Source organism: Tasmannia lanceolata, unplaced genomic scaffold (assembly GCF_043159265.1).
Source record: "Tasmannia lanceolata isolate RefF3 unplaced genomic scaffold, GAP_Taslan_0.1 ptg000003l, whole genome shotgun sequence".
Taxonomy (NCBI): Eukaryota; Viridiplantae; Streptophyta; class Magnoliopsida; order Canellales; family Winteraceae; genus Tasmannia; species Tasmannia lanceolata.
In genome coordinates, this window is record NW_027518680.1 from 62,636,865 (window position 1) to 62,705,549 (window position 68,685).

The 68,685-nt window shown below is 37.1% G+C and overlaps 1 protein-coding gene and 2 pseudogenes across 1 annotated transcript; all 3 read left to right on the forward strand.

The window, feature by feature from the left end:
- Positions 1-13,645: 13,645 nt before the first annotated feature.
- LOC143870032 (putative LRR receptor-like serine/threonine-protein kinase At3g47570 pseudogene) lies at positions 13,646-15,571 on the forward strand (annotated as a pseudogene).
- Positions 15,572-16,603: 1,032 nt separating this feature from the next.
- On the forward strand, positions 16,604-19,969 carry LOC143864258 (uncharacterized). The gene is made up of 2 exons (XM_077375166.1): positions 16,604-19,348; positions 19,512-19,969. The coding sequence occupies exons 1-2, from the start codon at positions 16,639-16,641 to the stop codon at positions 19,958-19,960; spliced, it is 3,159 nt and encodes a 1,052-aa protein (XP_077231281.1). The 5' UTR covers positions 16,604-16,638; the 3' UTR covers positions 19,961-19,969.
- A 9,290-nt stretch (positions 19,970-29,259) lies between these two features.
- Positions 29,260-54,258, forward strand: LOC143870034 (putative LRR receptor-like serine/threonine-protein kinase At3g47570; annotated as a pseudogene).
- The last annotated feature ends 14,427 nt before the right edge of the window (positions 54,259-68,685 follow it).

A 68,685-nucleotide genomic window follows, 5' to 3' on the forward strand; every position in this document is an offset into this window, starting at 1 on the left:
CCTCATGAGGTCCACACTAGTCAACCGTATTTAAAGCTGCACAGAAAAAAAAATGCAACGGGATATCCTTGTGACTGGGTTTTTGCAAGAGCATCATTCAATTTAGCATTCCTCATATACAAGTGAAAGCCCCTCCTACCTTTTAAGGGGTTAATTAAAATCAATTTCCTAAGTTTGGTGAAAGAGGGTTGTACCTACGCATCCTTTCACTTCCTAATAAAATCCTAAACTATCTTGTAAAAAATGCAAATTCCATTGGTTCGAAAAAGAAAACTCATTGATAATCCCTAAAAAAACCCCATATTGACATGAAACAACAGATGATAAACCCCAAACTAAAATGTGAAAAAATAATCAAAATATTAAATGCATTAGAAGATACCCTAGCTAGACTGAATAAAATCGAACAATGACTTTAAAGTATATATATACCCTAAAAATCAAACTAAATGCATTAAAATAAAGCCCTCACAACTAAGAATGGAACATTTATCAAGCCCTCACAACTAAGAAATGCTCATACCCAACCAGATCTCAAATCTTTTCTCTTGCTGGAACATTTTTTCTCTTGAAACCCTGAACAACTAAAAAATGCTCATACCCAGCCAGATCTCAAATGAGTGTGAATTTATCACTGCCCAAAACTTCGAACCAAATGGGGTGTCTATATATACGGATACAAATATTCAGGATATTCGGATACAGATGCGGATACGGATTCGGATATACGGATCCGGATCCGGATATTCGGGATAAACGGATTTACTTCTCGGATTCGGATGTTAAACGGATCAGATGTACCATTTACCAGATTCGTATCCGCTAAGAGCCGGATATCTCATAAACGGATTCGGATAATATCCGCTTGAAACAGATTCGGATAATATTCGCTTTAAACGGATTCGGATGTGGACGGTAATCAGATTTTCGAATGTCCATTTACAGGCCTACTTCCATTATCCGTTTCACGTAAAATGGGCGGAAAACAAATTTTACGCCGACTTTTTCATTTCAGTTCAGAGTCTTTAGACTTCCTCTAAATAGAAATATATCTGACTTTTTTGCCTATTCTAATTTATCACCGGTTTCAAAGGAGAATAAATAGAATTGTTTTGAGATTAATCCTTATACTATATATAAAGCGTGAATAAGGGGTTAAAATCATCCTCACTTTTTCATTATTTCCGTTCATGTCCCTGATTTTCTTTAGGGGTATTCTGGGCATTCATGTTGGCCAATAAATACTTTTTTTCTTTTACCATTAACCCCTTTGTTGATATCTAACATCTATCTATATGAGAAATTATTTGAGGGTAAAAACGTAATCTACATACGAAAAGTACCGACACATGGTACTTGTCTATGACAATTACGGCAAAAACTACCAAGAAGAAGTAAAGTCATATGACAATGACGAAAGAACTACTTTTTATTACTCATGAAGGACACTTGCAAAATATTGACGGATTCCGGGCACCTGAAGAGGAACAATAATTATGGAAACCTCTATCGATTGGAGGGTTAAGATCAGCCTATATCGATTGGAGGGCTACGATCAACCTATGGAAATGATTTTACAAGCACAACCGATTGATGTTGTGTTCCATCCATGGTTTAAAATTTTGGTTTCGATAACCGTTTTGGACCCCACCGAAAACCGAAATTTCGGTCCGAAATTTGGTTCGAAATTCCGGACCGAATTTTCAAATTTTCGAACCAAACCGAAATTTCGAATTCCTAAATTTCGGCCGAAATTTTGTAATACTTTCTTTTTAATAAATAATGGCATTTAATCGAAATTTCAGACCGAAATTTAAAACCATGGTTCCATCACATGGACGGTTTGGATCAACCTATCACATGATCGGAGGGTTCGGATCAACCTATGAAAATTATTTTTGGGGCACAACCTATGTAGGCAGTGGCCCACCTAATGGACGGTTTGGATCATCCTATGGTACAGGCCATACCGTACATTTGTTCCCGCCCTGCTCAATTTTGCAGGGGTATATTTGTCATCCCGGTCACTTACTTTGCCCCTGGAAAACATCCAAAAGTTATCACTTTCGTTCCCAACTTTTGCTTAAATTCTTTCTACATCCTATTGTATTTTAGGAAAAGTTTCCTGTGTATCCAATTTCTGATGGCTATTTTTGTCAATTCCAATGCCAATGACCCTTACATGTCAGTCCAAAGACTCCAAACGAAACCCTATTATCTGCCCATTTGGCTGGATTTCCTTCCTGAAAACTCCACTGCTCTCAACCGCCTCCTTCTCATCGCCTCTCCTCTCGAAGTCTCGTCACATGCTTTTGTTTTTGCTTCTCTTCTATGTCCTGCTCTGGGTATCGTTTTCTCTTTGAACATAAATATTTTTTATTTTTATTTTTCATTCATTAATGAAGGAGACTGGTAAGAACTATATATGGATTCCGAACCGGGGTATTCTCCCTCCAGTAAACGAACCAAAGATGAGTTTTCTTGCTTCTGTTTGTTTTCCATTTTTTCCCTTTAAATGGATGGATTTTAATTAGGGATCCTGAGTTTTGTTTTGGTTTTTATGATGACCAAATTTTAGGGGATATCTTCAAACAAGGATTATTAATTCTTTTTTTGTAGGAGGATTTTGGTTGTGCGTTTTTGTAGGAGGATTTTGATTGTGGTTTTTAGAAGGATTTTGTAGTAGCATTTATGAATTAACTTACTCGAAACAATTTTCAATAAGTAAAGGGCGTGTTCGCAACCATAATTTAAATGGCTTCTGCCCATGTTGTATGTGCTCGAATGCAACGCAATAAAATCCAAAAAAGGTAATTCTGCAATCTGTAAACTAGACCCACCAAGCCCATTTCTCCAAACTCTACGTTTAACATGTATAAAGGATGACATTCAAGCTATTTTTTTTCAAAAAATGATGAGAATTAGAGGCACGACTAGGAGTCACTTACGTCGATTATCATAGATCCATTTCTACCCGATTCTATAGGGGAGGATGACAAGTGTTGCCGTACACACCCAAAATCATTTTAGCAAAGGTGATTCTTCAAAAAATGGGTGGGAAAAAGACCCCAGTACCCTTCTGACATGATGACAGTAACGTCAATCATTATCTTAAAGTTAGATTTAATGCATTTGATCTTAGCTGTCATCGTTTTCGTTCGTTTGAACATATGTTTGAACCCAAACAAACGTTGAGTTCGTTTTAATCGTTGGTCTACAATAAGCAGAGACTGTTAGATCCTTGATAAGTGAAAGTATTTTTATGTACTTAAGATTCCGGCAGCGTACTCCAGAATTCGGTGGCATACTCGATATGTTTGGAACACATATTTGAACCTAAAAAATCCGACAGTGTACTTGATATTCCGGTGTCGTTCTCGATATTCCGTCGGCTAACTCGATCCGTTTGGAACACATGTTTGAACCCAGAACATCCGACAGCGTACTCGATATTCCGACGGCGTACTCGATACATTTGAAACACATGTTTAAACTCAGAAAATTTGACAGTGTACTTGATGTTCTGACGGCATTCTCAGCCAAAAGAGACGTGAGAAATAATAAAATATTCAATAACGTAGCCGTTCAGAGCCAAAAGAGATGTGAGAAATAATAAAATATTCAATAACGTCGTCATTGCATAAACTTGTCTTTTTTATGACTAATTACTCTGTCTATCTCTTTTACAGGAGGACCTATTTTTGTTCTTAAAATATTTCATCACCTAAACTTAGCTTACATTTTGCTCTCTCTTATTTTTTGAATGCACATATTTTAGATGTAGGCTTTAATAGCACTGCCTTATTTTTGTTTTGTTTGTTATCATAGTAAGCTTTATTTCACTTATCCGGAAAAGATCAAAGAGGAATGCTAGCGTCAAGCGGAAGCTTCTCCCAAAGGCGTTTTAAGTGCAGTTTTCTCGATGGACTTATTTCATCAATGATATTGCAGAAATAAGAAGCTTTGACGACAGACAAGGATGCTTCATGAGTAGGAAAAACTCGCAATAATGTAAATTGGTGATTCTCAGACCAATTTCAAACCAATATAAAGATTCTGTAATAAATTTTCAATTCTCCTTGAAAAAATTAAATCCTATTAGGGCCCGTTTAGATGCCGAGAAGATTTTGATTTGGATTTCTCACATTTGCAGCCCGTTTTGCATTGTAATTTGGATTTCTCACATTTCTAATTCAACATCTGATAGTGAAAAAAATCAAATTTCTTTTCAGTGGAAATAAGAAATTGGAAATATATTATTTTTTTAAAAACATATTGTCCAATAAAATTCAGTGGGTTGCCTTAGCTGAACACCTGATTGTTTTGAAGCGGTTCACAACCAATTGACGTACCATTCCTCAAACTTGATATATTTATACGGAAATGAAATCACTGCTGCAATCTTTTGATATTCCGCGAAAGCTTCTTGTCTTTTAGTATTTACTATTTAAATGGCTGTCAAAAGGTTATTACAGTTCCCAAAAAGCTCTAACAAGCCCTTTAAATACTAAAGGGCAATCAAAATGGCTCGCACGTGCAGCACACGTGCATTTTTACTAGTTTTTTTATATACGAAAACGAGAGGGAGTGACACTCACAATCAGTTTTCAAAATCCAAAACAAACAGGGGCTTAGTATAAGAATATAAATCATTGATTGGCTATAATCCAAAAATTGCACAATGATCAGCTAATCTAAACCATCCAAACTGTAAATAGTGCTATGATGAGAAAGGAAAATTAGGGCAGTCGTAGAAAAAGAAACAACCATAGATCAGAGGGTTGGGATCATTCTATGGAATAGATTTTTTCAGGCACAATTAATTTACAATGTGGCACAACAAATGGACGGTTTAGATCAACCTATGATGTGGGCCGTTCAGTCCAATTTGAAAAATACTTGACTATTTGGGCTTACACCATATAAAAACTATATTATCAAGACCAATACTCTCTCTTCCATCTTTGAAGACAAACCCTTAGTGGGGGTTGTTATTAACATTACTTTAGTGATCCCTTGGATCTTTGGCAATGAAATCAATGACAGTCCTAGCAAATAATTGTTGTAACTTAAAGTGGTTTAATGGCTCATGTCCATTATTTCCTAACAGCTACAAATTCTCAAATTTTAATTGTTGTAACTTAAAATGGTTTAATGGCTCATGTCCATTATTTCCTGACAGTTACAAATTCTCCATTTATTTCCTGACAGTTACAAATTCTCCATTCATTTCCTAACAGTTACAAATTTTAACAATTTTTTGGTGAAAAGACATGTCCATTCGTTTTCTATAAATAGCAAATGAATTTCTCATCCAAGATACAATTTTTCTTCTGCAGAAAGAGTTATTCCCTGAAAGAAAATTATCTTGTGATCATCCTTTTGATATCAAATCAAATTTTTCCAAGTGTTTTCTCTGAGTGTGTTGATCCAAGTAAATTTCGATCACGTCCAAGTTTGATAGTGCTAATCAAGCCTGGTTGGAAGTGTTGTATCTTGGGAAGCATTGTTTATTATCTACAAAGCACCATAGATAGGAACAAATCACTTTAAGAAGATTCGCTAAACCGTACCTCACTTCCTTATTTGATTTCTTTCAAGTTTGTTACTTTGTTTATATACACAGCACTCTTACTCTTTTGTTCCGGGTTGTGGAACAAGTTTCAGCTTTATTAATCATACTTATATATCACTAACAATTCTTCTATACATTCTAATTCTATTATTGGTTTACAACAAATAGTGTGAATACAACATTCTTAAAGCGATTTTGTTCTAACTGTTTGTTGGGTTTACAGGAGAATTGAAATGGCGGGAATCTTTGATGACTAACCCAATATCTAAAACTAGAATGTTGGAGAGGACATTGCAAATGATGGAAGTGTTCTAGTGGTCAATCCGACCAACAACAATGGAGCACCTGGTAACAATGCAACTAATGCTGCGGGTCTTCGTACCGAGACCACAAATGGTGGCGCGGGTTCAAGCTGCAAGGCTTTTGGACCTGGAATTGGTTTTACCAATACAAGTTTTATGCCTTTTGGTTTTGCTGTTGGAGGTATGGTTCCACAAACCATTCCTCGTGTGGTGATTCCAAATCCTCAAAATGAAAAACCAGAAAAATTTACTGGCGGTGGGTTCAAACAGTGGCAACAGAAAATGTACTATCTGACCACTCTGAACCTTGTGAAGTTTTTGTCGGAGGTGTGCCCGATATTGTCTCTTAATGAGCATGATGTCACAACGCTTGCGGCGTTGGAGGCTTGGACACATGGTCATTTCCTATGCCGTAATTACATTCTCAATTGTTTAGCTAACAATTTATATGCTGTTTATAGGAGTTTTGAAACAGCCAAGTAATTGTGGGAGTCCTTGGAGAAGAAATACAAAACCGAGGATGCTGGCACAAAGAAGTATATCGTTGCCAAATTTCTGGACTTCAAGATGGTTGATTCAAAATCAGTCATTAGTCAAGTTCAAGATTTGCAAATCATTTTGCATGACATCCATGCTGAGAAAATGGCTTTGAGTGAGTCATTTCAAGTGGCGGTTGTGATTGAGAAGCTGCCACCTGCTTGGTTAGACTTCAAGAATTACTTAAAGCATAAGCGCAAGGAGATGAATCTAGAAGATCTCATTCTTCGGTTGAGAATCGAAGAAGACAACAGGAGGGCAACAAACCCTTATAAATAACCAAAAGCAAACATTGTTGAATCTTCCAAACCCAAAAATGATGGGAAGAGTAAGAGGCTTGACCAAGAGAGAGGCAAATAAAAGGAACAGAAGAAGAAGTTCGAAGGCAATTGTTACGTCTGCAACAAGCCTGGCCACGGGGCTAAAGATTGCAGAAAGCGCCCGAAACAAGGTAAGGACAAAGAAGCCAAACAAGCAAATATGACTGAGCAAGAAAATGATGCGAAGTTTGCTGCTGTGGTGATGTCAGAAGTATGCTTGGTGTCTAACACCAAGGACTGGTTTGTCTATACCGGTGCCGCAAATCACATTTGTGTCGATAAACACTTGTTCTCATCCTATGAAGAGGCTGAAGAATGAGAGAAGCTTTACATGGCGAACTCTGTTTCAGCAAACATTGTTGGAAATGGAAGCGTGGTCCTGAAGTTTACTTCTGGAAAGGAGCTTACCTTAAAGAATGTGTTGCATATTCCAGAAATAAGAAAGAATCTAATTTATGGCCCCATACTTGATAAGAAGGGGTTCAAAATTGTATTTGAATCTGACAAATTTGTACTCTCTAAGGGGGGGATGTAGGTGGGGAAGGGGTACTTATGTGGTCATTTGTTCAAACCCAATGTGGCTGTTATTGATATAAAGAACAAGTTTATGTACCCAAATTCTATTATCAATAAAGATAAAAATTCAGTTTACATGGTTGTATCTCCTTTTCTATAGCATGGTAGATTAGGACATGTAAATTATGGAACTAAGAAAAAGATAGCCAACTTAGGGCTAATTCTAAGATTTGATTTGAATGCCGGATACAAGTGTGAGACTTGTGTTGAAGCTAAGTTTGCTAAGAAACCTTTCGACTCAATTGAAAGGAAATCTGAACCTCTACATCTAATCCATAGTGATCTATGTGATTTAAAGTTTGCGCAAAGTAGAGGTGGAAAGAAGTACTTCATCACGTTTGTAGATGATTGTACTCAATTTTGCTACGTTTATTTGTTAACTAGCAAAAATGAGGCTTTAAGCACGTTTATCAAGTATAAAAATGAGGTTGAGACTCAACTTGATAAAAATAACAAGGTGCTTAGGTCTGATAGAGGAGGAGATTATGAGTCTTCCGAATTTGAGAAAGTATGTGCAAATTTGGGAATAATTCACCAAACTACTGCACCATACACTCCGCAACAAAATGGTGTTGCTGAACAGAGGAACCGAACATTAAAAGAGATGGTCAATGCCATGCTTATAAGTCAGGTTTACCTCAAAACTTATGAGGGGAAGCAATACTAACTGCAAACTGTATTCTTAATAGAGTGCCCCACAGGAAGACATGTAAAATTCCATATGAGTTATGGAAAGGTAGGGCTCCATCCCTTAACTTTTTAAAAGTGTGGGGGTGTCTTGCGAAAGTAGCAGTCCCTCCTCCAAAACAGATTTATCTGCGTCCAATGATTGTTGATTGTATTTTCATCGGCTATGCTCAAAATAGCAGTGCTTACAGATTTTTTGTTCACAAATCTGAAATAAGTAATATCCATGTTAATACAATCATGGAAACAAGACATGTTGAATTCTTTGAGGATATATATCCCGCAAAGAAAGATCAAGGTGGACCTTCTCAAAAAAGATCGAGAGAATCTAATTTTGAGAATGAGAAAGTCGAGGCAAATGAGCCCGAACTTCGAAGGAGCAAGAGATCAAGAATTGAAAAGTCCTTTGGTCCTGAATTTCTAATATACATGTTGGAAAGTGAACCTCAGACATTTAAAGAGGCTATGTCAACTCCAGATACTCCTTTCTGGAAAGAAGTTGTAAACAGCGAAATAGATTCTATCCTAAGTAATCATACTTGGGAATTGGTTGATCTTCCCCCAGGAAATAAACCAATTGGTTGTAAATGGATCTTCAGGAGAAAGCGTAAAGCTGATGGCTCCATTGATAAGTACAAAACAAGGCTAGTAGCCAAAGGGTTTAGACAAAAAGAACGTCTAGACTACTTTGATACTTATTCACCGGTAACAAGAATAACATCAGTGAGGATGTTAATTGCTATAGCTTCGCTATACAATTTGCAGATACATCAAATGGATGTAAAAACTGCATTCTTGAATGGTGATCTTGACGAGGAGATCTATACAGAACAACCTGAAGGTTTCAAGGTCGAAGGACAAGAACACAAAGTGTGTAGACTTGTCAAATCATTGTATGGACTTAAACAAGCTCCTAAACAATGGCATGAGAAATTTGACCGATTCATGATACAAAATGACTATAGAATTAATGAGTGTGACAAATGTGTATACATTAAATCCAATTCGGATGGTTGTGTACTCATTTGTCTATATGTTGATGTCATGTTGATTCTTAGTAATAACTTGAAGGTTATTGAACAAACCAAGAAGATCCTCAAAAAGAACTTCGAGATGAAAGATTTAGGTGTTGCTGATGTTATACTTGGCATAAAAATTATAAAGAATTCTGATGGCCTAAGTTTAACACAATCTCATTACATTGAAAAGGTAATTGAGAGGTTTAAAAGTTTAGCATTGAAGATGCGAATAATCCTTTTCTTCCATAACTAACTCTGAGAAAGAATACTGGAAACAGTATTAGGCAGCTGGAGTACTCTCAAGTAATTGGTAGCATCATGTACATCATGAATTGCACTAGACCGGATATTGCGTATTCAGTTGGTAAACTGAGTAGATACACAAGTAATCCTGGTCATGAGCATTGGAATGCTTTGTTGAGAGTGTTGGGTTATCTTAAAAGAAATAAAGACTATGCTCTGCAATATAGTAGATATCCGGCTGTTCTGGAAGGCTATAGTGATGCCAATTGGATTTCGGATTATGATGAATCGAAATCGACTAGCGGATATGTATTCACACTAGGTGGAGCTGCGATTTCGTGGAAATCCTCTAAAGACACTTTGATAGCGCGCTCAACGATGGAATTTGAATTCCTCACCTTAGACAAAGCTGGTGAAGAAGCAGAGTGGCTTCGACACTTTCTGGAGGATATTCCATTATGGCCAAAACCTACAATTTGCATACATTGCGACAATCAAGCAGCAATTGCAAGGGCACAGAATGTAATATACAACAGTAAGTCTAGACATATTCGTCGTAGACACAATACCGTGAGACAATTACTCTCAAATGGTATAATTTCCATAGACTTTGTAAAGTCTACGGAAAATATCGCGGATCCGCTGACAAAAGGTTTGTCGAGAGAGGAAGTGAACTGCGCATCGAGGGGAATGTGATTAAAAGCCTTAACCCAATAAAGAGATTACTGGGTGGAAACTTAACCTAGCGATCGGAGATCCCGTGGACTAAGTTCAATAGGAAAACGTAAATTTTGGAAACTCTAATGTGTGCACTGTTTCCTATTCCTATGATGCACCAGTGCTACCTACAGCGTTTTAAGGATACACTAAGCGTTTAATGATTCCTTTATCTTGAAAACCAATACTTTGGTACACCAAGTGAGGTATAGTAGGATACCTTTGATAGGAATGCACCTATATGCGTGGAGCTGGCCGACTCTATGAATTTTTTAAAGGCAAGGATTTCTAAAGCATGCATGAATCCCGAGAGGTTCAGGGCCGAAATAATAAACACAACCGAGAAACAATCTTGGATTGGAGGGGCTCTGTGTGAGGTCAATTGTCTGGGCTTACACAAACAATTAGCGATTCAAGGCATAGTCCATCGACTAGTTAAGTAAGTCCGATAGGCTATCACTAAAGAAGGTTCAAAGCGAAAGCTACCTATCTTGATGCAGTGTCCTTCCAAAGACACACTCAGAATTCCTCGAGTCAAAATGTTTTATCTTGTTGATCCATTAAATGTGGGGGATTGTTGAAACTTAAAGAGGTTTAATAGCTCGTGTCCATTATTTCCTGACAGTTACAAATTCTCAAATTTTAATTGTTGTAACTTAAAGTAGTTTAATGGCTCGTGTCCATTATTTCCTGACAGTTACAAATTCTCAAATTTTAATTGTTGTAACTTAAAGTGTTTTAATGGCTCATGTCATTATTTCCTGACAGTTACAAATTCTCTATTTATTTCCTCACTGTTACAAATTGTCCATTCATTTCCTATCAGTTACAAATTCCAACAGTTTTTTGGTGAAAAGACATGTCCATTCGTTTTCTATAAATAGCAAACGAAATTCTCATCCAAGATACAATTTTTCTTCTGCAGAAAGAGTTATTCTCTGAAAGAAAATTATCTTTTGATCATCCTTTTGATATCAAATCAAAATTTTCCAAGTGTTTTCTTTGAGTGTGTTGATCCAAGTAAATTTCGATCGCGTCCAAGTTTGATAGTGCTAATCAAGCATGGTTGGAAGTGTTGTATCTTGGGAAGCATTGTTCATTATCTACAAAGCACCATAGGCAGGAACAAATTGCTTTAAGAAGATTCGGTAAACCGTACCTTACTTTCGTATTTGATTTCTTTCAAGTTTGTTACTTTGTTTATAAACACAGTACTCTTACTCTTTTGTTCCGGGTTGTGGAACAAGTTTCAACTTTATTAATTATACTTATATCTCACTAACAATTCTTCTATACATTCCAATTCTATTATTGGTTTACAACAAATAGTGCGAATACAACAATAATAAGAGAAGAAATCAATCAATAAAGATTGCATAAGATGCTGAAAATAATTTTACTAAAAAATATATATCTCAATTCAATTATTTAAAAAAAATGAGTGAGCAGTTGGATTCTCTCGATATTCTGTCATGGATGTATTCAATATAAATTTTTTCCAAGGGACAAAATTAGTGAAACAAAAGTTTTAAACAGCATTAATAACTGCAGAATAGTTGCATCAACACAAATTCTCTAAGCCATGAACTTAGTTAAACCTAAGAAAATCAGCAGTTAAACCTTTAAAAAAAAAGAAGGAAAACATACCCAAAAAAACAAAGATGCCTTCATTAAATGTAAAGACCATATTATTTCCAATTAAAACGCACTGCATGATGTATAGCCAGTTGTCATGTAGGGCACCACATAACGCCAATCAAAAGCAATGTTGTAGTTGTTGGGATAAATTCCGGCCTTAGATGGCCTTTGCAAGGATCAATGGCCAGGATCAATTTGTGATAAAAACTAATTTTGTGGTTGATAAAACACAACTCCTAAGGATGAGGAAACGTGACTAATTTTGAGTAGACGTTGGGGAGTGGAAACGAGGTGCGATGGAGAGTCTCTCTTTCCTCCCAACCTCTATAAAATTTGGGCTCCTCGGGCCCCTGCTTGCGCGTGATAAGTTGTGTTCTATCTCGCTCCGTCATCCACGTCGGAATGTGAGAATGGAAGCCGGTTCCCAAGGAGAAATCCGGAGAGCAGTTCATCTCTTCAATCTTCTGCTATTTAGTGCCATCTCCGGACATCGTTTGTACAAGAAAAAGATGCTTAAAGTAATGGTTTCTTCAAAGTTAAGTAAAACCAAGTGATAAGTCCGGAAATCAAATGGTTAATTTTATTGCAAAGATATAAAGCAACCAATAAGATGAACAATCACGATTACTACCTGCATCCCATGGATGGTTACGACAGCTTGAATATCTTGTTGTCGGGTCCTCTTCGAATTGCTTTTCTGATTATACTTTCTGGGTCACGATCCATTTCGAATCGAACTGAGGGTCCTAGTTCAATCTTACGTTTTAGGGCTTAGGGTCAGTGGAGGGAAGATTACTAATCTTTAGAAATATTTTTCCCTTCCAAACTTTTCCAAAAAAGTTCTGCAATCTAAAGCCGGGCTTAGTGTTGTTCTTTTTTATAGAGAACCCAGTCATCCCAATGAAAAGTGGGAAAATGAAATGTGGGTTGTTGTTTTGAGAATGATTTTTAAAGTTCCAACATATCCCTCTTGAATAGATATAATTACACAAAAAATATGAAGGACATTTTCATACATTAGTGCCCTTCATTCGGAGCTATCAGACCTTAGGATAGGAATCCAAAGGACGCGGTTCAGATCCAACTGTTGTGCGGACCCATTCTTGCCCTTTAACTCTGGGACCCTTTGGAGTCTGGATCCATTAGGTTCATTGAACCATAATAATAATGGTCAAGGTTATATCTCGTTTTGATAATGACACCCCTCTCGACTAATTAGTGTGTGGTCTGTTTCTGTCAGTGAAGTCACATGACGCTCCCTGACTAGTCAAGTAAACGTCGTTGGGCCCCACTTAAAGTAGAAGGCCTAACGGTGAGTTACGTAAGACATGGCAACCTAAGTCAAGTAAACCTCGTGGGGCCTCACTTAAAGTAAAATTTTTGAACCAATGGGATAATCATAGCCGTCCATTTGATGGGCTTTAAATGTTTGGTAGAAAATGAAAAATTATGAATGACCAAGATTAATCGGTAGAAGTCCAATACAGCTGGCATGATTGTATGATTTGGTAGCAATGGGATGATTTTGAGAATTGATTATTTTTTCTTTATCCTTTTTTTTGAATGGTGATTTCAGCTTGTTCAGTTTTGAGAATTGATTTTGTGTAAAAAAACTAATCAGTTTTGGACTCAAAAATCAATTCTTAAAATCCAAATAGAATAGGTTGGAAAGATTAGACAGTAATGGGCAAAACTCATGCTCACAGGGCAGAGCCTATAAAAACTAGAATTCATACGCCCACAGGGCAGAGCCTATAAAAACTCCGTTTAGTATCTTTGGACTAACACACAGGGCAACCTGATTTAGAGTAATGGGCCATCGTACATTATACATATAATGCCCAACACACTCTCTCCAATATTATTGCCCATCTAGTCATATATATATGTCTATCTATTCGTCTTATCTCTCTATCGACCAGTCAGAATCTCCCTCTCTCTCACTCATATAAATAGAAGGGTTTGAAGGTGATTATGCATCTTCAACCCAGGCTTGTTTATTTAGGGTTTTAAAGTTTCTCTTCATTTTCGATGGAGCTTCCAACTAACATGAGTTGTAGGTTATTGCGTCCCTCATTTTTCTTTCATGTCACCCTCCTCTTTCTCCTCTTCCTATCAGTAGAATCTCTCACTCTAGGAAACGAAACCGATCGACTAGCTTTGCTCACCTTCAAACATGAAATAACCCATGATCCTAATGGCGCCTTGACCTCATGGAACAATTCTCTCCATTTCTGCCAATGGCTGGGAGTCACATGCGGTCGTCGCCATCCTCAAAGGGTCATTGCCTTGAAACTTGGCGATCAAAACCTCTTTCAAGGAACCATTCCGTCATCATTGGCCAATTTAAAAGGTATCCGAGAGCTAGATCTTTCATACAATAACTTGTCCGGAAAGATTCCAGAATACTTGAAAAAGTTTCACTTCCTAGAGTATCTAAATCCGTCTTTTAACGATCTTGAGGGTGAAGTACCAAAGGAAGGGATTTTTAGAAATGCAAGTGCCATTTCAGTTTATGGAAACAACAAGCTTTGTGGGGGTATCCTAGAACTACAGTTGCCAGCATGCCCTGCCCAAGTTTATCAGAAACAAAGGAAAACTCATTCTCTGAGAGTAATAATTTTAACAGTCAGTGTGGTTTTATTCCTTACTATACTATCTTTTTTCTTTGCTACCTTATATTGGAAAAGTAAGCCGAGAAAGAATCCTCTTGTTGTGTCGCCATTGGAGGATCGATGTTTAAAGCTTTCTTATGCGGAGCTCCTTAGAGCAACTAATGGGTTCTCTTTGGAAAACTTGATTGGTGCTGGAAGTTATGGTTCTGTTTATAAAGGACTTTTAGACCACAATGAAACGGTTGTTGCAGTGAAGGTACTCAGCCTTCAACAACACGGGGCTACTAAGAGCTTCAAAGCTGAATGTGAAGCTTTAAGAAACATTCGGCATCGGAATCTCATTAAAATCATAACTTCTTGCTCAAGTATTGATTACCAAGGCAATGAGTTTAAAGCTTTGGTTTTTGAGTACATGCCTAATGGGAGTTTAGAGAAGTGGTTGCATCAAAGTGGAGATGGGCAACATCCATTGATGAACTTGACCCTTTTTCAAAGGCTAAATGTAGCCATTGATGTGGCCTCTGCATTGGATTATCTTCATCACCATGGACAAACACCACTTGTTCATGGTGATTTAAAGCCGAGCAATGTTCTTCTTGATGATGACATGAATGTCCATCTGGGGGATTTTGGGTTAGCAAGGTTTATTTTTGAAGACACTACTAATCACTCTAACAATCAAAGTAGCTCGCTGACAATAAAGGGATCTATTGGATATACTGCTCCAGGTAAATGACTTTAACAATATTTTTTATTCTTTATTATTAACTTATTAGATTTCTAAAATTTTCATTAGCTTGATTACAGGACGAAGTTTTATTTGGCAACATCTTATAGTTTCTTTCTAACAAGATCAATGCTTTGATATTTTGTATTCATGTTTAAATGGAAAGAGTATGGTATGGGTGGAAAGAGATCTACGCATGGAGACGTGTATAGTTATGGAATCTTGTTGCTGGAGATGTTTACAGGAAAAGCTCCTACCAATAACTTGCATACAGATGGCCTAACTCTCGACCAGTTCACTAAGATGGCGCTTCCAGATCGAGTGATCGAGATTACAGACCCACAATTGATCTCAGAAGAAGTCCAAGTTGTCAACAATAATAACAATGAAAATCATACCATTATGAAAAATAGAATGCATGACTGTGTGGTCTCAATGTTCAGAATCGGTGTCTCTTGTTGTGCAGAATCACCAAGAGATCGAATGCAGATGGGTAATGTTGTCAAAGAATTGCATGAGATAAAAAACTTATATCATGGAATTGGCATCCATCGAGACAGGAAAAATAGGATGCCAACTTTACGTGAGGGTTCATCTTATCTTTGCAATAACTAAGGAATTGTTTGAAGTTGAATGGTTCAATGACAAGAATCGTTGGAAACATTTTCTCATATCCTCATCATGAGATATGCAACTCTTATGTGAGGATGTTTATGTCATGCATTTATGTTGATTTTCGCCTTCATTTGTTTGTATTCTCTTGAAAATTCCAGCTCTGTTCTTTGTTTGTTCTTGAAAATAAAGTGATATTGAGGAAATAGACAAACAAACAATGCTGCTGAAGGGGGTTGAAATATCATTTCCCTTTTGAGAATGCTATAAAGTCCATCACTTGGCATAGTGGGTCTTTCCTCATTGTAGTACTTAGTGGATTTAGCTTCGTTGATTGTTTAGTTCAATGTTAATTTAGGTTTATTCTGTAAAATAAAATTTTAATAATATCAGTCTTTATTCCTCGTACCGTGGGCCTCATTTCAAAAAAGTACGCTTAAGTTATGATTGATTTTGGGAAATTAGCACTACTGTATTTTGATGATCGCACTCCTCACTTTATTAAAAGTACGGTATAGCCCGCACCATATATAGGATGATCCAAACCGTCCATTGGATAGGCCACAGCCTAAATAGGTTGTGCCCCAAAAATCCTTTCCATATATAGGTTGATCCTAACCCTCCGATCTGTAGAGGATTAGGATCAAACAGTCCCTCCTCTACAGATCGAAGGGTTAGGATCGACTTATGGAAATAATTTTTGAGGCATAACCTATAGAAAAAAAAGAGTCACGGTGGTCATAATGTTGCCATCTGGTGAAAGTCTCATAAGAAACCAAGACAGAACAATACAAAGAAAAAAAACAGTACTCCTATTTGTTAATGAAATTTTATTTAACTAAACACATAAGAAATTTCCATCAGTTTGTTGTATATGTGAAAAAAGAAATCAAAGAAGGAAACAGTCTCAGACGCTCAGAAGTAGGGAGACGGAAAAAATCAGGAACAAAAAAATAAAAATAATAAAAAGAAGACTTGGAAACTCCTATAACTAGAAGGGTTTAAAGGTGATTCTGCATCTTCAACCTAGGCTTGTTTTCTTAGGGTTTTAGAGTTTCTCTTCCCTTTCCATGGAGCTTCCAAGTAAACTGAGTTGTAGGTTATTGCCTTCATCATTTCTCTTTCATGTCACCCTTGTCTCGTTCCTCTTCTTATCAGTAGAATCTAGCACTCTAGGAAACGAAACCGATCGACTAGCTTTGCTTGCCTTCAAACATGAAATAACCCATGACCCTATTGGGCTTTTGACCTCATGGAACAATTCTCTCCATTTCTGCCAATGGCTGGGAGTCACATGCGGTCGTCGCCATCCTCAAAGGGTCATTGCCTTGAACCTTGGCGATCAAGGCTTGGTCGGACCCATGTCCCCTCACATAGCAAATCTCACCTTCCTCCGTGAAATCCACTTTGGAAACAATGGATTCTACGGCCAACTCCCCCCAGACATGAGTCGTCTATTCCGTTTGCGTCATCTCAATCTGAGCCTCAATTCATATGAAGGGGAAATACCAGCCAATCTGACTGCCCATTGCCCAAAACTCACGTCCATGAATTTAAGTTACAATAATTTTGTTGGGGGGGTTCCCTACAAGTTCCACTCGTTCTCTCAGCTCGCTTACTTAGACCTTTTGAAGAATAATCTCACGGGAAACATCCCATCTTCGCTTGGGAACCTTTCATCTCTCATCATTTTAAATCTAGGATATAATAGTTTGGAAGGAAGCATCCCGTATGAGCTCGGACGACTAACCAGCTTAGATTTCCTTCAACTCAGTGTAAATAATTTGTCAGGTATGATACCTCAACCAATTTACAATCTCTCGTCTATTTCTTCTCTCTCACTGGCAGAAAATCAGTTGCATGGAAGCCTTCCACCCGACCTGGGCCTCTCTCTCCCTAATTTACAAGGGCTTCTCATGGATGTGAATCTATTCACAGGACCCATTCCAGTCTCTTTTTCTAATGCATCACGCCTTTTAAACCTTGATTTTGGTTATAATAGCTTTAGTGGACTTCTACCTATGAATTTGGGAAGCCTACAAGATCTCAATTTTCTTACCTTCGGAGATAATCAGCTAGGAAGCAGAGGCAAATCTAACGACATGATTTTTCTCACTTCTTTAACCAATTGCTCTAGTCTACAAAAATTACAACTGGACACCAATTACTTAAGTGGTGCACTGCCCGACTCTATAGCTAATCTCTCAACTCAATTGACACGACTGACTTTAGGAAGAAACCAGATATTTGGGAGCATCCCTTCAGGTATTGAAAATCTCGTAGGTTTAAAGACACTAGGCATGGAGACAAATTTTCTCACAGGTACTATTCCTGTTGGACTTGGAAAGCTTAACAAGCTGCAATTATTGACCTTGGACACAAATGGATTGTTCGGGCAAATTCCATCTTCCCTTGGTAACATAACTCATTTGTTAACACTCGATCTATCTGAAAATAAATTACAAGGACACATTCCATCAACTCTTGAAAATTGTGGAAATTTGGAATCCATATATCTTGGTCATAACAGCCTGACTGGTACCATACCCAACCAAATTCTTAAGCTTTCCTCTCTATCAAAGTACCTTGGATTATCATATAATTCTTTAACCGGGCCCCTTGCTTCAGAAGTAGGAAACTTAAAACAACTTGGAGGATTATACATTTCATACAACAATTTATCAGGTGAAATTCCAGACACGTTAGGCAATTGTGTTAGCTTGGAATACCTTTATATGAAGCATAATCTCTTTCAAGGATCCATTCCTTCATCATTGGCCAATTTAAGAGGTATTCGAGAGCTAGATCTTTCACACAATAACTTGTCTGGAAAGATTCCAGAATACCTGGAAAAGTTTCGTGGCCTCGAGTATCTAAATCTATCTTTTAATGATCTTGAGGGTGAAGTACCAAAGGAAGGGATTTTTCAAAATGCAAGTGCGATTTCAGTTCACGGAAACAACAAGCTTTGTGGGGGTATCCTAGAACTACAGTTGCCAGCGTGCCCTCTCCACATTTATAACAAACGTGGAAAATCTCATTCTCTACTAGTAATAATTTCAATAGCAAGTGTGGTTTTATTTCTTATTACATTATCCTTTTTCTATATTACCTCCTATTGGAAAAGAAAGTCACGGAAGAACCCTTTAGTAATGTCGCCTTCGGTGGATCCATGCTTAAAGCTTTCTTATGCGGAGTTACTTAGAGCAACTAATGGGTTCTCTTTGGAAAATTTGATTGGTGCTGGAAGTTATGGTTATGTTTATAAAGGATTTTTAGACCAGAACGAAACGGTTGTTGCAGTGAAGGTACTCAACCTTCAACAACACGGGGCTACTACGAGCTTCAACGCCGAATGTGAAGCCTTGAGAAACATTCGGCATCGGAATCTCATTAGGATCTTAACTTCTTGCTCAAGTATTGATTACCAAGGCAATGATTTTAAAGCTTTCGTTTTTGAGTACATGCCTAATGGGAGTTTAGAGAAGTGGTTGCATCAAAGTGGAGATGGGCAACATCCATTGATGAACTTGACCCTTATTCAAAGGCTAAATGTAGCCATTGATGTGGCCTCTGCATTGGATTATCTTCATCACCATGGACAAACAACACTTGTTCATGGTGATTTAAAGCCAAGCAATGTTCTTCTTGATGATGACATGAATGCCCATGTGGGGGATTTTGGGTTAGCAAGGTTTATTTTTGAAGACACTGCTAATCACTCTAACAATCAAAGTAGCTCGCTGACAATAAAGGGATCTATTGGATATGTTGCTCCAGGTAAATGACTTTATCAATATTTTTTATTCTTTATTATTATCTTATAAGATTTTAAAATTTTCATTAGCTTGATTATAGGATGAAGTTTTATTTGGCAACATCTCATAGTTTCTTTCTAACAAGATTAACGGTTTGATTTTTGTATTCATGTTTCAATGGAAAGAATATGGTATGGGTGGAAAGAGATCTACACATGGAGACGTGTATAGTTTTGGAATCTTGTTGCTGGAGATGTTTACAGGAAAAGCTCCCACCAATAACTTGTTTACCGATGGCCTAACTCTCGACCAATTCGCTAAGATGGCGCTTCCAGATCGAGTGATCGAAATTACAGACCCACAATTGATCTCCGAAGAAGTCCAAGTTGTCAACAATAATAACAATGAAAATCATACCATTATGAAAAATAGAATGCATGACTGTGTGGTCTCAATGTTCAGAATCGGTGTCTCTTGTTGTGCAGAATCACCAAGAGATCGAATGCAAATGGGTGATGTTGTCAGAGAATTGCATGAGATCAAAAACTTATATCATGGAATTGGCATCCATCGAGACAGGAAAAATAGGATGCCAACTCTACGTGAGGGTTCATCTTATCTTAGCAACAACTAAGGTATTGATTGCAGTTAAAGTCCATCACTTGGCATAGTGGGTCTTTCCTCATTGTAGTACTGCAGTGGATTTATCTTCGTTGATCGTTTAATTCAATGTTAATTTAGGTTTATTCTGTAAAATAAAATTTTAACAATATCAGTCTTTATTCTTCGTACCGAGGGCCTCATTTCAAAAAAGTACGCTTAAGTTATGATTGATTTTGGGAAATGTTATCAGCACTACTGTATTTGATGATCGCACTCCTCACTTTATTAAAAGTAAGGTATGGCTTGCACCATAGGATGATCCAAACCGTCCATTGGATGGGCCACAGCCTAAATAGGTTGTGCCCCAAAAATCCTTTCCATATATAGGTTGATCCTAACCCTCCGATCTGTAGAGGATTAGGATCAAATAGTCCCTCCTCTACAGGTCGAAGGGTTAGGATCGACTTATGGAAATAATTTTTGAGGCATAACCTATAGAATAAAAAGAGTCACGGTGGTCATAATGTTGACATCTAGTGAAAGTCTCATAAGAAACCAAGACAGAACAATACAAAGAAAAAAACAGTGCTCCTATTTGTTAATGAAATTTTATTTAACTAACAGGAGGTGAAAGAGTCCAAAAGAGGGGTTTATGGTGTTGTTAGGGAAGGAATGGTGGAGAGACAAAAAGGAGGTTGGGTCACATGCTAGCGGGAATCTTCATAAGTAAGGTAAACGTAGGCGTGGGTCCCATATATGCAAAGATTGGGGTGCCATTATTGAAACAAGGGGGTGTGGATGTCAACCATTAGATTGTATTATCAGAAAAGCAAGTTGAAGATAAGGTCTTAAAAGTGCCATTGTTTTTCTAAGATTTCTCATGCTCTCTCCACTCCTACCCTCTTAAATCTCTCTCCCCTACCTTCTGCCAAATTGGACCCACAAGGGAAATGGCATTTTTCATGGCTGCCAAACCCTTTATTTTTTTTTATGTTGTTCCAATCTATGCTACATAGGGGAATGCTATACTTAAGGACACCCTTGCGAATATTGATCTTGACAATGATCTGCCTCTATGTAGGGAATTTTTTTAGGATATTTTTCCAAGGAAAATGAGTTTTCACATGTTTGGTAAACTCATTTTTCTTGATTTTTTTTCCCAAAGTCAAATGAATTAATTGTTTTTCAAGGAAACTGCAAGATTACTAGATCCCGGATTTTTTCCATAGAATGTTTTTTCATGAAGAATATTATATTTCATCATTTTTTCCCTAGATCCAAACATCCCCCTAAGGGTGCATTTGGATTGCTGGAATCAAGCGCTATAATCAGCGTCATATTCTGATTCTCCCTGATTCTGATTTTTGGTTCAAAAATAGAAACAAAATCAAGCAGCAGAAATGATAGCTTGGCTTAATTAGAGAGGGGAAAATTCTAGAACATGTTTCCTACACCTAGAGTAGTATTTTGATTCAACTCTGAACCTGATAAAATTTTTAATTAGAATTTTTTTAATTTAAACTTTTGGTTTACATTTTTCATTCCATTTTCAAGGAGAATCAGAATAGGATGCCAATTCTGATTCTTGATTCCAACAATCCAAATGGTTTACATTGTCTCATGCACCTCTTTAGTTATTTTTTGTTTTATTATACCACTTTGCCTACCCCAAGAATAATCTTCCATTCCTTTCCATGTGGCAAGATGTTACGCTTCTAATCAGCCGTAACACAAGCAAACAAACGGAAAATAGAAAAAGAGGTTGGGAAAGGTTGATTCGAGGCAACCGGACCTCCTAGTGGTTCAAATCGAGAGGAACAATAACTCTCCGAGAAACATAAGTCTCTTTGCTAGAAATTTCTCTTTTTTTTCATTTCATTAGATTGCTATTACATAAATACAAGCAAGAGAGATTGCCACATCACAAGCACACTTACCCACTAACAAGACACCTCATAAATAACTAACTCCCACTACCCTACAACACATAGCTATATAACTAACACCCAAAAACACACATCCAACCACTAAATGAACATACCCCTCGTGAATAGATATAAATGAACAAAACTTGGCTCCAGAGTCCGGACAGGTCTGGAGGAAGTTCCTCTAGCGCCTCTAATTAGGGCTGCAACTCGGGTCGGGCGGGTCGGGTCTGGTTTTTTTTCGGAAAACCCACGATTCCCAAACCCGGCCCTACCCATGATAAATCTCAGGTCGGGTCGGGTCGGTTCGGGTTTTTTCACGTTGACGCAATTTTTAAAGGAAAATTCTTGTTTGGCAAGGCAACTCAACTCATAGAAGCAGAAATTACACTCACATTACACTTGAATCAAACAATGATGTAATTACACTCACATTACACTTGAATCAAACAATGCTGTAATCAAACAATGTTGTAATTACAATCAATGTTGAATCAAAACACTTGAATAAACTCAACTCATAGAAGCATATATTACACTCACACGCAATAACAATGGGTGCGTGGGTTTTCCTCTTAAATCTATCTCCCCTACCTTCTGTCAAATTGGACCCACAAGTATTCCCTGGAAGAAATTTTCATGGCTGCCAAACATCCCCTTGGTTTTTTTCAAGGGAAATGGCATCCCTACTCACTTTTTTAATAAGCGTAACCCTTTATTTTTTTTATGTTGTTCCAATCTATGCTACATAGGGGAATGCTATACTTAAGGACACCCTTGCGAAACCTAGCTCAATGGCCCCTCATGAGGTCCACACCAGTCAACCGTATTTAAAGCCCCTCCTACCTTTTAAGGGGTTAATTAAAATCAATTTCCTAAGTTTGGTGAAAGAGGGTTGTACCTACGCATCCTTTCACTTCCTAACAAAATCCTATACTATCTTGTAAAGTGCTAGTATATAATTTGATGTTGAACAAATCAGGTAGAAAAATGCAATATTATGAGCCATGGTTGCAACCTGGGTGTGAACCGATCCGAATGCCGACTATAAGTCTAACCCAATGTTGTTGACCCCTCCTCGATGGAATGATCCTAGCATGTTGATCAATCAAGCCTCATTTTAGGGTTCCAACAAACAAAGCTAAACTTTTCTTGAGATTGGGCCTTGCGCTCAGCTGCTCAGCTGGTTAAGGCTTTGTTCTTCAACCTTGAGGTTGGAGGTTCAATCCCAGCTTACCTACTTAAAAAAACTACCCTTTTCTTTTCGTTTTTTTGCCTTATTTCTTATAAACGAGATGACCATTCAGGATGGGACCAAGATCATGGGTGTCCCCAATATTGATCTTGACAATGATCTGCCTCTATGTAGGGAATTTTTTTAGGATATTTTTCCAAGGAAAATGAGTTTTCACATGTTTGGTAAACTCATTTTTCTTGATTTTTTTTCCCAAAGTCAAATGAATTAATTGTTTTTCAAGGAAACTGCAAGATTACTAGATCCCGGATTTTTTCCATAGAATGTTTTTTCATGAAAAATATTATATTTCATCATTCTTTCCCTAGATCCAAACATCCCCCTAAGGGTGCATTTGGATTGCTGGAATCAAGCGCTATAATCAGCGTCATATTCTGATTCTCCCTGATTCTGATTTTTGGTTCAAAAATAGAAACAAAATCAAGCAGCAGCAGAAATGATAGCTTGGCTTAATTAGAGAGGGGAAAATGCTAAAACATGTTTCCTACACCTAGAGGTAGTATTTTGATTCAACTCTGAACCTGATAAAAATTTTAATTAGAATTTTTTTAATTAAAACTTTTGGTTTACATTTTTCATTCCATTTTCAAGGAGAATCAGAATAGGATGCCAATTCTGATTCTTGATTCCAACAATCCAAATGGTTTCCATAGTCTCATGCACCTTTTTAGTTATTTTTTGTTTTATTATACCACTTTGCCTACCCCAAGAATAATCCCCCTCTTCCATTACCTTCCACGTGACGAGATGTTACGCTCCTAATCTACTGTTTTATCTTGTGAGAGGTAAAGGAACCTAACATTAGCTGAGGTACATTTTCATACATTAGAGCCCTTCATTCAGAGCTATCGGACCTTAGGATAGGAATCCGATAGACACGGTTCAGATCCAACTGTTGTGCCCAATTCTTGCTCTTTAACTCTGGGAACCTTTGGATCCATTAGGTCCAATGACATCGTAAACTAATAATGGTCAAGCTTATATTGAAGGTTCAGAAACTTCCGTTTTGATAATGACACCCCTTCTCGACTAATTAGTGTGTGTTCTCGGTTTCTGTCGTGAATGCACATGACGCTCCCACACTAGTCAAGTAAACGTCGTCGGGCCCCCGCCCCACTTAAAGCAAAAGGCCTAAGTCAAGTAAACGTCGTGGGGCCCACTTAAAGTAAAATTTCTTTGATATCCTAAATCATGAAAACGTGGACGCGCCCCACTTAAAGTAAAAGGCCTAACGTGAGACATGCCAACCTAAATCATGAAAACGTAGAGGGAGATGCCGTGAACCAATGGGATAATCATAGCCGTCCATTTGATGGGCTTTAAATGTTTGGTAGAAAATGAAAAATTATTAATGACCAGGATTAATCGCTAGAAGTCCAATACAGCTGGCATGATTGTATGATATGGCTTGGATTTGGTAGCAATGGGATAATCACCCAGCCAAAACCGATACGGTCTACGAAGGCCAATGGGATAATCATAGCCGTCCATTCGTTTTGGATTTTAAGAATTGATTTTTTCTTTTCTTTTTCCTTTTTTTGAATGGTGATTTGATTGCAGCTTGTTCAGTTTTGAGAATTGATTTTGAGTAAAAAACTAATCAGTTTTGGATTCAAAATCCTTATACTATATATAAAGCGTGAATAATGGGTTAAATTCTTCCTCACTTTAGCCTAAATCCCAACTATATCCCAACTATAAAGCATAAAGCTTTATGAAATTTCACAATTCCTGTAGGGCATTTTTGCCATTTTGGCAATAAATATCCTTTGTGGCCATGTACGTTGGGTGGGATTTATGGGTTAAATTCTTCCTCACTTTAGCCTAAATCCCAACTATATCCCAATTATAAAGCATAAAGCTTTATGAAATTTGGCACTTCCTTTAGGGCATTTTTGCCATTTTGGCAGGCCATGTAGTTGCGTGGGATTTACACGTCATGACTCTTTTACCATTAACCCCTTTAATAATGATAACATCTATGGAAATTATTTGAGGGTAAATTCGTAATCTACATACAAAAAGTACCGATGTAGGGTAACTGTCTATGATAATTACGGCAAAAAACTACCAATAAGAGGTAGGGACATATGACAATAACGAAAGAACTACTTCGTATTACTCATGCAGGACACTTTCAAAATATTGATGAATTCCGGGCACCTGAAGAGGAACAACAATTATGGAAACCTCTATCGATTGTAGGGCTAGGATTAACCTATGGAAATGATTTTACGAGCACAACTGATTGATGTTGGACAGTTTGGATCAACCTATAACGCTCTACACAATCTATCTGCTGTGATAAACAGCCCAGTACAGTAGTTCCAAATCCTTGATTTTGAGAGGAGTTTTGATACGTGGCCCCTTTTATGTTTTCCTCCCCCTACCTCTACTACAATTTTGACCCACTGCATTGGGGGAGAATATACATTTGGTTATAAAACTTGGGTTTCGATGGCCTTCATGAAAGAATGATTTATATGGGTTTGGAACTGTTAGCATTAGTTGTTCCTTCTTGGGTCTTTCACTTTCCATTCTTTTGCCATGGATCTTTCAAATATAATTACAAGGGGTGTGAAGGTTCGAATTTATCTCACCCTAGATAAATATTTTTTCCAATCAGTATAAGAGCTTTTATATGATGACAGCCCACCATAGGATGATCCAAACACTTCATTTGATGGGCCACAGTGTAAATAGATTGTCTACCAAAAAAAAATCATTTCCGTAGGATGATCCTAGCCCTCAGTTCTATAGAGGAAGGTTGGGATGGGAATGTTGGAAATCATTTTTGGGACATAGCCTATGTACGTTGTGGCCTATCAGATGGAGTGTTTGGATCATCCTAGATTCTTATGGTGTGGCCCGTACATTACTTTTTAAAAATACCGGCCGACTATACGGGCTTACACCATATGAAATCTCGGCAATACAATATCATTTTTTTTCCTGGAAGTTGTTTTTTATGACTTTCAAGCTTGTTATTTTTGTTTATGTTGATGATCCCACCCCTTAAAATTTATTGAATTGCCCCTTCACAGTGGCATGCATGTTATTTGGAAATGACCCGAGTACCCTTTTAAGAGCAACACTCCCCTTTAATTTAGAGGGTGGTGTGGGCCACAGGGATAGTTAGGTTATGAAGGGGGATCGACGATAAAATGAGGGCATTTTGGTAATTTTGACTCAATATGTAAATGTTGGAAAATCATTTCCGTGGGATGATCCTAGCCCTCAGATCTATAGAGGAAGGTTGGGATTGGAACGTTGAAAATCATTTTTGGGACATAGCCTATGTACGTTGTGGCCCATCAGATGGAGTATTTGGATCATCCTAGATTCCTATGGTGTGGCCCGCACAATACTTTTTAAAAAAAATACTGGACTATACGTGCTTACACCATATGAAATCTTGGCAATACAATATCATTTTTTTTCTGGAAGTTGTTTTTATGACTTTCAAGCTTGTTATTCGTTTATGTTGATGATCCCACCCCTTAAAATTTATTGGATCGCCCCTTCACAGTGGCGTGCATGTTATTTGGAAATGACCCGAGTACCCTTTTAAGAGCGCCACTCCCCTTTAATTTAAAGGGTGGTGTGGGCCACGGGGATAGTTAGGTTATGAAGGGGAATCAGCGATAAAATGAGGGCATTTTGGTAATTTTGACTCAACATGTAAATGTGATCACTAGAGGAGGTCATCCAAGTGATAAGTGATATAGGGAATTGGACCCACTCACACGATGATCGGACCCATTTATTTGGTGGGCGCCACCATAATGTGCTATGTGGCTAACCATTGCATCAACCATACTATAAATAGGTTGTTACCCAGAAATCAATTCCATAGGATGATCCTAGCCCTCCGATCTATAAAGGTTTCATAATATGCAATTCCTCTATAGAGAGGAGGGTTGGATTCATCCTATATAAGTGATTTTTTGTGCACAACCTATTTACCTTGCGTCCCTTCATATGGACGATTTGGATCGTCCTATCATGTGGTCCGTACAATAATTTTTTATATTCTTATACTATATAAAGCGAGAATCATGGGTTAATTTCTTCCTCACTTTGTAGTTATTCCCATTCATGTCCCATAGCCCAGCCCTTTCCCTTATTCCCAGCCGTCTACAACAGAGAAGGCTTTTCTGTCATTTGCAAATGCCCTTTTTCAAGGGTGTTTTTCCAACCACTTTTTTTTCCTACCCGGCTCCAACATGGCCTACTTCAGAACTTGGCCGGGTTCATTTCGGGGCTAAAATATGTTTTCTTTGTTGCATTAGAAAGAAAAGAGAGACTCTGTTTTGGTATAAAATTTATTATTTTACACCTTATGATTGAGTAAAATTTAACCAATTTCAAGTTGTTTTGATGCAAAGAGACCTACATTCTCTTTAGAGTGAAAACATATCTTGAAAATTTTCAAACTTAACCTCACCTAAACATGCCTTAGAAAAACTACTAGATTTACACTTAAAAACCCTCCCGAGTCAATTACTGACTCTGCTGAGTCGATTTCCTCTAATCTTGCAAAGTATATATTTGAGTTAGTTTTTTTTCCCTTATTAAGTCTATTAAAATTGACCTACTTTACTAAATATAAAAAAAATTAACTTCATCAATCATTATTATCTCGTCTGAGTAGACCCAGTTTTACCTCAGTTGTGTTCCCGTCCTACTAAGAGATTTTAGAGTGTTTTAGACAAAAGGGAAGAAAATAGTGTTTTAGACAAAAGGGAAGAAAATAGTGGCTTTTGTGAAAGGTCTGTTTGTTTTCTTTGCTTTTTTTCTTGCAAAAGATTCATTTTACCAACTAATACATGCAATCACATTGAGATACGCAATCACATTGAGATACGAAACTCCGTAGTTGACATCTATTGAAAGAAAAATTCTTTTTTACTTAATAGTTTTTTCCCTGATTTTCTACCAGAAAGCAAATAAAATTATTTTTGCTATTACATAAAGGGTGATGATAAATTCGCACCTTCTGCATGATGATTCGCACCCCTTTTAATGTGATTTGACGTCAAAACGCATTAAAGTCTTCCACAATTCATTATATAAGGGTGCAAATTATCCTAGAGGGTAGGGGTCTAAATGGATATTCGGAAATTCGATTACCGTCCGCATCCGAATCCGTTTAAAGCGAATATTATCCGAATCCATTTCAAGCGGATATTATCCGAATCCGTTTATGAGATATCCGGCTCTTAGCGGATGCGAATCTGGTAAATGGTATATCCGATCCGTTTAACATCCGAATCCGAGAAGTAAATCCTTTTTATTTATTATTAATAATATCATTAATATTTATTTTTAGTAATGACACACTATCTTTTGTTTCTATAAGAAAAGTGAATATTCTTTTTAGAAAAAATAAAATAAAAACAAAAATAGCCCAAACACATTTCATCAAAATAACCTAAACATATTCCATCATATACAAAAAAAAAAAGAAGGAAAAACCCAAAGACCACTACCAACACTATCATCCATCCTCATCCCCATCGCCTCCCTCTCTCTCTGCCTTTGTTTTAAAAGGAAGAAGATGATCTCATATATTTTAGGGTTTGAGAGTTAATTTTGTGAAGAGAATGTAGAGGTCTAATTTTAGGGTTTGAAAAATTCATTCGAGTAAGTAGGAGAAAAAAGATAAAGTGTTGCAATAAAATGTTTGAATTTACCGGATAAACGGATACGGATAATATCCGAATTCGAACAATATCCGACGGATACGAATTCGGTAATAGATATTAAATATCCGTCGAATCCAAATCCGAATCCAAATTCGGATAGTGTATACTGTAATCGAATTCGGATATAGCCATATCCGCTCCGAATTCGATCCGTTTACACCCCTACTAGAGGGGGTGCGAATTTATAATCTCCCTATATAAATAAAGTCCCTAATTTCTATTGAATTCTTATTTTCTGCATTTATTTGTTTAAACTCTATGGTGTGCCATATTGGCTAGATTCTACATTTTTTAGGCGAGGAATTCCTTCTCTTATAGCAAGAATTCTTATGTGTTTCTTCGATATATGACATTTTTGTTCAATTTGTATGTAATTTACATTTATGTGTCATGTGGTTGGATCTCTAGATTTGCATCATCATGGCCACCAACAAAACCTTCCATGGCACCATCAGAAGGTATGCATTTAGTTTTCTATGCTCTAAATATTCTGCTCCGTCTAACCTGTACAGTCAAATCTGTAGCATCAGTTCAAATTCATGATTGACAAATATTAAAAAAAAAAAAAAACTGATTTTAAATTAATTTTATCATCCAAGCTTGTAAAAGTACAATCCTTAACCCGACACATGATGAGCTAATGGGTCACTGGCCCGAGTTGCTCATATGATATGTTGACACTAAGAAGCTCAAGTAAGCTAGCAATCATGGAGGCTACAAGCATCTTTTAATCTCTCTTGGATCATTTAATCTGCTTCACATTGAAGGTCTGGAGTGCCTTAGAACCGATTAACTACAAAATGGAATTTAACTGAAATATTTTTTTGTGCAGCATATACTGGACATGTAGATGATTCAATAATTGATCTGCTCTATCAAACCTGAATCTGAATATGGTTCACGAACCTCGTCGCAGAAATATTTACTTGCACGGTTTGTCAAAAAAACATACAAACCCAAGCACATCTTCTATTTTGTTTCTTCATTTATAGAGGAATAAATCTTAACAGTCAAGTATTTCAAAACGTCCTATTTATTTATTTTAATTTTTGAATGAATGTTCTGTACTGTATATAAGATTCCAAAATCCTATCTATATGTAATTCTCAATTCGGTTTGGCCATGCCATTGAACATGTATATATTTGATATCCAATCAATAAGTGATACATGCATTTTTAAACAACTTTAATGACTGAAACTGACATATTTATCATTTAATGAAATATGACTTTTACAGTTTAATGTTCTAAAATATATAATACTTCAACGCACGTGCATTTTTACTAGTCAATTCTTAAAATCCAAATAGAGGTTGGAAAGATCCAGACAGTAATGGGCAAAACTCATGCATCCTTTTCGCCACCCCGGGGGGTTTAGATATATCATATTCCCTAGATGGATGGTGGGCCCAACTCTCTCTCTCTCTCTCTCTCTCTCTCTCTCTCTCTCTCTCTCTCTCTCTCTCTCTCTCCAATATGATTGCCCATCTAGTCATATATTTCTATCCACTCGTCAGATATCTCTATCGACCAGTCAGATCTCCTCTCTCTCTCTCTCTCTCTCTCTCTCTCACTCCTAAAAATAGAAGGCTTTGAAGGTGATTCTGCATCTTCAACCCAGGCTTGTTTATTTAGGGTTTTAAAGTTTCTCTTCATTTTCCATGGAGCTTCCAACTAACATGAGTTGTAGGTTATTGCGTCTATCATTTTTCTTTCATGTCACCCTCCTCTTTCTCCTCTTCCCATCAGTAGAATCTCTCACTCTAGGAAACGAAACCGATTGACTAGCTTTGCTCGCCTTCAAACATGAAATAACCCATGACCCTAATGGGGCTTTGAACTCATGGAACAATTCTCTCCATTTCTGCCAATGGCTGGGAGTCACATGCAGTCATCGCCATCCTCAAAGGGTCATTGCCTTGAACCTTGGCGATCAAAGCTTGGTCGGACCCATGTCCCCTCACATAGCAAATCTTTCCTTCCTCCGTGAAATCCAATTTGGAAACAATGGATTCTACAGCCAACTCCCCCCAGACATGAGTCGCCTATTCCGTTTGCGTTCTCTCAATGTGAGCCTCAATGCATATGAAGGAGAAATACCAGCCAATCTTACCGCCCATTGCCCAAAACTCAAGTCCATGAATTTTAGTTACAATAATTTTGTTGGTGGGGTTCCCAACAAGTTCCACTCGCTCTTTCAGCTCGCTTACTTGGACCTTTTTCATAACAATCTCACAGGAAACATCCCACCTTCGCTTGGGAACCTTTCATCTCTCATCCATTTAGATCTAGGATCTAATAGTTTCGAAGCGGAAGCATCCCGTATGAGGTAGGAAGATTAGCCAGCTTAGAATTCCTTCAACTCAGTTCAAATAATTTGTCTGGTACGATTCCTCAACCAATTTACAATCTCTCGTCTATTTTTGGCCTGTCTCTGGCAAATAATAAGTTGAATGGAAGCATTCCACCCGACCTGGGCCGCTCTCTCCCTAATTTACAATGGCTTCTCATGGATGTGAATCTATTCACAGGATCCATTCCAGTCTCTTTATGTAATGCATCACGATTTTTTCACCTTGATTTTTCTTATAATAGCTTTAGTGGGATTCCTACCTATGAATTTGGGAAGCAAAGGCAAATCCAACGACATGATTTTTATCACTTCTTTAACCAATTGCTCTGGTCCACAAAAATTATATCTGGACACCAATTACTTTAGTGGTGCACTGCCCGACTCAATAGCTAATCTCTCAACTCAATTTACACGACTGACTTTAGGAAGAAACCAGATATTTGGGAGCATCCCTTCAGGTATTGCAAATCTCGTAGGTTCAATGGTACTGGGCATGGAGACAAATTTTGTCATAGGTACTATTCCTTTCGGAATTGGAAAGCTTAACAAGCTGCAATTATTGACCTTCATACAAATGAACTTTTCGGTCAAATTCCGTCTTCCCTTGGCAACATAACTCATTTGTTAGTACTCGATTTAGAAAAAAATAAATTACAAGGAAGCATTCCATCAAGTATTGAAAATTGTGGATATTTAGAAGAAGTATTCCTTCGTCAAAATAGCCTCTGTGGTACCATACCCTCTCAGATTTTGAAGCTTTCCTCACTAACAATAGCCCTTTCCTTATCGTATAATTCTTTCACAGGTTCCCTAGCTTCAGAAGTAGGAAACTTAAAACAGGTTGGGGCATTAGGATTTTCTCATAACAATTTTGCAGGTGAAATTCCTAACACATTAGGCAACTGTATTAGCTTGGAATACTTATACATGGATCATAACATCTTTCAAGGAACCATTCCTTCATCATTGGCCAATTTAAAAGGTATCCGAGAGCTTGATCTTTCACACAATAACTTGTATGGAAAAGATTCCAGAATACTAGGAAAAGTTTCACTTCCTCGAGTATCTAAATCTGTCTTTTAATGATCTAGAGGGTGAAGTACCAAAGGAAGGGATTTTTAGAAATGCAAGTACCATTTCAGTTTGTGGAAACAACAAGCTTTGTGGGGGTATCCTAGAACTACAGTTGCCAGCATGCCCTGTCCACGTTTATAACAAACGTGGAAAATCTTATTCTCTACGAGTAATAATTTCAACAGTCAGTGTGATTTTATTCCTTATTATGCTATCTTGTTTCTTTGCACCCTTCTATTGGAAAAGAAAGTTGAGAAAGAATCTGTGGACCCCGATCCGGGAGAGAGGTGGGGGACGAGCCCCCGGCGGCCTCTAGGATCATCTACGTGTGAAGGAGACTTCTACTAAGGAACTCTCGAAGTGGTGCCACCCTCATAGCATAGCACGAGTGACGATATAAAAGAGATACCTCTTGATTCGGGAACGAGTCCGGATTCGAAACGTACCTAAACAAACTCAGAGTCGTCATCCATGGTATACGGCCATGGATCCTTAAATAAATATGCTATGTATACCATGGATAACCAAAAATGAATGGGTTCATGCCTGATTACGAATGGAGAAGGTCCGAAGAGCACCCCCAAATCGTCCGAGTGCAAGCACTTGGTCTCTTATGCCATTTTTATCAACTCCAAAGAATATTGGGTAAAATCATGTGAAATGGGAACAATCCTCAGGAATCGTCTACCTAAACATGCATTTCCTGATAATAGAAATAATAAGTACACACAAAATAAATGAAAGAAATGTGTCACCTAAGCACAGCTAGATTATGAGTGACATACCTAATGTGTGTCTAAGTTCTGGTGAACAAACACATGCATACTACAGCTAAAGGTATAAGGTCTGAATAAGATATAATGAATATGATAAGTAGAATAAGCAGGACAACAAAATAAGTAAATGAGACATAATAAGCAGTAAAAGCGATAAAGCAGTAAAAGAAATATAGCTAAGCATATAAGCAGGAAATAATAGACTGGTAAGCAGTAAAGGTCTACAGCTAAGCATGTAAATGATCAAATAAGAAAATAATCTCAATCTGAAAGAAAACACACAAGAAAATGATAACCACAAACATAAAACTCTAAAAAGAAACATTAACAACAAATCCTAAGGCTCTAAAATTGTCCTCGACTCTTGGATGGTTTGATATTCATCCAAGCAGCCTACGTATCCTCGCCTCCACAAGAATTAAAGGAACGTAGTTCTTCGCACTTATTCTAAACTAAAATGCCTAAGACGTCTAGACCTTTATCCTAGACTCGACCTAAAAGACCGGACTAGTTATTAAAGTTTTTTTGTGCGATTATTTAAATTCCATTTGATTAATTTTAGGACACCCTATATGACCTAACTAATGCAGGTTAGCCCTAAGCTAATGCAGGTGGTTCCAACAACCTATGTGTAACTAGGCTGTATGTCTTAAGGAAAACAATGGGATCACTAACGTATCCAAGACCTAGTCATCAGTCGGGGGTGTGAATCGCCAACTGACCAGACGGAGGCGTTCCTATAACTCTAGGACAAACTCCTAACTCTAAAACAAACACACAACCACCAAAACACTCTACCTTGGACATACTCCTAACTCTAGAGGAAGATCTTTTTGGTAAATAAGTTTTTTAAAGATTTACAAAGTTTGGCTGAACTTGGGATAAAGATCCCAAGCTGCACTACGTACCTCGTGGGAGAGGATCAAGCCAACGCAGTTCAGAATATATTCCGAGATAAAGATGTTAAACAAATAAACAAGTGTGATTCACAAACAAGTAAACTAGCGTGCTCACAAACAGGTATACCAGCGTGGTCACAAATAAGTAAACTAGCATGATCACAAACAGGTAAAATGTCAACACGATAAAACATGTCTAAAGGAAGTGACATCCCTAAAACAAATGTGACAAAACCTTTCTCCAAAAGAAAAAGGCAAGCAAGATAATGAAATTGAGAAAATCCTATACTATGATAGAAGGTTTTCTAAAAGGTTAGAGAATCTTCTAAAAGAAAAGAAAATAGAAAAGAATACTATATGGACTAAGCTAGTCCCATAATGATGGACTTGGGATGACTCCTTCACTGCCCTTGCAATGAGAAGGATTCTAAAAAATGATTAAAACATCTAAAAGGTTGGGTAAGCCTACTAAACAACAGAGGGGGGTGCTACTAGGACTAAGCAAGTTCCCTAAAGATGGGCTTAGGATGACTCCTTCATTGCCCTAGCAATGAAATAGGAAAATACAACAAGGAATCTACTATAAAGTATATATAATCAAATGGTTATAAACATCAAACAAGCCAATAGAAAAATCTTATCGTCAATTCCACTAATAATCCTACCTAAACCATAGAGATCAAAATCATGAATTAACATGACAATCTACGAGTATCCTATTCCAATTATTGCATATAAAGATGCTCCATACTAATCAAGAGATTTTGATTACCTGTCAAAACTTATGATATACCCACACAATTTATTTGACAATCAACACCATTTGGAACAAAATATGATTCACACAAAATCAGGGATAATGATCACTGACTATTGTTTCTAATTATATGAAAATCTAAATTATAAATCAAGCTAACGAAAGAAAATATAATATTTCTTGAAGGATACATATATGACAGATGTAACTATAAAAGAAATTCACATTAGAAAGAATTATATGAAACATATGAAAGCCCTGTAAACATACTGACCGTCATGAATTAAAGGCCCTAGAAAATACTCTCAGGGATCAAGTCGAAAGTTACGAGGATAATATTGATCCCTTCAGGTGCTAATATTCACAGCTAAGTACCTCTTCTTCTAGTGATTAAAAGTCTGGAATTATTCCAACCTCTGCAAGATGTACTAACTCATAAAAAATACAAACGCACATTTACCCTTCAGTTATTCACATATAAATACCTTTTATAACTCCTAGAATTTATCATATTCTTACCAAAAATCTTGAAACTATGACCCAAAGAATGAAATATTTACTTTGCAGGAGTCTGGTTTGAACTATTAGGTGTAACATTACATATGGAAAAATAATCAAAGGAACTATGCAACCTGATCTGAGAATGAAGTTATCTTGACACATCACTATCCCTTGAATTTTAAATGAATTAAGACTGACCTTACCCCATATAATGGAACATTATATTGAGTAAAAATGATGAACTTAAAACCTATATAATTTGTACAAACTAACTTAACAAAAATGAAAGAATCAATCAGAATAGTGTAATTACAAGCCTATTTCCATTCTAAAGGAAATGATTTTAACTACATAACATAATTACTAACACACTGTGCTCTTTATTCTTCTACATAGGAATATATTCTCATATCAAGATATTCTACCTAAAGTACAAGAATATACATAGCAAATGACAACGAAGACAGGCATGAAAAAATAACATCTTGAATAAGTATGAACTCATAATCATTCAACAAATAGAGACATATGGCAATTCACACAGACAAAGTGGAAAGATCATGATATGGCAAAGCAACTGTCCTAATATGACAAGGCTTAATAAAGGAGATCACTTACAGAATCATATCAAAAACCGGCCAAGGATAGAAAATGATGAAATAAAATGAAGGATCAGAGCACATGATCAGCTAAGAATTGTATACTATCATTTGATTTCCAAACAGAGCCACTATTAATCTAATACCCTCAACCCTATTGATAGCAGCCCTATCTAACCATTTAATAGGATAATCAAAGAAAAGGATAGATTTAACCATTCACAAAATAAATCAAATGAGGCAAAATTCCCAAGTTCTAAACAGGGGGTGAAACAAAGGCTGTAGAAAACAGGGGCTGAAGCAAAAGGCTGCAGAAAACAGGGCTTATGTGTAGCAAACAAAATAAAAAAAGAAGAAGATTTGAACATCTGCGTAGAATAATAAAAGAGTGATTTGATATGGACAACATTCATTCATAAATAACCTTAAGGAATGCCTTAAAGTTTGGGTAAAAGGACCTGTGTGTTGACCGTTTTTAACTCATTCCAGGTTGTGTACTCACTGATTCCAGGTTATATGCAACTGATTCCAGGTTGTATGGCAATTGATTCCAGGTTTTTAATATTTTAAAACCCAAATGATCCCATAATTATAAACAACATGCAAAGAGAAAAACTAACTTCTAGCTCAACACTTTCCATCTGGTCTTTTGTAAAAATTGGAAACTACAGATTTTCTCTTTTAAAATTGAACCGAAACTTATGATTAAAAGATGAATAACGAAGAGATAGACAACACAACTGTACTGTCATTAAAGCATGGCATCATGGACTTCAATTCCTTACTGACCATTTAGAGGTATGACATTACTCTTAATCACACTAATCTGACCTGCCTCTTGAGGTTCGAAGTATTATGAGTATTCCTTGTCAAAGTTCCTTACAAGCTGAATTGAGAACCAACAGGGGCAGTGACAGGTTTACAAGCCCATTGAAGAGAAAAGCAAGTAAGGTATACAATTACCAAGACACGGCCAATACAATATTATTCAACACCACCTAATGTAAGACAAGATAGAATCAAACTTTTTTTTTTCTTTTCTCTTTTCTCCCTCCCTCCATAATCATTCTAATGAAAGATGAGGGCTGAGCCTCCCTCTATTTAACTCAAGAACAGATCAGGGGATTTATAGTGGAGGAACTACCAATGATAGAATTGAATAAGGAATTGAAAATCTGAAATTCTGACCATGGGAATTAATGACCATGAGAAATGTGGTTGATAATGAAATGTGGAAATCAAAGAGCTACAAAGAGGAAATCATCCAACTGATCTAAAGGTGAATATTATTTCCAAAAGGGAGAATCTCAAATCAAAACATTATCAGATCAACAGTTAGTTATGTTTTCTTTAATGACTTAAAATACTAATTAGATGATGGCCTAATTTTACCAGTTGCATACACAACCATCATCAAATGACCAGTTATAAACTAAATCAAAATTTAGAATTTCTAGCACATTTCCTAGAGTTAAATGTCCAGGAATTAGACAAGTTTATACTCAGAATTTCCATGAATATATTTTAACCAAACCAAGATAAGAAATATGCCGACTTAAACATTACTATATTTTAGCACGACTGAAATAATACTAGAACATAAAAAAATAAAAAAAAAGACATATTGACATGAACATTATAGTCCTTGCAAACTTTTGCAACTATGGAACCCCCAAATCATAGAGCAATAAGAAGATAATTTCTCTATTGAAGCAACTTCTCATGAATTCCAAAGCTTATGTCAACAGACTTACATGCATCTATATGGGAATAACAAGATATATGAAGGCATCCATATGTACTATTACAGCATGTACAATCTACCAGTCCAATTAAACAAAATGAAGCATACTTGAACAATCATTTATTTGATATACAAAGGGGAATATAAATTCACCTGTTCAGGGTATTAAAGTAAACAAGATCGAAATTTCCCAACATGCATTGATCCAACAACAATATCTTTAAATCAAACCTTTAAAATGATTTATTTTAATCAAACATATTTGGATATGCTCCTATATAAGCTCTAATGACAAATGATAATAATCTCCTGTTCAAAATCATCTTGTTATTTCACCCTCTCAATTCATCCAATGTCCTCAATGTATAATAAAATAACAATGTCCAGTGCTCCATTGTTAAAGACATGCATTCCCATAAACGAAACTTAAAGCTTATAAGAATCCCTCTTCTTTTTTTTTATAGCTATTTTCTAATTATAACGCCAACAATTAAATCTGTGGTATTATCCAATAAGATAAAAAAAAAAAATGCTATGACTAATCTTATCAATGACTTGTAACAACCCAAACATATATGTAGATGACTAGTTTTGAGTGTGTGTACATGATTTGAACGATAAAAATCTTACCAAATTCAATGTACATACTTCTTTTCTTTCAAATTTCATGTTCCTAGGAGGTTATCTTTCTAAAATAAAGTACATAGTGAAACCAAAAAGTTAGGTATGCATGTACCTACCACCAAAAGAACCGGATTTAACTCAATTGAAGTAAATGAATTATCTCTAAAAACAAATGAAAAATGACAGCCATAATAAATTGAAATGCCTAAAATAAAATTAATTTACGCTTTAAATTCATTGCATATACAGCCATGGGACATCACCATAAAGATTATGTATTGTGACCAATATAGGAGTACAAACAACTAACACCACTACTTTGCTCTCTTTTTTTTTACATACATCCTACTATTTGAAAATACAGCGACAATTCCCTTAAGATTCTGATGAAGGGGTAAAAACTACTGAAATCGTACAATCCCAATACACTCTTGAATTGCTATTATTTCACACCAAACAGTAGACATGCCATTTAGATACTAAAATATTTAACACATTTTGACCTAGTAAAATTCATTCATCATTTTTTTTATAAATACCAGACCCTTACTGTAATTTTGTCTATTGTAGCTTAACTACTTATCTAGTAATGAACATATCTTATTATGAACTGATATCATGAATTCGAGTAAATTTTTACTATTTAATATACTATCATTATCACTTATTTTGGATACAAAGCATATTCCAAGATCCTAAATAAAAATAGCAGACATTAGGACATCTCACAATATTACATCAGTGGACATGATATCATGAAGGAAATTTTAATGAAGCTCCTTAAAAAATTTTACAAAACTATGGCTTCTAAATCAGTTACATTATTCATCTCACAGAAAGAATAATAAGATTTAAAACTATCATTTGCCTCAAATAAAGAGAGAAGAAATCTAGATAAATTCACATATCTTAGGTCTAACAAGTGAACAGACTTAAGAATCATCCAAAATTTTTGACAAATTTGCATGTATTTGTAAAGAATAAATGAAATTTTAAAACGATCATGTCAAAATTTTATCCTAAGCTAAATACATCATATTCGAGTAATATTTGAAACAAAACACCTTGAATATGAACATATAGCTTACAGGTTTAAGAAGGAGATGAGGAATACCTGAAAATTTTTCGCCTCTGCACTATTTTCTTAATTCCTCTCTTTGTTGAAAATATTACGCAGATCCGAACTCTTTCTCTCCAATGATCAAGAAATTGCTTGAGCTTGTGAAAGTTTCTAAAGCTTAATTTCTTCCAAAAATGGCAGAGTAATAAAAAATGCTATGAAAATGAGAATTAAACCTATTTTCCTCTTAATGACAACAGATGACAAGATCTGAGTTTCAAGAAGACACAGAAAATGAAATTTTGTGGTAAAGAAAATGAATTTAAAAGTATATGAGTGAATGTTAGGTTTAAAAGATGGATCTAGGATTTGAGCACTCGGATTAAGGTTTAAGTACAAGAAAACACAGGTTTTTAACAAGACAAAAGGTGAAAATCAAGTATGAAGATAAAGGAAAATGCTAGCCGGAGCTTTTGGCCGGAGTTTTGGCCGGAGTTTAAGTAAAAAGCTAGGATCAAGAGTTAAGGTTATAGATCTATGATTCTAAAGTAAAACCCTAAGGTTTACTCTACAAAAACAGAGTAGATCTCTAATTTTAGCTCAAGTTAGGGTTTACGCAAGGTAGAGCTAGAGTTTTAACACGTGAATCTAAGGCCTCATGGTGGAAAATCAACTGATTTAGGGTTCTACAATGTCTAAGAAGAGAAACAGAGATGGAAGAGATTAATTGAGAGGAGTAACAAGATAATGGCTGGCCGGAGTTCAAGTCAAGTGACCGAAGATCATGATTCTACCGGAATTCTCATCCGGAGAAGAAAGTACACGAGTTAGGGTTTCGGTGAAGAAGAAAGAGGGATAAACAAGATTTTCTCAAACTCTCTCTCTGCTAGGGTTTTCAATCCAACGAATATGAGAAGGAATCTTAGCTTCTCTAACAAGCCTCTTCTCTATTTATAGGTGATTTGGTTAATTTTTCTACCCCATTATATTATGAGACAACCCCCATATACATATTTTAACTTACCTTTGCTAAATGATGGGTGGCCCCAGAGGAAAAGTTTAAATTAAACATTAAGAGCTAATTTTGTGCCTCTATAAATTACTCTGAGACACTTTTTTTCTGTAAATCATTCACACTTTATTTCTACCAGGCCACCTCCTGGTCAGGATAATGCATACCCCTTCTGCTTCACTATATTAAATTTACACTACCTACTACGCTCATTTCACTGTACAAACATTAACGGATTCCGACGAAATTTAAAGGGATCTAATTGGGACCTTAACCTACTTCAGGAAGAAAATTATGACACTAAATCATTAATTTGATGGGTTTTATAATCACACAAAGCCAATTAGGGCTCGGTCAAAATGGGGTGTCTACAGAATCCTTTCGTTTCGATGCCTTTGGAGGATCTATGTTTAAAGCTTTCTTATGCGGAGCTCCAAAGAGCAACTAATGGGTTCTCAATGGAAAATTTGATTGGTGCTGGAAGTTATGGTTCTGTTTATAAAGGATTTTTAGACCACAATGAAACGGTTGTTGCAGTGAAGGTACTCAACCTTCAACAACACGGGGCTACTAAGAGCTTCAACGCTGAATGTGAATCCTTAAGAAACATTCGGCATCGGAATCTCATTAAGATCATAACTTCTTGCTCAAGTATTGATTACCAAGGCAATTATTTTAAAGCTTTGGTTTTTGAGTACATGCCTAATGGAGTAATGGGAGTTTAGAGAAGTGGTTGCATCAAAGGGGAGATGGGCAACATCCAATGATGAACTTGACCCTTATTTAAAGGCTAAATGTAGCCATTGATGTGGCCTCCGCATTGGATTATCTTCATCACCATGGACCAACACCACTTGTTCATGGTGATTTAAAACCGAGCAATGTTCTTCTTGATGATGACATGAATGCCCATGTAGGGGATTTTGGGTTAGCAAGGTTTATTTTTGGAGACACTTCTAATCACTCTAACAATCAAAGTAGCTCGCTGACAGTAAAGGGATCTATTGGATATGTTGCTCCAGGTAAATGACTTTATCAATATTTTTTATTCTTTATTATTATCTTATAAGAATTTAAAATTTTCACTAGCTTGATTACATGATGAAGTTTTATTTGGCAACATCTCATAGTTTCTTTCTAACAAGATCAAAGCTTTGAGTTTTGTATTCATTTTTAAATGGAAAGAATATGGTATGGGTGGAAGGAGAACTACTCATGGAGACGTGTATAGTTATGGAATCTTATTGTTGGAGATGTTCACAGGAAAAGCTCCTACCAATAACTTGTTTACAGATGGCCTAACTCTCGACCAGTTCGCTAAGATGGTGCTGCCAGATCGAGTGATCGAGATTACAGACCCACAATTGATCTCAGAAGAAGTCCAAGTTGTCAACAAGAATAACAATGAAAATCATACCATTATGAAAAATAGAATGCATGACTGTGTGGTCTCAATGTTCAGAATCGGTGTCTCTTGTTGTGCAGAATCACCAAGAGATCGAATGCAGATGGGTGATGTTGTCAAGGAATTGTATGTGATTAGAGACTTATATCAAGGAATAGGCATCTATCGAGGTAGGCAAAATAGGATGCCAGCTTTACACGAGGGTTCATCTTATCTAAGTAATTACAAAGGTATTAATTGAAGTTAAATGGTTCATTGACATCAATCATTGGAAATAAGATTCATGCAATACTTTGAGCATCACAAGTACACGTACGATTTCAAAGGTTCTCACAAAATGAACATTTCAAATTAGATCTGTGTTATCATGTCGGTATGTCACCTGAGATGGAAGTCATTTTATAGTATTCACTGATTTCTTAATCTGTAAATACCCCTGTCGGGCTTGAAATATATACACTTGCTCTTTCATTTGCAAGTTTTGGCAAGTATTTTTCATTGAGTTTATTTTGGTTGCTATTTATTGGTGAAAACAATGCCCAAATGAAATCTGTTGGCAGATTATCACCCCATGTAAAAGTAGTCTATCGGCCTCGCTATTTGCCTATATTCTCACATGATGAAATGAGTTGGATCCCCTCCACTATATCCAAAATGTCATCAATCCATCTTGCAAACCTCGAAGGATGTGATGCCTTTCCCTTCAACCACTTTATGACCTTCGGAGAATCTCCCTCCACTATTATCTTGCCTAGATCTTGATCCACTTTTTGTTCATTGCTGCCAAACATGATCTAAGCCTCCATTTCTTTCGAGGTAAAATTGTAAAACAAATTTTATGATTGTTTTTGGTGTTAAGATTTGCCAATCGGATCATGTTAAGATCCAGTCGTTTATCATTTGTTGGTAGGTTAGGGAAGTTGGTTTAGATTAGGATGATCTTCTTATCTTTATCTCACATGTTTATCTTCAAGTGCTTATTTAAGCACTAGCCGTTGTTATTTGTAAATACATCAGATTAATAGAAAATCTCAGAATTTTACATGGTATCAGAGCCAAAGGTCTCGAGTTTAAGCCTCTCGGATAGCAAAAATCCACATGCGAAGGTCGGCCCAAAGTGGGACACATGTGCCACGTGTTTGCAAGTGGGCCACATCTGCGGGGGAGTGTTAAAGTATAAAAGATAAATAACGCCTTGCTTTTGGAGTAAATGGTAGTTTCACATGGTATCAGAGCGGGTCGACCGAACCTGACGACAACCTTAGGAAATCCGTCCTCCGACGGACGGCCAATCTAGCTGTCCGCTGGGCCACCAACACAACCGCTGAAAAACCATTTCAATTTCCTCTTTGTTTATTCTATTTTTACCTAAAATCTCTCATTTCTACCTACTGCAACAGAACCTCAACACCATCAGCTTCTCTTCAGCATTGCTCGACCTTGCACCTGTCACAGATTAAGCCGAAGATGCTGCCCCTTCATCCAACGGCACTGTAGATCAGTAGAGTCCAAACCCATTGGGCCCAGTGATAAATCGACTCCAATATATCTTAAATCGACCCCCCCATGTGTCTATCTCTCTCCTCTTTCTCTCTCCAACCCAGAGGAGAGAGAAAGACACATAGGTAGTCGATTTATCACTGCCCTTGTTTTTTAAACAAAATGATATTAGCACAATCATGTTTTAATAAATGCACAAACCCAGCTTCACTTTTCTTTCTTTAATTGGCTTGTCAGAGCTTCTTGGGAACTGTAATAACCTTTAACGGCTCTTTAAATAACAAAAGACAGGAAAGATTAGTGCAAATATAAAAGCATGGTTGTGCTGATATTATTTCCCTTTTTAAAATGGCCATAAAATTTGTTTTACACACATTTTACGTGAAAAAAATGGAGGCTAAATTGTGTTTTTTCTTAAACCCAAAGGGTCACATATAGTAGAAAATGGGCGTAAAACAGGTATTCTTTCGATGTAAAATGAGCATAAAACAAATTTTAACACCATTCTTTTGACATAAAATGGGTTAAAACAGATATTATAACCATCTTTAAAATGGAAATCTATTTTACGCCCATTTTATGTCGAAAGAAAGAAACATAGACTTTCTTTTTATGAGGAATGATAGATTCAAGGGCCCTCTTTATGCAAGGGCTAAAGAAGGGCCCTTGAATAGATCTACGTCATTAAGTGCAACCGAATTGAGTTTCTCAACCGACTTTAAAAATGACGTGGATCTATTCAATAGTGTTTAAAAACTCGTTGACAGGATAAGGAACTCGCCCGAGTTGACAAGGATTTTTCTTGGCCGCGTTCCACATTGTACCACATCCGCATTCCGCGTTTTGCCCTAAATAATCAATAAAAACTCCTTTGACCCTCCCAAGTTATGACCACATCAACCGCATATATACTTGGCCGCGAACGCTCCTAGTCAAAAAGGATTTTTCTTGGCCACGATCCTTGTCACATCCGCGATTTTAACCATTGCTATTCAGGGCCCTTCTTTAGCCCTTGCATAAAGAGGGCCCTTGTCATTCCTCTCTTTTTATTAAATACAAACGAAACTATAGAATAGAAAGAGTCACGGTGGTCATAATGTTGACATCTGGTGAAAGTCTCTCCACAGCGGGCCATGTGGAGCGACCTTAATAGCCCCAAAAGGCCACCGAAAAAGACTAACCAAGACAAAAAAAATACAAAGAAATATAAACTAAGACATAAAAAACAGTGCTACTATTCGATAAAGTAATTTTATGTTAATTAAACACATGAGTGAAAACTTAAAAAATTTAAAAGTTTGAAAGTTTAAATTTGAAATGAGTAACGCAAGGTGAATTTAAAATTTAGATTTAAATCTAGTTAGAGGGAGGATTTTGGGGCTTGAATTGGATCCAACAGTTGAGTTAATCTTACTCTAGATAATGAGGAATTAATCAAGTTTAGTATTTATATTGAGTGGCTTAGGAATAGGATTTGGGTACTACTAGTGTGGAAAGGTTCCAAGGTTCAAGGTACTAACCTTTTACTGCGAGTTTGGCCTTGTAATTGGTCGAAATATCTCGAAAGTGTCGAGGTAGATATCGTGTGTTAGGTCCGAGAAGCAACAGCAATTTGGAATTCCATGACCTATGTGAGCGGTTGGCAGTCGTTATAATGCGTTGGTTCTGAAAAACGAGCGACTAGTTGAAATGACTCGATACAAGAGGGTTGTTGGCTGTCTTAAGAGGCTTTGCGTAGTAGAGATCAAACAGGGGCATGTAACTAGCGTGAACTGCAATATGTTTCGGTAAAAGGGAAAATATCGTGAGATAGATAATATATAACAATATGGTCAGGATGATTAATTTCAATAACAAAATGAAATAGAGTCTGTAACCAAAGTTGACTGTGATATCTTTGAATAATTAGGCCTAATTGATATCTCCAAGATCATAGATCTCCTCCCCTATAAAAAGTGGTCTACACACTCAAACAGGGCATCATTCCATTCTTCCTCTCCTCCTTTGGTTTGGTAACGTAATTTGACCTCCTCTCATTCCCCGTCCATTGTCTGTGATTGCCCATCTCTGACTTGAGTGTCGAAGTGGCCGTCCGGAGCCACAATTCCGGGCCCACTGATGCTTTCTCTGTGAGAGCAGGATTACAGGTTCTGCGAGGCTAGGGCGTGCAGTCAGATTTTGGGCATCATCAAATAGAGACAGTGTTTCGTTCGTTCGAGCATTCTCTCGAACAGATGGTGTGCATTTTAGCGGTGTACAACCTATTTGCACTGTAGCCTAACAAATGAACAGTTTAGATCATCCTATGACATGGGCCTATATGATACTAGAATTCATACGCCCACAGGGCACAACCTATAAAAACTCCGAAAAGAATGAAGTGAAGGAAATGAAGAGAAAGAAAATGTTCTGGTTTTGAGCAAGGTTTTAAATTTCGGACCCAGCCGAAACTGAAATTTCAGCCGAAATCTGTAAATTTCGGCCAAAATTCGGTAAAGACACAAAATGTCGATTTTTTGGGCCAAAATTTCGGTAATTTCGGCTGAAATTTTGGAAAGGAATAAATAAAAAGTTATATTTTTTTTTTTCAAATTTCACTGAAATTTATGAAATTTCCTAAGCCAAAATTTCTGAAATTTGGTATGTTTCGCCAATTTCGGTTTCAGTCTTGACCGAAATTTAGGATTTCGGATGAAATTAAAACCTTGGTTTTGAGTATGGCTTTATAACATTACAAAAATGCCCCTTGCTATAAATATGAACAAAAATGCGAAGTATATTTTCGTACGATGGTGTATATGATCTCTATCGGATTTTGTTACTACGTAGTCGTCAGGATCCAAAATGATTTCGGACCTTAGGAAGTAGATCCAATGGACACGGTTCCAGTCTAACTATTTTGCCTAAATTCAACCCATTAATGTTCGGATCCTTTAACACCACTAACTATGGTCCGGCATAAGTCATTTTACTTCTCTTTGTTTTTATGATTACAAGTCATTTTACACTATCTACACATATGATAAATGGTCCAGATCATATTTACAAGAGAATGGGCACTCTAATGGCTAGCTCTTAGGAGTGAGTTCTACCCGGTTAAGTTCCCTTCAAATGGTATCAGAGCTTGGGCGTGGTAACTCCCAAAAAGATCTCGGTAACCCCGGTGTGCCTCCGTGGATGATGGAATTCCCTCGGAGAAGATCTCGTAGTTTCCACGTCATCAATCCGCATGGAGGGGCATGATGGTCCACGTTGCTTCCTCGTGAAAGGGGAGATTATTGGGGTTCCATGAAGAAGCACATAGTCCCACATCGGATAAGTGAAGTGGATGGGGATGAGTTATAAGGGAATGAGCACCCTCCCATTAATAACTAGCTTTTAGGGGTGCGTTCTATGTTTTGATAATGATACTCTCTCTATTGTAGTTTTCGGTAGTGGAATTCCAAGCAGTCAACATTCATTCCAGAAGCATCCCTCGTCTACACGGCAGCCTAAGTCAAGTAAACGTCCCCACTTAGAGTAAAATTTCTAAGTGGAATTCCAAGCAGTCAACATTCATTCCAGAAGCATCCCCCGTCTACACGGCAGCCTAAGTCAAGTAAACGGCCCCACTTAGAGTAAAATTTCTAACTTCGGTTCGGTAGTGGAATTCCAAGCAGACAACATTCATTCCAGAAGCATCCCTCGTCTACACGGCAGCCTAAGTCAAGTAAATGTAACGACCCGATTTCCGACGAGTCGCTACGAGCAAAAGAAAGCAAAAAATCATAACAAAGTATTGATAGACATGGTAAATGACGCAAGGCGTCAAAATGTAAAAACTCAGGAACAAACTCTCTGATCACACAGTCCCTTATCCCATGGTTCCTTCATTTGCAAATGCTCCGCCATCTAATGCCTCAACCCCTGTGGTGGAGGAATCAACGTCAAAGCAGGGTCATCCAGAGACCGAGCAGAGTAAAAGAGACAATATAAACAGTGCATACAATATAATCCACATTTTCAATAATGTCTAGAAGCAATATAATAAAGATTACAATGCCCATGGCAATGACAATAATTTCAATGTATGCTATGCATGCAACAATTATGAGACAGCACATTCCCCAGGTACATCCGGCTTTTCCCCCATTTATTTTTCTGTCAGTTCTTTTCTGACTTTTTCATTTTCTTTTATTTTTTTCTGCCGGTGTCCTTGCCGCACGGCTACCCACTACCCCTGTCTGAAGGTAGTGACGTTATGGACTTGGATTACGGTCTCGCATTTGCCGAGCCGGGGATACTATCCCTCGGGGATACTTTCCCTTTTTGGTTGGTTTGCCAACGAAAGGCAGTACACGCTTCTCGCGTTGGCCTTTGGACCTTAGGTCCCAGGATGATTCCACCACACCCTTAAGTTCCCCTTCACTTTCCCCATGTATGCAACATGTATGCAATTACTTACCTTTGCCTTTCTTCCTGCATTCATTTCAATTCATTTGATTCCAGGCAAGCGAGTATAAATTCACTAAGCAGGTATTTATCAGGCAATTTATAAGCAGAGCTACATTGCATAGACAACTATATTGAATACCATTACAAGACAAGGTCTAGCTGTCACCTGCTTACATTGCATAGACAATTATATTGAATACCATTACAAGACAAGGTCTAGCTGTCACCTGCCTTTTTAATTTCTGAGTGAAGATAGTAACCGAAAAGTCCCAACAAGAATAGGAATGATTAACCTGTAAATAATTCTAAGTTTTATCAAATTCATGTCCTTTCTGTCCAGTATGCACTATTTATGTGGGCCCCGCATATTACTATGCATGTGGGCCTCGCATGTTACTATTCGTGTGGGCCCCGCATGTTACTATTCATGTGGGCCCCGTATGTTACTATTCATGTGGGCCCCGCATGTTACTCCTTCATGTGGGCCCGCATATTACTTCATGTGGGCCCCGCATGTTACTATTCATGTGGGCCACCATTCTTTGGCTACTATGCTCAGCAGTTCGCCTTTTTTCGCCTTTCTTTCCTTACAGTTTACTTTACGGTTACTATGCGAGCATTTCACCGTTCAAATATGATGATAAAGTTTGCATAATCGATAGCGAGTTATCGCCTCATATGCAAGCTTTATCCATAGGTGGTAGAACCAACCATATCACCGATATTTCACTGTGTAAATAAATAACTATTGACCTTCGCCTTTCTTTCTTTACAGTTTACTTTACGGTTACTATGCGAGCATTTCACCGTTCAAATATGATGATAAAGTTTGCATAATCGATAGCGAGTTATCGCCTCATATGCACGCTTTATCCATAGGTGGTAGAACCAACCATATCACCGATATTTCACTGTGTAAATAAATAACTATTGACAGACTTACCTTCTCCTCTCTCAGATTTCCTTTTCCTTCTCCTCTCTCAGATTTCCTTTTCCTTCTTCTATCTGATTTCCTTTTCCTTCTTCTCTCTCAGATTTCCTTTTCCTTCTCCTCTCTCAGATTTCTTTTTTTCTTTTTCTTCTTCTTCTCTTCCTCTCTCTTTCTCTTTTTTTTTCCTTCTCCTCGTCTGCGAGCCTCTATTTATAGCCTTAACCTGAATTATTATATTATCATTTTATTTATTATTTTATTTGCATGAATAGTAACTTGAATTATTATATTATTAGTTTATTTGCTTGAATAGTAACTTGAATTATTGTGTGGGACTTACTTGTTGTGGGACCTACTGTTGGTAGGACCCGCTGATGTGGGACCCGCTTGTGTGGGACCTACTTGTGTGGGGCCCGCTGATGTGGGACCTGCGGGTGTGGGGCCCGCTGATGTGGGACCTACTGATGGTGGGACCCGTTTGTAAATAGTACTCGGTGGGTCCTACTGTGAATAATACTTTTAAATAGTGTATCTCAATAGTGAACTTGCATAGTATTTCTGCATAGTAATCTTGCATAGTGACTATTGTGAATAGTAATTGTGAATAGTGACTATTGGAAATTTTAACATATATATATATTTATTCCGTTTTTGTTGACATCTGGGGTGGTGGCTTAGTGGTAGGAAGCCGTTCAATCTTAGCTTAGACTTGGGTTCGAATCGTGTACGCCCCATTATGCCAGATGTCCTCATGCCCGATTAACTTGGGGAAAATGAGTAATGGCCGATGATTACCCACCTATGAGGCCATTTTTATATTTATATATATATATATATATTTTACCGGTTCTTACAGTAAACGACCCCGCTTAGAGTAAAATTTCTAACGAGAGATATGGGGATTCCGAGCATTGATGTATGAGCATATTGCGGATAGACGATGCTACAAAAAAAATGCACCGATGGGATAATCGTAGCCATCCATTTGATGGGCTTTAAATGAATTGTAGAAAATGAAAAAGATTAACCACTACCATCATTCCCATCAGCAGCCCACATTCGACCGGTTGAAGTCTAAGACAGATGGCTAGGATAGTTCTGATCAACGGTCCACATTCTGCTCGTAGATTCCTATATGTGTTGCTATTGACTGTAAATTGCGTTTAAGTTTAGCCCAATAGTCAGTTTTGGATTAAACTTATGGAAATGATATTTTGGGATGCAACCTATTTACCTTTATGGCCCATCAAACGAACGGTTTGGATTATCCTATGGTGTGGTATGGGCAGGGCTTACATTGTTCAAAGATGGGCCCACCAATCCACCAACGGTTTCTGTTGGGCCTACCAACTGTTCTGTTGTGTGTGTGTGTGTGTGTGTGTGTGTGGAGAGAGAGACGTTAGGATGATCCTAACGTTTAACGTTAGGAAGCCGTCGGGGGCGGGGGAATATCAGCGCCCAAACAGATATTATAACCATCTTTAAAATGGAAATCTACTTTACGCACATTTTATGTCGAAATAAAGAAACAGAGACTTTCTTTTTATGAGGAATGATAGATGCAAGGGCCCTCTTATGTGAGCGGTTGGGAGTCATTATAATGCGTTGGTTCTGAACAACGGACTGGTTGAAATGACTTGATATCTTTGAATAATTAGTGTGAGACAGATCAAAATAAAAGTCTGTAAACTGTGTAGACTGAAATATTGTGGTAAATTCAAGGTTGAATGGGCAAATGAAATGAGTTAATAGCAGGTTTGTAATGGGCTGATAAATTAAAATTCAAGGTTGAATGTTAGCAAATGAAGAAGTTAGTTTAGATGTTTAAAAGTGGAAGAGGCTGAAATGATGGTAGTTTTAGAAATACTGCAATGGGATCAAAATGAATAGCTTAAACCGCAAGAAAGGAATCAATAAGTTGAATAAATTTCAACAAGAAGAATGCATGATCAGCCAGCAATTACCAGACAATAGAAAGAAAGAAAGAGGAGCTTATTCCAGCAATTACCAGACAATAAAATCAAAGGGTTGTAAGAAATCAGATTTGGGGGATACTTTTGGAATGAAATCGTTGTCAAATGAATTGATTGAGGGATATTGGCATGGTAATGGAAGGTTTTAAAGAGGGAAAATTTGGGTTGTTTGGGAAGATTTTAAAGAGGGAAAATTGGATTTTTTTGCAAAAAAATATGAATCTAGGGAAATATTTTTTGTTTTTTGCATCACGGGTGAACAAATGGGAAAGATTTGGGGCTGGCTTTCTATTTATGGTGAAAACGCATGAGGGAACGGGAGAAATTTCTTTTTTGCAGGGCTAAGGGCATGATTTGGTAAATTCAAAGGGTTTTTTTACTATTTGGATATTAAAATGAGGGAGGGCATGGGTTGTAAATAGGGGAAAAAGTAAGGGCAGTCTGGGTGTTGCATTCTTAAAAAAATCATGTGCTTACAGGTTACAATGAGAAACCCATTAGAAGAGGAAAAACAGGGGTGAAAGAGTCCAAAAGAGGGGTTTGTTAGGGAAGGAATGGTGAAGAGACAAAAAGGGTGTTGGGTCACATGATAGCGGGAATCTTCTGAGTGTCATTATCAGAAAAGGGAGTGTGGATATCAACCATTAGTTTGTTTTATCAGAAAAGTAAATGTAAGATAAGGTCTTAAATGTGCCACGTTCACCCCGGGAGCGCGACAAACTGTGGGTTTGTTTATTTTCGCATTGTTTAGTCTTCCATTATCCGTTTCACGTAAAATGGGCGGAAAACAAATTTTACGCCGACTTTTCCATTTCAGTTTAGAGTCTTTAGACTTCCTCTAAATACAAATATATCTGATTTTTTTGCCTATTCTAATTTATCACCGGTTTCAAAGGAGAATAAATAGAATCGTTTTGAGATTAATCCTTATACTATATATAAAGCGTGAATAAGGGTTAAAGTCATCCTCACTTTTTCATTACTTCCGTTCATGTCCCACAGCCAAGCACACATTCATGATTTTCTTTAGGGGTATTCTCGGCATTCATGTTGGGCAATAAATACCTTTTTTCTTTTACCATTAACCCTTTTGTTGATATCTAACATCTATCTATATGAGAAATTATTTGAGGGTAAAAACGTAATCTACATACAAAAAGTACCGACACATGGTACTTGTCTATGACAATTACGGCAAAAACTACCAAGAAGAAGTAAAGTCATATGACAATGACGAAAGAACTAATTTTTATTACTCATGAAGGACACTTGCAAAATATTGACGGATTCCAGGCACCTGAAGAGGAACAACAATTATGGAAACCTCTATCGATTGGAGGGCTAGGATTAGCCTATATCGATTGGAGGGCTACGATCAACCTATGGAAATGATTTTACGGGCACAACCGATTGATGTTGTGTTTCATCCATGGTTTAAAATTTTGGTTTCGGTAATCGTTTTGGACCCCACCGAAAACCGAAATTTCGGTCCAAAATTTGGTAATTTGGTTCGAAATTCCGGACCGAATTTTTGAAATTTTGAACCAGACTGAAATTCCGAATTCCGAAATTTCGGCCGAAATTTTGTAATACTTTTTTTAATAAATAATGGCATTTAATCGAAATTTCAGACCGAAATTTAAAACCATGGTTCCATCACATAGGCGGTTTGGATCAACTTATAACCCTCTATAGATCGGAGGGTTCGGATCAACGTATGAAAATTATTTTTGGGGCACAACCTATGTAGGCAGTGGCCCATCTAATGGACGGTTTGGATCATCCTATGGTACAGGCCATACCGTACATTTGTCTCCGTCCTGCTCAATTTTGCAGGGGTATATTTGTCATCCCGGTCACTTACTTTGCCCCTGGAGAACATCCAAAGGTTATCACTTTCGTTCCCAACTTTTACTTAAATTCTTTCTATATCCTATTGTATTTTAGGAAAAGTTCGTTGTGTATCCAATTTCTGATGGCTATTTTTGTCAATTCTAATGCCAATGACCCTTAAATGTCCGTCCAAAGACTCCAAACGAAACCCTATTATCTGCCCGTTTGGCATTCGCTGGATTTCCTTCCTGAAAACTCCACTGCTCTCAACCGCCTCCTTCTCATCGCCTCTCCTCTCGAAGTCTCGTCACATGCTTTTGTTTTTGCTTCTCTTCTATGTCCTACTCTGGGTATCGTTTTCTCTTTGAACATAAATATTTTTTATTTTTATTTTTCATTCATTAATGAAGGAGACTGGTAAGAACTATATATGGATTCCGAACCAGGCTATTCTCCCTCCGGTAAACGAACCAAATATGAGTTTTCTTGCTTCTGTTTGTTTTCCATTTTTTTCCTTTAAATGGATGGATTTTAATTAGGGATCCTGAGTTTTGTTTTGGTTTTTATGATGACCAAATTTTAGGGGATATCTTCAAACAAGGATTATTAATTCTTTTTTTGTAGGAGGATTTTGATTGTGGTTTTTAGGAGGATTTTGTAGTAGCATTTATGAATTAACTTACTCGAAACAATTTTCAATAAGTAAAGGGCGTGTTCGCAACCATAATTTAAATGGCTTCTGCCCATGTTGTATGTGCTCGAATGCAACGCAATAAAATCCAAAAAAGGTAGTTTTGCAATCTGCAAACTAGACTCGCCAAGCCCATTTCTCCAAACTCTACGTTTAACATGTATACAGGATGACATTCAAGCCATTTTTTTTCAAAAAATGATGAGAATTAGAGGCACGACTAGGTGTCACTTACGTCGATTATCATAGATCCATTTCTACCCGATTCTATAGGGGAGGATGACAAGTGTTGCCGTACACACCCAAAATCTTTTTAGCAAAGGTGATTCTTCAAAAAATGGGTGGGAAAAAGACCCCGGTACCCTTCTGACATGATGACAGCAACGTCAATCATTATCTTAAAGTTAGATTTAATGCATTTAATCTTAGCTATCATCGTTTTCGTTCGTTTGAACATATGTTTGAACCCAAACAAACATTGAGTTCGTTTTAATCGTTGGTCTACAATAAGTAGAGACTGTTAGATCCTTGACAAGTGAAAGTATTTTTATGTACTTAAGATTCCGGCGGCGTACTCCAGAATCCGGTGGCATACTCGATATGTTTGAAACACATATTTGAACCTAAAAATCCGACAGTGTACTTGATATTCCGGTGTCGTTCTCGATATTCCGTCGACTAACTCAATCCGTTTGGAACACATGTTTGAACCCAGAACATCCGATAGCGTACTTGATATTCCGACGGCGTACTCGATACATTTGAAACACATGTTTGAACTCAGAAAATTCGACAGCGTACTTGATATTCTGACGACGTTCTCAGCCAAAAGAGACGTGAGAAATAATAAAATATTCAATAACGTAGTCGTTCAGAGCCAAAGAGATGTGAGAAATAATAAAATATTCAATAACGTCGTCGTTGCATAAACTTGTCTTTTTTATGACTAATTACTCTGTTTATTTCTTTTACAGGAGGACCTATTTTTGTTCTTAAAATATTTCATCACCTAAACTTAGCTTACATTTTACTCTCTCTTATTTTTGAATGCACATATTTTAGATGTAGGCTTTAATAACACTGCCTTATGTTTGTTTTATTTGTTATCATAGTAAGCTTTATTTCACTTATCAGGAAAAGATCAAAGAGGAATGCTAGCGTCAAGCGGAAGCTTCTCCCAAAGGCGTTTTAAGTGCAGTTTTCTCGATGGGCTTATTTCATCAATGATATTGCAGAAATCAGAAGCTTTGACGACAGACAAGGATGCTTCATGAGTAGGAAAAACTCGTAATAATGTAAACTGGTGATTCTCAGACCAATTTCAAACCAATATAAAGATTATGTAATAAATCTTCAATTCTCCTTGAAAAAATTAAATCCTATTAGGGCCCGTTTAGATGCCAAGAAGATTTTGATTTGGATTTCTCACATTTGCAGCCTTTTTTGCATTGTAATTTGAATTTCTCACATTTCTAATTCAGCATCTGATAGTGAAAAAAATCAGATTTCTTTGCAGTGGAAATAAGAAATTGGAAATATATTATTTTTTAAAAAACATATTGTCCAATAAAATTCAATGGGTTGCCTTAATAAACTCTTTTTTAGCTGAACACCTGAAGCAGTGAATATATTGTTTTTTAAAAAGCACATTGTCCAATAAAATTCTGATTGTTTTGAAGCGGCTCACAACCAATTGACGTACCATTCCTCAAACTTGATATATTTATACGGAAATGAAATCACTGCTGCAATCTTTTGATATTCCGCGAAAGCTTCTTGTCTTTTAGTATTTATTATTTAAATGGTTGTCAAAAGGTTATTACAGTTCCCAAAAAGCTCTAACAAGCCCTTTAAATACTAAAGGGCAATCTAAATGGCTCGCACGTGCAACACACGTGCATTTTTACTAGTTTTTTATATACGAAAACGAGAGGGAGTGACACTCACAATCAGTTTTCAAAATCCAAAACAAACAAGGGCGTAGTATAAGAATATAAATCATTGATTGGCTATAATCCAAAAATTGCACAATGATCAGCTAATCTAAACCATCCAAACTGTAAATAGTGCTATGATGAGAAAGGAAAATTAGGGCAGTCTTAGAAAAAGAAACAACCATAGATCAGAGGGTTGGGATCATTCTATGGAATAGATTTTTTCAGGCACAATTAATTTACAATGTGGCACAACAAATGGACGGTTTAGATCAACCTATGATGTGGGCCGTTCAGTCCAATTTGAAAAATACTTGACTATTCGGGCTTACACCATATAAAAACTATATTATCAAGACCAATACTCTCTCTTCCATCTTTGAAGACAAACCCTTAGTGGGGGTTGTTATTAACATTACTTCAGTGATCCCTTGGATCTTTGGCAATGAAATCAATGACAATCCTAGCAAATAATTGTTGTAACTTAAAGTGGTTTAATGGCTCATGTCCATTATTTCCTAACAGTTACAAATTCTCAAATTTTAATTGTTGTAACTTAAAATGGTTTAATAGCTCATGTCCATTATTTCCTGACAGTTACAAATTCTCCATTTATTTCCTGACAGTTACAAATTCTCCATTAATTTCCTGACAGTTACAAATTTTAACAATTTTTTGGTGAAAAGACATGTCCATTCGTTTTCTATAAATAGCAAATGAATTTCTCACCCAAGATACAATTTTTCTTCTGCAGAAAGAGTCATTTTCTGAAAGAAAATTATCTTGTGATCATCCTTTTTATATCAAATCAAATTTTTTCAAGTGTTTTCTCTGAGTGTGTTGATCCAAGTAAATTTCGATCACGTCCAAGTTTGATAGTGCTAATCAAGCCTGGTTGGAAGTGTTGTATCTTGGGAAGCATTGTTCATTGTCTGCAAAGCACCATAGACAGGAACAAATCACTTTAAGGAGATTCGCTAAACCGTACCTCACTTCCTTATTTGATTTCTTTCAAGTTTGTTACTTTGTTTATATACACAGCACTATGACTCTTTTGTTCCGAGTTGTGGAACAAGTTTCAGCTTTATTAATCATACTTATATATCACTAACAATTCTTCTATACATTCCAATTCTATTATTGGTTTACAACAAATACTGTGAATACAACATTCTTAAAGCGATTTTGTTCTAACTGTTTGTTGGGTTTATAGGTGTGGACCCCGATCCGAGATAGGCTGCGGTGAGAGAACTGGTCCCTAACACCCTCCGCTGGATCGTCCACGTGTGAAGGAGAGCTCTGCCAAGGAACTCTCAAAACGGATGCCACCCTCATAGCATAGCACGAGTGGCAATATAAAAAGAAAGAGATATGTCTCGATCTGGAGCCAAGGCTCGAAACCAAGACATACCTGAAATAAACTCAGAGTCGCCATCCATGGATATGCCATGGAACCCTAAAATCAAATCCTTTGTGCAATGGATAACCAGAAATATATATGGGTTCGTGCCTGGTTACGAATGTGGAAGGTCTGAGAGCACCCCCGATTCGTTCGAGTGCAAGCACTTGGTCTCTTATGCCATTTATTATTAACTCCAAAGAAGTTTGGGTGAAAATCATGTGAAATGGGAACAATCTTCAGGAATCGTCTACCTAAGCATGCATTTCCTGAGGATAAAGATAATAAACACATATAAAATAAAATGAAAGATGTGTCACCTAAGCATAGCTAGGTTATGAGTGACATGCCTAATGGGTGACTAAGTTCTGATGTGCAAACACATGCAAGCTATAGTTAAAGGTATAGGATCAGTACACAAAAAAAATAAGAAAACATATCAAATCATACAATAACTACACAACAAATCCTAAGACTCTAAATTATTAGCCCGAGTCTTCGGATGGTCTGGTTTTCATCCAAAGAAGCCTACGTATCCCCGCCTCCACGAGAATCAAGGCAGCGTAGTTCTTCGCGCCTATTCTAAGCTAGGATGCCTAAGACACCTAGACCTCTATCCTAGACTCGATCTAAAAGACCAGACTAGTTATTAAAGCTTCTTGAACGATTATTTAAATTCTAGTGAATTCTAGATTTTAGGACACCCTATATGCCCTAACTAAATGCCGGTTAGCCCTAGGCTAATGCAGGTGGTTCCTATAACCTATGTGTAACTAGGCTGCGTTTCCTAAGGAAAACAAAGGGTGGACTAACGCATCTTATGCTAGTCATCAGTCGGCGATGTGGATCGCCAGCTGACCGGACGGAGGCGCTCTTATAACTCTAGGACAGACCCCTAACTCTAAAACAAGCACACAACAAACAAACAATCAAGCAACCTAACAAAAGAAAATCCTAACTCTAAAACTCTCTATCTAGGAGAAACTCCTAACTCTAGAGGAAGATCTTTTGAAAACAAGATTAGAAAGGTTGCTTATTCAAAGAAAAAGATTTTAAAATGTTATTTACAAAAAGTTTGGCAGGACTCGGGATATAAATCCTGAGCTGCGCTACGTACCTCGTGGGAGAGGATCAAGCCAACGTAGTTCGAAACGAACTCTCCTAATACGCTATAAAATTCAACACTTTAGCTGATTTAAGTTTTTTAATGTTTTTTTAAATGTTTTTGATATTTTTAAAGTTTCAATATTTTTGGATTTTAAAAACTTTTTCCAATGTTTTTGAAGTTTAAAGAGTTTTCACCCTTTTGGTCAAAGACCTAAGGGAATATACAAAGCAAAACCCTAGGGCCAAACCCTAGGGCAAATAGGGGAAACCCCTAAACAAGGCAAACTAAACTATCGAGGACAACAAAATGATCTACGATCCCAAAAGGCAAAGCTCTAATGAGACTATGCTAGTCTCCAAAGAAGAAGAAATGACAACAAGACTAAAGAGAAACTCCTTACTAACAGCACCAAAGAAGACAAATGAGCCAAAGGCTCTCTAATACTACAACTTAAAGGAGGAATGAGTCAAAGACTCTCCAATAACACAAACGAAAGAGCCAACGAGTCAAAGACTCCCTAATAAAGACAAATGAGTCAAAGACTCTCTAATAATAGCGCTAAAGGACGAATGAGTCAAAGACTCCCTAATAAAGACAAATGAGTCAAAGACTCTCTAATAATACCTACTAAGAGACGAGTGAGTCAAAGACTCTCGAATAATACCAACTGAGAAAACGAAGTGAGTCAAAGACTCTCTAATAATATCAACTAAGAGACAAAAGCGTCAAAGACGAATGAGTCAAAGACTCTCTAATAAAACCGTTAAAAGGCGAATGAGTCAAAGACTCTCTAATAAAGCCACCAAAAGGACAAACGAGTCAAAGACTCCAATACCACCAACTAAAGAATAGACGAGTCAAAGACTCTCTAAAAGAGAAAGAAACACGAGTCAAAGACTCCACTAATACCAACTAAAGGATAGATGAGTCAAAGACTCCCTAAAAGAAAAGGAACACGAGTCAAAGACTCCACTATCACCAACTAAAAGATAAATGAGTCAGAGACTCCCTAAAAAAACCAATAAGAGAAAGATTGAGTCAAAAACTCTTCAATAACACCACCGAAAAGACAAATGAGTCAAAGACTCTCCTATAACACTACCGAAAAGGCAAATGAGTCAAAGACTCTCTAAATGAGGCAAGGCATGCCTCCTATGGGTACACCATTTATCAAAATCAAAGCAACCTCCCCGAGCTTAAGCTAAAAAAAAGAGGCTTGCCTCCAAAGGAGGATTGCCTAACGAGACAAAGTATATCTCTTAGTACAGGTTATAGTATCTAAAGAAATCTAACAGAAATCTAAAAGACTGTGCTAGTCTATCCAAAGAGAGAGGAAAATGCTACCAGATAATCGCAAATTCCATTCCATTCTTATAAAAATAAATCAAGTGTGAAGCAAAGAAGAATTTTCAATTAAAAAATACACAACCTATAGCAATCATAAAATGATAAACAACATTAATTAGCCCAGACCAGCCGCTAGGTAGCCTAATGAAGTAAAAACAATATCAAACACTTCAAAGCCAACCACAAACCCCAATACGGGGACTCAGCGAAATCAGATGATGCCAAAGTAATCATCTGATTTCAATACACATATAATATTACTACAAACCGCCTTGAAATCAGACAGTACTCATGTTGATAATATCGAATAGAGTAGTCATTTGATTTCCTCCTTCAATTAAACAATTTATTGAAATAAAAGAGAGATGAATATAATGAGCTTTCAAGATAATCTCACCTGAATAATCCATTCATAACCATCTTCAGAACCTAACTCAAAACTTTACATAAAAGAAGAGTATTAAAAATATCAAAAGATTATGATAATTCCAATTTGTATTAATTGTAGTGCGTAGCAGAAGGCATCAACTTGTGCAGATTCAAGTGTAAAAACAGTGAGCCATAATGTGCAATAGATTTGTGCAGAAAAAAACTGAATATGACTTGTGTATAAAATGAGACAAAATTATGGGGCAAACAATTTGAATTTCTACTACCATATCATAAGAATAACATCATGGAGATTTGTTGTTCCTTACTTCACTGACTAAGGTTATGATAATTTTATAACCAAAAATCCAAAGAACTTTGAGTAAAATCATGTGAAATTATTATTTCCTTACTGAAAGTAAATGGGAGAAGACATGAACTCTTAGGACTCTGAAATTCTACAATTAACCCCTCGACAACTTCTGCTTGAAATAACAATAATATCAAAAGAAATTCACCACCATCTCAGGCATGATAGAATGTAAGCCCTCATATGCTAAAGAAGATTTCTCAATTCTGTATCCTATCAATTCCCATTCATAATTCTCAAGTTAACATAACTGACCCTATCTTATAGTCGTATGAACAGAACAACATATGAAACCCAATGAACCTTTTCTATATCAAATACCTCATAAATTTCTCATGTAAGAATCAAACACAGGACATAAAGAAATGATCTCGCATAGTTCCAGATAATGAAATTGCAGATAATGCTGATAGTGGAGCGTGGAAATTAAAGGGGTTGCAAAATCAGCTCATATAATGAAAATCATATAGGCAATAGATCAATCAGTTAGGACATGCTATCATCTTCATTCAAACATGAACATTAAAGCAACAGTTTAATCAGAAAAGAAGATCAAAGTGCTAAGTCAAAAAATTGCAATAGTGAAGAAAAGAAACATGTTACCTTCTTCACTTACCTCCACTTTTCTAGAAACCTTCGAAATTGTAGAGAATCAAATCAAGCTTGATCACATATCTGTGCTCTCCAAAATCTCATCAATTCCAGAGGATTAGCCGGCTTCGTGATCGGAAAGTATGAAATTTTCTACCGGATGTGATGGATCGGAGCTCAGATCTAGGGCTTGACGGCAAGCTGATACAAGAATTTCCTTTCTAATTCTTTATAATCTCTCAAGATTATCCCGATGCCTCTGATATGAGCTATTATTGTAAACTCCAATCGTAATAAAACATGGTAAAATTGAAAATGAGACACACTGATCTTTCGAATCTCACAGAATCGAACCAATTTTCTTATGAGATCAATAGAATCTAAACAAATGAAACATGATCATTGTTAACAGCTGATTTTCCAGAGATTGAGACAGGATCGGATCAGGTTGCAATGGAATTATTTTGGGGGTAGATCTCAAACTCAAAGATGATGCAAATAAAGAATCCAAGGTAAAATTGGGGTTTAGATATGAAATTAGGGTTCCTAAGAAGGATAAAAAAAAGGAGATCTATAACTGGAACGAGAGATAAGGAAAAGAATAAACTGGTTAGAGTTCACCGGAATAAATGAAAGTTTTGATCGGAGCCGTGCTGGAATGGCCGGAGATGATGGATCCGACCGGAGGAAGGGAGATGCTCGACGGCGAAGGAAAGGAGGTTATGGAGGTGATGACCGGACGGAGCTTGGATCGGAGAAGGAGGTTGCCGGTGGATCCGATCGGAGAAGGAGAAGAAGAGGGTTTGCAGAAAAGGTGTTGATGAAGATGGAAGAAGAGGAGGATGATGGAGTGATGGTGGGGAAATGGAGGAGCGGGGAAGATGATTAGGGATGAAATCCCTTTTTCTCTCTCTCTCTCTCTCTCTCTCTCTCTCTGTAACGAAAAATGAGAATTTTCCCTCCTTTCTTTTTCTGATTTTTTTAATATATACTAAAATATCAAAGGCCGATATCGGCACCACCACCTGATTGGCGCGCGGAAAATGATAGGGCGCGCCCGCCACTTTTGTCCTATTCGGGCCGGGCGCGCCCTTCGCAGGATAAATTCACTCCCCTTCTCGCGTGGATATCCCCCTTTGCAGATAATTCACCCCCCTCATACATTCATACTACACCCCTTTCCCGGCTCGTCCTATTTGGCATTTCTCGGCAGATTTTGCTAGAACTTTACGGGGGCCTTGGAGGGACCTGAAGCTACTTCAAGGTTCAATTCGGGACCCCAACTCACTGATTGGATAGGGTTTTGCCCAAGCGACACGAACTTGGGTCCGGTCAAAATGGGGTGTCTACAATAGGAGAATTGAAATGGCGGGAATCTTTGATGACTTACCCGATATCTAAAACTAGAATGTCGGAGAGGACATTGCAAATGATGGAAGTGTTCTAGTGGTCAATCCGACCAACAACAATGGAGCACCTGGTAACAATGCAACTAATGCTGCGGGTCTTCGTACCGAGACCACAAATGGTGGCGCGGGTTCAAGCTGCAAGGCTTTTGGACCTGGAATTGGTTTTACCAATACAGGTTTTATGCCTTTTGGTTTTGCTGTTGGAGGTATGGTTCCACAAACCATTCCTCGTGTGGTGATGCCAAATCCTCAAAATGAGAAGCTAGAAAAATTTACTGGCGTTGGGTTCAAACAGTGGCAACAGAAAATGTACTATCTGACCACTCTGAACCTTGTGAAGTTTTTGTCGGAGGTGTGCCTGATATTGTCTCTTAATGAGCATGATGTCACAACGCGTGCGGCGTTGGGGGCTTGGACACATGGTCATTTCCTATGCCGTAACTACATTCTCAATTGTTTACCTAACAATTTATATGCTGTTTATAGTAGTTTTGAAACAGCCAAGTAATTGTGGGAGTCCTTGGAGAAGAAATACAAAACCGAGGATGCTGGCACAAAGAAGCATATCGTTGCCAAATTTCTAGACTTCAAGATGGTTGATTCAAAATCAGTCATTAGTCAAGTTCAAGATTTGCAAATCATTTTGCATGACATCCATGTTGAGAAAATGACTTTGAGTGAGTCATTTCAAGTGGCGGTTGTGATTGAGAAGCTGCCACCTGCTTGGTTAGACTTCAAGAATTACTTGAAGCATAAGCGCAAGGAGATGAATCTAGAAGATCTCATTCTTCGTTTGAGAATTGAAGAAGACAACAGGAGGGCAACAAACCCTTATAAATAACCAAAAGCAAACATTGTTGAATCTTCCAAACCCAAAAATGATGGGAAGAGTAAGAGGCTTGACTAAGAGAAAGGTAAACAAAAGTAACAGAAGAAGAAGTTCGAAGGCAATTGTTACGTCTGCAACAAGCCTGGCCACGGGGCTAAAGATTGCAGAAAGCGCCCGAAACAAGGTAAGGACAAAGAAGCCAAACAAGCAAATATGACTGAGCAAGAAGATGATGCGAAGTTTGCTGCTGTGGTGATGTCAGAAGTATGCTTGGTGTCTAACACCAAGGACTGGTTTGTCTATACCGGTGCCGCAAATCACATTTGTGTCGATAAACACTTGTTCTCATCCTATGAAGAGGCTAAAGAAGGAGAGAAGCTTTACATGGCGAACTCTGCTTCGGCAAACATTGTTGGAAATGGAAGCGTAGTCCTGAAGTTTACTTCTGGAAAGGAGCTTACCTTAAAGAATGTGTTGCATGTTCCAGAAATAAGAAAGAATATAATTTATAGCCCCATACTTGACAAGAAGGGGTTCAAAATTGTATTTGAATCTGACAAATTTCTACTCTCTAAGGGGGGATGTAGGTGGGGAAGGGATACTTATGTGGTGATTTGTTCAAACCCAATGTGGCTGTTATTGATATAAAGAACAAGTTTATGTACCCAAATTCTATTATCAATAAAGATAAAAATTCAATTTACATGGCTGTATCTCCTTTTCTATAGCATGGTAGATTAGGATATGTAAATTATGGAACTAAGAAAAAGATAGCCAACTTAGGGCTAATTCCAAGATTTGATTTGAATGCCGGATACAAGTGTGAGACTTGTGTTGAAGCTAAGTTTGCTAAGAAACCTTTCAACTCAATTGAAAGGAAATCTGAACCTCTACATCTAATCCATAGTGATCTATGTGATTTAAAGTTTGCGCAAAGTAGAGGTGGAAAGAAGTACGTCATCACGTTTGTAGATGATTGTACTCAATTTTGCTACGTTTATTTGTTAACTAGCAAAAATGAGGCTTTAAGCACGTTTATCAAGTATAAAAATGAGGTTAAGACCCAACTTGATAAAAATATCAAGGTGCTTAGGTCTGATAGAGGAGGAGATTATGAGTCTTCCAAATTTGAGAAAGTATGTGCAAATTTGGGAATAATTTACCAAACTACTGCACCATACACTCCGCAACAAAATGGTGTTGCTAAACAGAGGAACCGAACATTAAAAGAGATAGTCATTGCCATGCTTATAAGTTCAGGTTTACCTCAAAACTTATGGGGGGAAGCAATACTAACTGCAAACTGTATTCTTAATACAGTGCCCCACAGGAAGACATGTAAAATTCCATATGAGTTATGGAAAGGTAGGGCTCCATCCCTTAACTTTTTAAAAGTGTGGGGGTGTCTTGCAAAAGTAGCAGTCCCTCCTCCAAAACAGATTTATCTGGGTCCTAAGACTGTTGATTGTATTTTCATCGGCTATGCTCAAAATAGCAGTGCTTACAGATTTTTTGTTCACAAATCTGAAATAAGTAATATCCATGTTAATACAATCATGGAAACAAGACATGTTGAATTCTTTGAGGATATGCAAAGAAAGATCAAGGTGGACCTTCTCAGAAAAGATCGAGAGAATCTAATTTTGAGAATGAGGAAGTCGAGGCAAATGAGCCCGAACTTCGAAGGAGCAACAGATCAAGAATTGAAAAGTCCTTTGGTCCTGAATTTCTAACATACATGTTGGAAAGTGAACCTCAAACATTTAAAGAGGCTATGTCAACTCCAGATACTCCTTTCTGGAAAGAAGTTGTAAACAGCGAAATAGATTCTATCCTAAGTAATCATACTTGAGAATTGGTTGATCTTCCCCCAGGAAATAAACCAATTGGTTGTAAATAGATCTCCAGGAGAAAGCATAAAGTTGATGGCTCCATTGATAAGTACAAAACAAGGCTAGTAGCCAAAGGGTTTAGACAAAAAGAACGTCTAGACTACTTTGATACTTATTCACTGGTAACAAGAATAACATCAGTGAGGATGTTAATTGCATGTAAAAACTGCATTCTTGAATGGTGATCTTGACGAGGAGATCTATACAGAACGACCTGAAGGTTTCAAGGTCAAAGGACAAGAACACAAAGTGTGTAGACTTGTCAAATCATTGTATGGACTTAATAAAGCTCCTAAACAATGGCATGAGAAATTTGACTGAGTCATGATACAAAATGACTATAGAATTAATGAGTGTGACAAATGTGTATACATTAAATCCAATTCGGATGGTTGTGTACTCATTTGTCTATATGTTGATGACATGTTGATTCTTAGTAATAACTTGAAGGTTATTGAACAAACCAAGAAGATCCTCGAAAAAAACTTCGAGATGAAAGATTTAGGTGTTGCTGATGTTATACTTGGCATAAAAATTATAAAGAATTCTGATGGCCTAAGTTTAACACAATCTCATTACATTGAAAAGGTAATTGAGAGGTTTAAAAGCTTTAGCATTAAAGATGCGAATAATCCTTTTCTTCCATAACTAACTCTGAGAAAGAATACAGGAAACAGTATTAGGCAGCTGGAGTACTCTCAAGTAATTGGTAGCATCATGTACATCATGAATTGCACTAGACCGGATATTGCGTATTCAGTTGGTAAACTAAGTAGATACACAAGTAATCCTGGTCATGAGCATTGTAATGCTTTGTTGAGAGTGTTGGGTTATCTTAAAAGAAATAAAGACTATGCTCTGCAATATAGCAGATATCCGGCTGTTCTGGAAGGCTATAGTGATGCCAATTGGATTTCGGATTCTGATGAATCGAAATCGACTAGCGGATATGTATTCACACTAGGTGGAGCTGCAATTTCGTGGAAATCCTCTAAAGACACTTTGATAGCGCGCTCAACGATGGAATCTGAATTCATCGCCTTAGACAAAGCTGGTGAAGAAGCAGAGTGGCTTCGACACTTTCTGGAGGATATTCCATTATGGCCAAAACCTGCAATTTGCATACACTGCGACAATCAAGCAGCAATTGCAAGGGCACAGAATGTAATATACAACAGTAAGTCTAGACATATTCGTCGTAGATACAATACCGTGAGGCAGTTGCTCTCGAATGGTATAATTTCCATAGACTTTGTAAAGTCTAAGGAAAATATCGCGGATCCGCTGACAAATGATTTGTCGAGAGAGCAAGTGAACTGTGCATCGAGGGGAATGTGATTAAAAGCCTTAACCCAATAAAGAGATTACAGGGTGGAAACCTAACCTAGCGATCGGAGATCCCGTGGACTAAGTTCAATAAGAAAACGTAAATTTTGGAAACTCTAATGTGTGCACTGTTTCCTATTCCTATGATGCACCAGTGCTACCTACAACGTTTTAAGGATACACTAAGCGTTTAATGATTCCTATATCTTGAAAACCAATACTTTGGTACACCAAGTGAGGTATAGTAGGATACCTTCGATAGGAATACACCTATATGCGTGGAGCTGGCCGACTCTATGAATTTTTTAAAGGCAAGAATTTATAAAGCATGCATGAATCCCGAGAGGTTCAGGGCCAAAATAATGAACACAACCGAGAAACAATCTTGGATTGGACGGGCTCTGTGTGAGGTCAATTGTCTGGGCTTACACAAACAACTAGCGATTCAAGTCATAGTCCATCGATTAGTTAAGTAAGTCCGATAGGCTATCACTAAAGAAGGTTCAAAGCGAAAGCTACCTATCTTGATGCAGTGTCCTTCCAAAGACACACTCAGAATTCCTCGAGTCAAAATGTTTTATCTTGTTGATCCATTAAATGTGGGGGATTGTTGAAACTTAAAGAGGTTTAATGGTTCGTGTCCATTATTTCCTGACAGTTACAAATTCTCAAATTTTAATTGTTGTAACTTCAAGTGGGTTAATGGCTCGTGTCCATTATTTCCTGACAGTTACAAATTCTCAAATTTTAATTGTTATAACTTAAAGTGGTTTAATGGCTCATGTCCATTATTTCCTGACAGTTACAAATTCTCCATTTATTTCCTGACTGTTACAAATTGTCCATTCATTTCCTATCAGTTACAAATTCCAAAAGTTTTTTGGTGAAAAGACATGTCTATTCGTTTTCTATACATAGCAAATGAAATTCTCATCCAAGATACAATTTTTCTTCTGCAGAAAGAGTTATTCTCTGAAAGAAAATTATCTTTTGATCATCCTTTTGATATCAAATCAAAAATTTCCAAGTGTTTTCTCTGAGTGTATCGATCCAAGTAAATTTCGATCGCGTCCAAGTTTGATAGTGCTAATCAAGCATGGTTGGAAGTGTTGTATCTTGGGAAGCATTGTTCATTATCTACAAAGCACCATAGGCAGGAACAAATTGCTTTAAGGAGATTCGGTAAACCGTACCTCGACTTTCTTATTTGATTTCTTTCAAGTTTGTTACTTTGTTTATATACACAGTACTCTAACTCTTTTGTTCCGGGTTGTGGAACAAGTTTCAGCTTTATTAATTATACTTATATCTCACTAACAATTCTTCTATACATTCCAATTCTATTATTGGTTTACAACAAATAGTGCGAATACAACAATAATAAGAGAAGAAATCAATCAATAAAGATCGCAAAAGATCCTGAAAATAATTTTACTAAAAAATATATATCTCAATTCAATTATTTAAAGAAAATGAGTGAGCACTTGGATTCTCTCAATATTCTGTCATGGATGTATTCAATATAAATTTTTTCCAAGGGACAAAATCAGTGAAACAAAAGTTTTAAACAGCATTAATAACTGCAGAATAGTTGCATCAACACAAATTCTCTAAGCCATGAACTTAGTTAAACCTAAGGAAATCAGCAGTTAAACCTTTAAAAAAGAAGAAGGAAAACATACCCAAAAAAACAAAGATGCCTTGATTAAATGTAAAGACCATAATATTTCCAATTAAAACGCATTGCATGACGTATAGCCAGTTGTCATGTAGGGCACCACATAACGCCAATCAAAAGCAATGTTGTAGTTGATGGGATAAATTCCGGCCTTAGATGGCCTTTGCAAGGATCAATGGCCAGGACCAATTTGTGATAAAAACTAATTTTGTGGTTGATAAAACACAACTCCTAAGGATGAGGAAACGTGACTAATTTTGAGTAGACATTGGGGAGTGGAAACGAGGCGCGATGGAGAGTCTCTCTTTCCTCTCAACCTCTATAAAATTTGGGCTCTTCGGGCCCCTGCTTGCCCGTGATAAGTTGTGTTCTATCTCGCTCCGTCATCCACGTCGGAATGTGAGAATGGAAGCCGGTTCCCAAGGAGAAATCCGGAGAGCAGTTCATCTCTTCAATCTTCTGCTATTTAGTGCCATCTCCGGACATCGTTTGTACAAGAAAAAGAAATGGTGATAGAATCTGGTAAGCCCGTTTATAAAATTTTATTAAAAGACGCTTAAAGTAATGGTTTCTTCAAAGTTAAGTAAAACCAAGTGATAAGTCCGGAAATCAAATGGTTAATTTTATTGCAAAGATATAAAGCAACCAATAAGATGAACAATCACGATTACTACCTGCATCCCATGGATGGTTACGACAGCTTGAATATCTTGTTGTCGGGTCCTCCTCGAATTGCTGTTCTGATTATACTTTCTGGGTCACGATCCATTTCGAATCGAACTGAGGGTCCTAGTTCAATCTTACGTTTTAGGGCTTAGGGTCAGTGGAGGGAAGATGAAATAAATTTTACTAATCTTTAGAAATATTTTTCCCTTCCAAACTTTTCCAAAAAAGTTCTGCAATCCAAAGCCGGGCTTAGTGTTGTTCTTTTTATAGAGAACCCAGTCATCCCAATGAAAAGTGGGAAAATGAAATGTGGGTTGTTGTTTTGAGAATGATTTTTAAAGTTCCAACATACCCCTCTTTAATAGATATAAATACACAAAAAATATGAAGGACATTTTCATACATTAGTGCCCTTCATTCGGAGCTATCGGACCTTTGGATAGGAATCCAATGGACGCGGTTCAGATCCAACTGTTGTGCGGACCCATTCTTGCCCTTTAACTCTGGGACCCTTTGGAGTTTGGATCCATTAGGTTCATTGAACCAAAATAATAATGGTCAAGGTTATATTTCGTTTTGATAATGACACCCCTCTCGACTAATTAGTGTGTGGTCTGTTTCTGTCAGTGAAGTCACATGGCGCTCCCTGACTAGTCAAGTAAACGTCGTTGACTAGCCCCACTTAAAGTAGAAGGCCTAACGGTGAGTTACGTAAGACATGGCAACCTAAGTCAAGTAAACGTCGTTGACTAGCCCCACTTAAAGTAAAAATTTTGAACCAAT

Coding starts and splice junctions, on each gene's coding strand:
- LOC143864258 (XM_077375166.1), top strand. CDS start 16,639: ATGGAGCTTCCAAGTAAACTGAGTTGTAGGTTATTGCCTTCATCATTT. Junction 19,349..19,511: donor TATTGGATATGTTGCTCCAG/GTAAATGACTTT, acceptor TTCAATGGAAAG/AATATGGTATGGGTGGAAAG.